The 72,089-nt window shown below is 44.8% G+C and overlaps 1 protein-coding gene and 1 pseudogene across 5 annotated transcripts; one reads left to right on the top strand and one right to left on the bottom strand.

Annotated features, from left to right (window-relative positions):
- Positions 1–22,786: 22,786 nt before the first annotated feature.
- Positions 22,787–51,206, bottom strand: IDS (iduronate 2-sulfatase). 5 transcript variants are annotated; one of them, XM_063084401.1, is made up of 10 exons: positions 50,925–51,206; positions 50,027–50,163; positions 49,223–49,400; positions 46,332–46,420; positions 43,752–43,952; positions 41,983–42,153; positions 36,137–36,263; positions 33,007–33,180; positions 23,206–23,305; positions 22,792–22,949 (listed from the first exon to the last, which is right to left on the bottom strand). In XM_063084401.1, exons 1-9 carry the CDS (start codon positions 51,022–51,024, stop codon positions 23,244–23,246), a joined length of 1,239 nt encoding a protein of 412 aa, XP_062940471.1. In that variant the 5' UTR covers positions 51,025–51,206; the 3' UTR covers positions 22,792–22,949; positions 23,206–23,243. The 5 variants fall into 5 exon arrangements, with proteins under 5 accessions (XP_062940470.1, XP_062940471.1, XP_062940467.1 ...); XM_063084400.1 differs by having other exon boundaries at positions 22,787–23,305; XM_063084397.1 differs by lacking the exons at positions 22,792–22,949; positions 23,206–23,305 and adding an exon at positions 25,018–29,807 and having other exon boundaries at positions 50,925–51,205.
- Positions 24,149–27,901, top strand: LOC134367094 (PHD finger protein 6-like; annotated as a pseudogene).
- Positions 51,207–72,089: the final 20,883 nt, after the last annotated feature.

Raw genomic sequence — 72,089 nt, forward strand, 5'->3', positions numbered from 1 at the left:
CATTAGCTTGCAACATTTCGTTCTTATTGTTAGAAATATGAAGGCTCAGCTCAACTGTCAAACTTTTGACAGGGAGGTAATAACTGTTCTAATATATTTATCATCCTTCCAGATGTCTGACTCACCTACTGGTGAATAAAAGCCTACACTGGATGGGTTTTCCCTTCCCAGACATGACTATGATACAAATTCTACGAGGTGCCTTTGCATTCCAAAACCACCTTGCCTCATTGAGGTTCAGAAAAAGGCCAACAGAGTCTTCATACGGAAGTAAGAAGGTGTCCTTCTGCCATTTAGGTTACATGAATCAATGAGGATGTTGTGGGACATTAGTGAACCCCCAAATATCAAGAGGATTATGGACCCCCCAAAGTTGGTACTAAACTATTCCATTCTGCAGGATACTTTGAATTTTTGAATATTGACAGCAATGGGACACATTGTACAAGTGGATTTTTGGCAAAGTGGCTGAAAATATGGTCTGAAGTACAAACAGACAACACTGAAATATGCATATATATACTCTTTGAATCAGGCATTTGGAAGGAAATGACAAATACACCCTCCCTGACTACACAAGGCTTTAATAGGGAGTCAAACCTGAGAATTTTTCAGCCTAGACCACTGCTGTCCTCTCCTGCCCAAGTACAGCTCTAGTGAAGGGCTGGGGTAGACACAAAGGAAATACGACTGCCACAAACCATATCAAATTCCCAGTAGTTCCTTCCAGTTTTCTTGTGAGCTCCTGGGAGAACAAGAGTCAGTGAAAACCACAGATTGGATCCACCCCCTGCTCTCATGGATCTTCCATACCTGTGGAACTCAGACTATGGGCATCCTGTAACTGGAGGAGACAGACATGCCTCCAGGGCTCAAGGAACAGGTGCTGTCTAAAAAAATAATGCGTCAACCAAGGGGGTTAACCAGCATGAGAAACTGAGTTCAAAGAAGTACAAGCTACTGTGTGTACCCAGCACTGTCTAAGGGAGAGAGATCCTGGATCTGGGGGCACTGAGGAGAGGATCTTTGCTCTGGGACAGGGACAGATTGCTGAGCTCCCTCCGTGTTGGTATAAAAAATTCTACTCCCAGGCCACCCACCTCTCCAAGTAATATTTGGCTAAATGATTTTTGCTTCCCAGGTCTCTGCATATTGAGAAATAAACACAAAAGCATTCTGGCTACTGGAAAGAGTGAAGCCCTGTTATAAATTCTTTGACTTTTTGCCTTATATGTCTGGTATTTCAGTTAGAATGATCCTCATTTTTGACACTAGGAGACAGTTCAAGACTGAGACCCAGACCCCAGAACTGGAGTTTTTGACCTGGGGTCTATGGTCCTTTAGGACCTAAGGTCTTTAGATGTTCAATGAACTCCCTGAAATTGTATGTATAAAAGTGTGTCAACGTCCATATGAGCATGTGAAGGTGTGGAACTCCACTTTGGGGTTCTCTCAGATTCCCAATGTGGTCCTAGACTCAAAAAAGGTTAAAAACCATTTCTCCAAAATGTGGTGATTTAACCAAGAAGCTGCTCTTGAGAAACCCTTCCTATCACCAATCATCACCCCTAGATACCTAGATGGCATCATTGTGTCCCCCTAAACCATGTCAGCCATGACCATTTCCATTATTTTTAAAGATTGTCAGAAAAGGTCTTACCACTTCCCTCAGTTATTTATCCAAACAGATAGCCATCAACATAGCCAAATAATTCTCCTTTTATCTGTTACCAATTCCTCACCCCACAGATAAGCTTTTTGGGTTTTGTACTGCTAAGTCTTAGTACAATTGGATCATCTTTCAGGAATTAGAAGAGAGGCCTTGTGGAAGGCTAGTTATGCACAACCCAAAAATGCCTGGGTTTTCCTTAGCATGCATTAGGTCTCAAAGAAAAGGTTACATTAATCTCACAATAATTAAATGAAAACATGATTGCCGATTAACAGCATAGGACAATGTATGAACTTGCAAACTACACAGATGTCCTCTCAGACAAAGAAAGCCTTTCTGTAAAGTCAAATATACTGATAATAAAATCACATATTTATCACCATGGTGGATGCAGGCAAAATCCCACAGAGTAAGCCTTCCTCTTGGCTTCAGCATTGGCTGCCATCCAAAATTCACAGACTATAAACAATGAAAACTTTACCTTGCAGAAAAGTTAAGGATAGAACTGACTTGGGGTCCCCAACTTTCTGAGGAAGTGCTCAAGTCATAAGTCACAGTAACATTTTCATCAACCCAAGGTGGCAGGCAGGATAAACGACCCGGCCATGAATGCACACGTTGAGAGGGAACTGTGAGTGGGGCCCTCAGGAAATACCTGTGGAATGCTGACTCCTACCCCAACAGGCCTGGGCTGGAGAAGAAGACCTCACTGAAGGTGTTTCACCACAGTGGGAAGCCAAGCTCCTCCGACCCCGTCTCACTCCAGTGAAACACAACAGCTTCATTGTTGACTTTCTGTTGAAACAAGTTTCTGGTTTTACTAGCAGCCTAATTCAGGGATCGTGCTGGCTGGGCTTTTATGTTATATAAAACTCAGAAGGTTGAAGATGGCCCTACTTCAGGTCCTAGGTACTGAAGCCTAACACAGGCCTAGTCTGAGGGATTACAATTTTCTCTGTGATTAGTGCTGTTCCAGGTAAGCAAATGTCTACATATTTGACACTATATTTTTCAGAGGTGTTGACATCTGAAACATCTAGAAGCTTTTGAAGATGTAAATTTGTGATGTGTGAAATGAAAAGTACAGTACCAGCTTCTTTGTAGACCTGAAAGAAAAATTATTTTTAAAAAATTATTTCCCCTAGAGGTCACTGGGTTGAATCCACCTCAGGCTTGTTGTTACCAAACCACATTACTAAGACTTAATTTCCAAAGTTTCAAGGCATTGAGAGAAGAGAGAGAAAGTGGTGCTGAGCGGAGATGGGGGGAAAGATGGGTTAACCATAACTCTCAGCAGCTGGGCCGACTGGGGTCCAGACTCCCCCAAAAAGGGTCCATTATTGCTGGGAGGCTCAGAACAATGGTCTCAAATCCAGTAGGAGCTTGTGGGAATGAAATCTTCTTATTCTTTTTTCAAGCTGTGAAATGTCTGCAGAGTGTTCTTCGGATAAAGAAGGGACAAGATTCACCTCTTCCCATCTGATGAATCACAGCCTCACCCCGTGCAAGAGCTTTTTCAGGGCTCTGGTCTCTGAGACCAGAGGGAAGAGTGGAGAGTTGCAGGTGATATGGGAACCTGTGACTCCCAGAATACTTGAAATTGTAGAGTTGAGGTTTAAAGAGGATTATAAAAGAGATCCCCCCATGAAAAGAAGTGTTGCTGGAAAACTTAGTGGGCACTTTTGGATTCTTAATTAGACCTTTTTTTGCAGGCAGTGATAGGTAGAGAAGACCAAAGATATATGGACCTGTAGATGCTGAGTACTGAGCTAGACTCCTTTCCACACACCAACTTCCCAGTCCCTCCATCAGAGTCACAAATAGCTATATGCTATGAAACAATCACTAAAACCATATGTTAAATAAATACACATGCAAAGGCCCAAGGGATACTGAATATGTAAAGTGGCTGGCACTGTATAGGGAGTCAAAACATGGGGATATTGCTATCATGACAGAGTTGCTTGAAACTGTGATCAAGTTCTACCACTGGACTGAGCTCCCTGAAAGCAGACACCTGTTGGTATCTCTCACTCTACAGAGCACAGTTCCTAAAAGATAGCATTAACATAGTCAGTGTTCAGTACATGATTTTCAATCAATGGATGAATAAAAGAAAGGATGAATGAATAAAAGGAAAAGTACTATATAAGCATAACATATAAAGAACTTTCTTTTATCCTCCATATGAAATGAATACTGTTGATTTTACCTCCTAAATTTTTAAAGCCATTCCTCCACCTTTCTCTATCACCACTGCCCATACCCTGTCATCAAGTCTTGCCTGGCCTCTTCATAAGTTTCCTAACTTGTCTCTTTCACCCATCACAATTCCCCTTCCAACTTATGATCCACTTTGCAGCCAAATAGGTCTATTTAAAATTCATATCTGATCATCATGTCACCCTCCTTCTTAAAACACCACAGTAGATCCATTGCACTTGGGATAAAGACAAAACTCTTTACCATGGTGTGGCAGATTAAAAATAAATGCAATTTTCTTGCTGGACACCCCTCCCCTTTGAGAGGTGTAAACTATTTCCCCTCCCCTTGAATCTGGGTTGGCCTTATTGACTTGCTGAACTAATAGAATGAAGCAGAAGTGATGTTCTGGGACTTCCAAGGCTAAGTCAGCTTCTACCCAGCTTTCTTAAATAGCTCACGGTGGGGAAAGCCAGCTGTCATGTAAAAAGGCCAAATGCCCTGAGATGGCCATACTGGAGGATGAAATGCCATGTGGAGAGAGAGGTCAAAGAGCACTGAAGCTTCAGATATGTGAGTAAAGAAGCCAACTGGAAAGTGGACCCTCCAGCCCTAGACTCCCTCCCCCAAAAGGTGATGCCATGTGGATCACAGGCAAACCACCTAACCACCCTTCACAGATTCCTGACCCACAAAATTATGAACAAAATAAAATGGCTGCTTTAAACCAATAAGTTTGGAAGCAGGTTGTTATGCGGTGAGAGATAACTGGAACTAATGGTCTGTAAGATTATGCATGACCCAGCCAGCACCTGTCCCTTTTCCCCACACTTATTTCATGCCACTCTTCCCTTGTTCTGTATCCAGCCATACTGGCCATCCATGATGATTTTGTCTTAAGGCTTTGCGTACACAATGCCTCACCATTACATAACCACTACCAGCCTCCTGAATTTGTCTAACTTTGTCCTTCAGGTGTTAAATTAACATCATCTCAGGAACATGACCCCTAAACCCTCAGACTATATCAGGTCCCACTGTACCATCCCTAAAATAGCACTTGCCACCCTATCTTGTCATCATTTATGAGCCTGCCCTCCTCTCTGAAGTGAAAGTTCTTCAATGACAAAAATTGTCTTGTTCATCAACCCAGCATCCACTACATTGCTTAACACACATAAATGCTCAATAGATGTTGGCTAGTTAGTTGATTTTTTGAATGAATGAATGAATGAATGAATGAATAGACGCATGATGTAATTCCTAGAGAAACAGGAACAAATGCCAGAAGTCAGGATATAATCTGACCTCAATGATCCCTTTCTTGTGGACCTGTAGAAGATGATCAGCCTTCTCATGTGCACAGTACTGTAATGTTTACAATTCACTATCCCATTCATCATTCAATTTCCCTTGACTTAGCCTCTTTGTCTTCCTTATTTCTCAAATGGAAATAATACCTACAACTTATTTGTCAGATGGGAGTAATGTTTAGAACTGGTATGAGAATAAAGTAAAGGGCCGAGCCCGTGGCGCACTTGGTAGAGTGCTGCGCTGGCAGCGCGGCGACGCTCCCACCGCGGGTTCGGATCCTATATAGGACTGACCGGTGCACTCACTGGCTGAGTGCCGGTCACGAAAAAACAACAACAACAACAAAAAAAAGACCAAGAATGTAAGACTTTATTTTCAGCTACAATGTATATCGACAAAATAAAATTAAAAAAAAAAAAAAAAAAAAAAAGAATAAAGTAAGATTATGAAAATGAACATTATTTTTCTTACAAATAGAATATTCCCTAATGGACTGTGGAATATTTCCAACAATATGTCCCATAGGTACCTCAAACTCAATGTATACAAAGCAACATCACCTTCCCCCTAAACCTGCTCCTTCTTTTGCCTCTATCTCAGAGATTGGCTCCACTATATACCCAGTAACCTAAACCAAAAAGATGGGAATGATCCTAGAATCTTCTCCCCACTCCTCAGGCTAGGAAAAATCAATAAACTCCATCCATAACTGAAAATTCCATCAGATCTCCATGATAGGGTCTATAGAAAGACACATCATCTAAGGCTGATATATTTGTATTTGACTTCAAAGGAAAATGGACTTTGAGGGTTTACCTATTTTAAAAGTCCTCCAGACCAAGCAGAATTTGTGGCATCTTCATGAGCAAAGTCTGGCTAGCAAGAGGTCTTCGTCAAAATAGTAATCTCCAACCCATACAAAACTAGGGCTGCAGAGACTTTCTAAGATCAATGTGCAATCTCTCCTCCATTTTACATATGATGAATGAGGGCCAAAGAGGTGGAATGACTTGTCCAGGATCATCCCACAAACCAATGGCTCCCAATACAGTGACATTCTTCCCATTGCACTAACATAGAAATAATAGCATTAACTTATGACTTTAGTCACTTAAAATTGGAGTCTGGTTGAACAAGAGAAAGCAAACATGTAATTAACAGAAAAAGGATAATAACAAAGCATATTGAAGGGCAGTAGTGAGTCAGCCAGGAACTTTATTACCCCTTGGCCCTCAAAAGGGGATGTGCTGGCCATCTGTTCTGGACAGTCACCCACCTGAAGGCAGGCCCTCACTGGACGAGCACCACCATCCCTTTTAGCTCTGTGATTTTAATGAAGAATTGGAATACCTGAGATGATCAGTGTCAAGTCTCCCCTCTCACACATCTATCATTTTCTGCTTCTGTTGTTGGTCTGGAATCTGATATCCCTATGGGGAGTACTAGTAAGGGTGGGGGATGACCAGTTGAAAGCAGGACAGGGAACCATCCTTCTCAAAACATATGCATATGCCTGTGTACAGAGAGAACACGGTAGCCTTGCCTCTTCTTTGAGGCACTGAATGATCATATGGAAAGTATTCAGAATGGTAAACTCCTACTGAAAAAGAAGGGAGTGTCCATTGTTTACTGGGGACTAGTTGGCTACTACAGAGACACTGATGAACAGAGTACACAGTCCATTTGCATAAATTAATAGGAAGTCCTTGATGTTCTCATATGTTTGACTATTGGACAACTACACTCTCACGTATTATACATTGATACCCCACACCACTTTGTGTCTGCTTATTTTTTACTTCTTCTTAACTGCTTATGAATGAACATACAAGCTATTGCTTGATGGTGCTGCCAGCCAGCCAGTTTCAGCAACACCACTTTGTCTTCCAATGTTTATATAATTGTTTAAATATTTCATTGCTTTATGCCATTATTATTTCATAAAATAAGTGGAAAACTAAAAAATTATAGTGTAGATTCAAGTGATAAGATGTGTAGGACTCAATCCTACTACAATTGAGATACAGATGGAAATCATTAGGCACTGAAAGCAACAAATATTTGGCCTCAATTGGACACTCACTAGACTTCAGTGCACTATGTGTTCAATTATAAAGGAAAAGAGCAACCTTTTGAAACATGTTTGAAATGTCAGAAATTATGAACTGAGACCATATCTAACAATTGGATATTGTTGAGAACAATTGTGTCAAGCCGTAGGCCAGGCTTGACACAGAATTCAGAGATGAGTCACATGTCTCTTGCCCTCTAGTCACACGATGAGAGCACTTCAATATTTTGTGGAACAGGATGTCCTAGAGGTAAGCATGGGGGTTGTCAGTGCATAGAGGTGAGATACTCAAACCATCTTGGGTGGGAGGGGCAGTAAACCTTCCTAGCAGAGGTGATGCCTGTTCAGAGTCTTAAGCTATGAGTAGGAGAAGGCAAGGTGAGGGAGATTGAGACAGGTGTTCCAGGGCAAAGAAGAGCAGGCTCTTTGCTCATGACAGCATGATGTCCCCTGGAACACTAACACTGAGATATCAAGGAAAGGGAGATGTAGGCCCTAAGCAGATGAGGGGGCCACTCTGCAATTATTATAGAAAGAGCTTTCATTGCAAAAACACCAGCAAAGCACTAGTGAGGAAGACACTGAAGTAATGCAGATGAGAGGTAGTGAGTTTCTGAACTAAGATAACAGTAAGAAAATGAATGGGTACAAAAGACATTAGAAGGTCAAGTTATCAGGCCTGGTGATTGATTGGCTGTTGTGGTGAAGATGGAGGAAGAGTCATTAATAGGACCCAGTTTTCTGGCTGGGATATCTGTTAGCTGCTGGTGTCATTCACTAAAATAAGGGTTGAGAAGTGTCCGTTGCATGTTATGACAAGGCCATTTGGAGTGGAGTGGTGGGAGCAAATGGGTGAGTCTGAGCTGTGGGGAAGTGGAAGACCAGCATGACCACAATATGGGCCTCTAAAAGCAGGGCACTAGAGAGACCAATTCATCTCCTGAGGAATAATACCCATTCGAGAGGAAGACAGCCCATGCAGAAGCTGCTGCCCAGACGCCGGGCATTCCTGGGACTAACATGGAGCAAACTAAGAAATTAGAATAAAAATTAGAGCTTTAATTTCTTTGGACTTAAGACTTCTAAACTCTGGACTTTCACTTACCGGGAAAAGAGATTTAAATTTTGGACCTTAACTTCTTTAGGCCTTAACTTCTAAAAACAAGAGGGTTTGTATCTCATGAATATTCATAATAAATAAATAAATAAACAAAGCCCTGCGGCTCTCAAATGTTAGTGCAAATGACAATCGCCTGGTGAGCTAATAAACCACACAAAGACCTAGACTCACCCAAGCAGGACAGAGCCTATAATTTTGTATCATTAGTAGCTCTCCCGGGGGATTTTGATTCCAGCCAAAGTAAAAAAAATAATAATAATAAATAAAATAAAAACAAGAGGGTTTAATTTTGAGCTTTCATTTCTCCCCTGAATTAGATCATGGGGGAGGTGGTTTCCATTCAAATTTGGGACATCTCAATGTTGCTAGCATTTTGTTGTTAGAGAATCTTTACTTTGTCATTCGACCTTGCTGCAGAACCTCTGAAGAACTCTGCTAGACACGATGGATGGATGCACACAAGTTGGAATGGAAAACAGGGAGTTAATTTTCAGCCTTGGATACAGAAAAGTCTAGAAGTGAAGTTAATTAGCCTGTTGCTCGGACCCATTCCAGAGCCTTCCGGAAACAAAAATTTACATTGCCCCGCAGGAGTCCCAGGAGGTTATCCAAAGGAGCAATGGTCAGTATTGGGGGATTGTGAACTTAAGACTGTGCTGCAAGACTGCTGACCTCCCCTCCCTACCCTATGTTGTTAAGGGAACAAAGAGCCAAGAAACACTAGGAGGGAATAGGGCATAAGAGAGGACGAATAACTTAGTTGATCAGTCTGTTTAAGAGATGGAACTGAGAGTTAGGGAATCGTGGAGAGGTAAGAATGGGCAAATTACCAGCCCCATTTAGCCCTCACATCTAAGCCATGTTCTCCAACAACTATCAGGAATAATAGTGATATTTGTACTCTATCTGCCTGACTCATATATCTGTCTCCCACCTGCACTGGAAGAGAAGAGTATTATCAATTGGCCCACAGAACTCCAACATATTCCAATATAATCCAAATATCACCAAGTCCTTCAAGCTTCTAGATTAATCTTTTCCTTTGGAATTTAAACGAAATCACTCAAGTCCACAGTCCATATAGTGAGGGAAGTAGATTCTGTTTTCAGTATTTTCAGAGATTCCCAGAGGGGCTTGTACCTTCCTGACACCTCACTTTCCAAATTTCTTGTTCTCACCGATTTTGTATTCACTGAATTATCATCTGGTTCCCGAAGATATTATTCTATCCTCTCCTGATTTGCCACATTTGTAAGAATCCCTCTCTTCTTCATTCCTCCAAACACCCCTGCACTAGGCTTTCACTTAAGTCTTGAGGATAGTGGAGGCAAATAACTGCACAGAACAGAAAAGGGAACAATTCAGAATTGAAGATTAGACATCATAAAGCCCCTTGGTTGCCCTGCCATGGTATGTATCTTCAGGTGTCTTTCTTCTTAAACCCCAAACTTCTCTCTTGTTGCTGGTATCTGTTTTCCATACAGCAATAATTCTCCTGCCTCCCTTCTTGTGCAAATCCCAGAGTCCCCATCCCACCTACCCCTTAGGATAAGAGTCAGCAAAATTTTTCTGTAAAGAACAATAAAGTAACTATCTTATGTTCTGAAAGCCATAAAGTCTCTGTCATTACTTCTCCACTCTGCTTTTGTAGAGCAAAAGCAGCCAAACACAGTACATAAATAAATTGACATGGCTGCATTCCAATAAAACTTTATTTACAAAAGTAGGCAGTGGGCCAGATTTGGCCCTTGCGCCATTTACCAACGCGTGCTCTAGGAAAAAGCTGCAAATTCTCCCTAAGTCCTTCAGTTCCATTATTATACGTAGTGATTGAACTCTTCCGTATCTCAACTCCTCCCATTACAGACTTGGTTCTGGGGCCTCCCTACACATACTACAGAGGCCTTTAAAAAGCTTTCCTTGACCAAAGAGCTTTTATTTTTAGCTAAAATGCCATCATTCCCTAGTGTGTTAATCAGCTTTTCTGCAGTAAAAAGGAACCCTAAAAGCCAGTGGCTTATGAAAACAAACATTTATTTCTGAGATACATTATAAGTCACTGGTTGTGGGTCAACTCTGCTCCATGTGTCTTCTCATTCCAGCACCCACGCTGAGGGTGCAGTCTCCTTTGGGAGATGATGTCCTTATTTATGGCAGAGGGAAAGAGAAAGTAAGGCTGACAGAAATTCATAGCGCCTTTTAAATCTTCTACTAGGATGAAGTGGGTTATGTCCACTCACATTCCATTAGCCAAAGGAATGCTCATGGCCAGGCTAAACCTCCATGGGGCAGAAGTGTATGGTCCTTTAATATGGGGAAGGGTGCCCTGTAGGTCACATGGCAATGAGCGTGGATGTTTTATCCTCTTACAGGCAATTGAGGAGAAAGAATAATACACTAAACCACATCTAGAATGCAGAAGTTGCTTCGCTCAGTCCATCTATAACATAGTATTTTTTCTTTTCTTTTTTAATATAATGAGTCACTGAGGAAGAACTCTTTGGCCACTCTGGTGACACCCAGAGCTTCCTGAAGCCTTTACTGGCAGCACATTTACAGATCCTCGCAGAGGATGGGAAACTTCTGCAGATGGCTCAGCGACTCCAGTATTTGTTGATTCTAAGGCGCTTTACTTAGGAAAGAGATGTTATCTTGATTAAATAGAATAGTCAAGAAATAAGGTATTTGTGTTTATTTTAAATTCTAGGTTTTTAATTCATACCTCATTTGTAAAGCCTAAAATTCCAGTACTGTCAAATCTCTTTTCTTATATTACTGTTATAAATTCTCAGTAAGGAAGATTGGGAATGTATTATTTTCTCTGTTTTGTAGACACTTTCTGTGCCCCACCCATGTCCCTTCACACTTCCCTTTCTACACATGCTGGCCCAACTTCCAACTGCCAGTACCAGAGACTCTTTGCCTGGTCTCTGTCTCTGAGTCTGCTCCACCTTCCTACAGGTCAGCCTGAAGGATGAGGACTTCACCCCCACACTGGAAGCAGCTCTGAACCAACTCCTTCACCCCTTCAGTTGTCTACAGTGGTAACTTTCTTGATAACAAACCCTTTATTGGCTACTTTCCCTTCCCTATATCGCTTCTTCATTCTACCAGTGTTTTCTGAGCTCACCTCTGTGATGGTTAATTTTATGTATCAAGTTGGCTACACCTTGGTTCTTAGTTTATGGTCAAATACTAGTTTGAATATTGCTGGGAAGGTTTATTTTGGATGAGATTAACGTTAACTCTTAAATCAGCAGACTTTGAGTAAAGCAAATAATCCTCCATAATGTGGGTGGGCCTTATCCTCTCAGTTGAAGGCCTTAAGAGAAAAACACATGAGATTCCCCCAAGGAAGAGGGAATTCTGCCTCCAAGCTGCGTTTGGACTTGAGCTGCAACATGAACTCTTCTCTGGGCTTTCGGCCTGCCTCCCTGGCCTGCAGATTTCCGATTTGCCAGCCCCCACATTTGCATGATCCATTTCCTTAAGATAAATCAATCTTTCTCTATAGATAGAGAGAAATTTTTTTTTTCTTTTTATTGGTTCTATTTCTCTGAAGAATCCTGACTTTACAACCTCCCAAATAAACCACTTGGACCCAAATCCTCGTTTCAGAGTGCTTCTGGAGGAGCCCAAATAAGACCCTGTCTCACAGATAAAGATTTCACACAACAGCTGGGTGACTTGCTGAGGTCACTAAACTACTTAAATGTAGAGCTAAAAAGACGAGGAGCCCTGTCTCCTGAGCAGCTCTGCTTCCACCCATGAAGATGTGAGCAACACCTGTCCACTGCCCCTCCCTGTGTCCATGGCAGCCACTGTGAGTTATTTATCCTCTTCCTCTGGGCCCAGTTGCATCCTCAGGAACTTTCTCAGCAGCCATGCTCAGTAGCCTTTTGTAGTCAACGGAGCTTGGCGTTCAAGAAGGGACCTATTTGCCATCCCTGTCTGGACTGTATTCCAGTCCAGACTGAATTCAATGTGCCTTCCAAGCCTGCCCTGCCCTACCCCATCCCCCACACTTACATACTGATTCAAGCCTACTCTGTTTCCTGAGAGAGGCAGCACAGACCCCTCCATCCCCCAAAATTCACACCCAAGGGACTGGAGCTTGAAATTAAGTGTCACTCCCAGAGCCCAGATCCAGTGATTCATCCACAGCAGAGCCATCTTGCCCCAGGCTCCTTTGAAGCTTCTGAGCCTAGCTTTGGCCTGGACAAGAGTGGGTCTGTGTTGATGGGCTGAGAAAATGAGCAACTGAGTGACTGAACACCTCCAGGCAGGGTGAATTATTTGGAAGTCTCCAATTCCAGTGGCCTTTAGGGGAGCTAGCTAAGAAAAGAACAAGAAAAGAATCACAAAGCTGGTCCTGTTATTCCTGAGTCCCTACACATGAGCCTAGAGCTCATTCAAATACTTGCCAAAGTGCTTACAGATGCTGCAACTTCTCTTGTTACAGAATCTAAGTCCATTGATTTGGGAAAGTGGATTTGCAAGATAAACTTGGCAGAGATGGCAAACCCTTGCAGGTTAATAGCAGCAAAACAAGCTGGCGCAGGGACCCTTGTCCCAGCTGGTTCTCTTCAGACTATCTCTGGGACAAAGCTGTCTGCGCTGGTCTAGGTAGCTCCTAGAAGAGGGAGCCCTGGACAAGGTCAGTGCTCAGCTTAGTTCAAGCACATGCCCCCCACCCCATGCCCCATGCTTGCTGCGGGTCTGCAGCGTGCACAGCTGCAGCACGTCAAGAGAAGGACAAAAAGGAAAGGGGCCAAGGCTGCAGGCTGTGTGGGAAACAGTGACAGAGACAGCGGAGCTTTCAACAGAGGAAACATTTAGCAAACAAGGCCCGACCTGTGCTCTTTCATCCCACCTTTGACCCGCCATCCTGTCAGAAAGCAGCCCAGGGCCAGCTGGGGAGGCCAGGCTGCTGGGAACCAGGAAATCCCAATCCAAGCTTTTCTCCTCCATGAGTACATACAGTGTGCCAAGGTTGCTTTGATGAGGCCAGGAATAGTGAACCAAAAGTCATCTGGACCAAGGATGAGGGGACCAGGGTCCTAGTGTCAGCATCAACACAGACTCCCTAGGTGGCACACCCAAGGTCAGGGCTGTCCAATGCAGGGTGACATTGCAGTAGTATAACCATTATGATGCTTTGGGTTTGGACAGTCTGAACAAACCACATGGTCTGATCATATCCTAACAACGCCCAGTGAGAGAAGCAGGACTATCATGCACTTTCACACATGAGGAAACGGACTAAGGCTCAGAGAGACTAATGCACTTACCTAAAGGTGCACAGCTAGTCAGGGAAGGAAGTCAGAATTCACACTCCAAGTTCAAGGCACATTCTCATCCACCATGGTTTCTCTTACAGGCTCTCAAACAGTGATCAAAGAGTGGTGCAACAAATATTTTTTGAAAACTTGTCATGCCTTATTCTAAGTGTTGAGAAGATGACGGTAAGTAAGATGGTTCAAGGTCTCTGCCCTCTGGACCCACAATTCTACTGGGGGAAATGTCCAAGGCCCTGTTAACAAGTTCAGAAATTGGCGGGTGCTATAAAGAAAATGAAGCAAAGTGATACGAGAGATGTGGCAGCTCTAAAGATCAGGAACCAGGGCAGGGCAGGGAAATAAGCCCAGGGCCTTAGGAGGAAATCGTGCTACCCTAGGCTATGCATGTGTGGGTACAAGGGCACAGCCAGCTGTCCAATCAGGATCTGGCTACTCTGAAGGGGATGACCTTCAGGGTAACCGCACATCCCTGCCCCCTCTGCCAGGAAGCCTTCACCAAGCCTAGTCCCCACCACCCTGAGAGTGTTTCTCAGGCTACAGGCTGGTCTGGTACCATAGGAGTCTGGGATCCTACTGCCCCAGGGAAGTCAGGAAACGTGTATGTGTGTGAGGCTGGAGGTGGTAGGCTCTTCAAAACCTATTTATATAGAAAGAAGAAAAATAAATGCATGCAATGTATATTGCCATTCACAATGAGCACAGCTCCCGTGAGCAGAAGAGCTAGACTTTTGCAGGACTATAGAGTATGAGAGCTGGGAAGGACAGCCCCTAGGTGGGGAGACCCAGGCCCAGAAGCGAGATTTATCCCAGGTCACCCCATAGGGCTGGGGCAGGACTTGAATCTTTGTACTGAAAGAGGAGAGATGGGAACAGTCCCCAGCCTGCAGGTGCTCACAGCTTAGGCAGACAAGGAAGAAATGGTCCAAATAATTGCCACAGATTTTGATGCTTGCAAAGTAAGCATTATATTAACTAATTGCATCTATTCTGAAGTATACCCTAAGCAAAGACCCGGTTCTTTCGTATAGACTTCTACCCATCAGCAGTGGCAGCCTGCGATGTGCAGATGGTCCCTTTCAGGTGGGTCCCACCCTTCTCCCTGACTCATGGAAGAAGAAAGAGAAGACACATGATGGAACAGATAACCCGGCACGTTCTCATCACACCAGTGGCAGGGCCTGTGTCAGTGAAGCGTGTGTGCACAGGGCCAGGGCACAATGGCTATTGGAATAAAGTTACCCAAAGCTGGCATGCCTGTGTAGGGATTAGGGCAAGGGCAATAACCAGGAAGAGAAAAAATGGCACATTACCTCCAGGTACTACTTGTAAAAGAGCAAATCTCTTCCTCTGAGTCCCCTTCCCACTAGGCAGGTCTAAGAGCCTATTTGTTCTCTGTGTGAACATGGGGCACTTATTAGCATCGATCCTGGAACGGAACTCTTTGAGCCCAGCTTCGGCTCTGATCACCCCAGACTCTGAGTTCCCTCGGGGCCTCTCCCCACTACCTCTTCCGGGTCACCCTTCCTGTGTAGAGAGGCCAGATTTTGAAAATACAAGTACAGGATGCCCAGTTAAATCTGAGTTTGAGATAAACAAGAAATTGTTTAGTGTAAGAATGACCCATGCGATGTTTAGGACACACTTATTTTCAGCAATTATTTGTTGTTCATCTGGAATTCAGATTTAACTGGGCGTCCTGCATTTTATCCAGCAGCCCTATTCCTGCAGCCCACATGATGGCTGGCACCTGCCGCCAATGCTGGTTGATGGAGAAAACAGCCTTATATCCTGTTTTGCAAAAGTGTTTGGAAATGAAGACTACAGGCTGCACCCGCAACATCTGTGCCATTTTTGGAGGACGTTTTCACCACAGATAAAGCCTGTGCCTTGTGGGTTGCAAATGAGACCCAGTCCCAGAGGGGGAGAATGAGTTAGAAAGCAGTTAAAAACAACCCCAGGGGATCCGAGACCAGAGCTTCATCTGCCGAGTATTTTATTCTCGTTAATTCATAACAGTATCTTTAAAATCCTGGACTAGAATTCGAGAACAGTCAGTGTGTGACAGTCATTACTCCTTTGAGACACACCAGCTCCGCCAACTAACCGGACGCCCGTCGTGCGTTCTTGGTGCCACAGCGGCCTCCAGTGGCTGCCTGAAGAATCACACGCTGTCCTCACCACCGGGCTGGAGCGGGTCCCTGAAGCCAGAGCGGAAGGCGGCGACGCCCCCGGAGACACGGCCATGCGGCAGGATCAGAGGATCAGAGGCGAAAGGCACAAATCCGAGTGCGCGCGTGGAGACAGAGCTGTTCCTTGCTGCTGTGAAGCTCAGACCAGACAGGGCTACGTTTCATCCTCCACGCCAACGCGTAATGTATCTGCTGACCCAGTTTTACAGATGTTCCCTTCAAAACGGACTCGGCTTTGTGAATATTTTTCTCTATCAAGCTGTGGTGATAGAAACGTCCAAAACAAAAACAGAAAAAAAAAAAAAAAAAAGCCCCTTTCAATAGAATGAGACTGTTCGGCCCAGAACTGACTCTATTCTCCCAGTTGGTTGGACTTGACTGAAATAAATAGTTGGGGGATGTGAGAAAGGTAAAACCACTGGAATTAGGGCCCCTCCCAACCAGAGCCTCTTCCCACCAACCTAACAACAGTCTCGCTTCATTTCCTAGAAAGGGCGGCACGGGCGATCCATTATTGAAGACACGCGACTCCCATAACCTTGTACATTTTCATGGATGTAGCTCAGGGCAAGAGGTTGTCTGCCACAGCTTCCCTTTGATTTGAAAGCAATCTAAAGAATAAAGGGAAGTTAAAAATATGGCCTTAGAAAGGCCAGCACTTGATCCTGACACACGAGTGTTCCCTCCAGGTACTACAAAGGCAATTTTCCAATCGGGTGGTCGCTTCATTTAGACTGAAATCTACCCCGTGTGGGGCGACCCAAGGAGAGGACCTCTGGGGCTGCAGCAGCCTTGCTGCCTCCTGCAGGGAAGATAACTTGGAGGTGGGCTTTGGTGGACTTGGGTCTTAGAATCGTTGGTCGGGTGGCTTGCCTCCTCTGGGCTTCAGCTCCCGCCTCAGAGAATAAAGAGCTGGGTGGGCGTCCTCCCAACTCCCAGTCTCTGCTTCTAGCGATGGCGTCTTTGGTCTTCTTCAATCTCTTTAAAGACAATTATTTTCATTCACTCATTTAGCAAACATGTAAGTACCTAAAATGTGCCAAGCTGGGTTAGAGACTTAGTGTAAAACAATGAATAAGAAATTCCCCTTCCTTAGAAATACATCATTGCAAAGCGACCTAAGAAGTACTAGAGGAAAGACTGTAGGGAAAATACAGGAAAATGGTCAGGGCCCCTCATATGTTCACAATCTTGCCAAGCATTTGATGTGGATATGCACGTGTGCCCAGGTGTTCCTTGGTCATTGTTTAATGTAATTGCGCATATGTGCCCAGGTGTCCTGGGTTATGGACTTATGTATAAAGGACCAGTGGCTCTGATCCACGGCAGGCACCTCCTCCCCAGATGCTCCTGAGGGGTCACAGGGAGGCTGTTGCTGCTAGGGCCCCTGAGACATTAGGGGAGCCAATGCCGCTGCTGCTGAAGGCTGCTGCAAGGTGATGCTGCTGCTACTACTGAAGACTGAGCTCGTGTTGTCTACCATATGGCTCCCAGGATCTTTCCCAATTACCTAGCATGGACCTGCATGTGAGGGGGGCTGGTGACCTAGCCTGGCATGTGCGGGGTCTGGTGACCCAGTCTATAAAATGGGTATGAAGGGTCTGTGGGCCCTAACCCGTAGCCTAGACGATACAAATGGAAAACTTAGCTAAAATAATGAAAAACGTTTTGGCTTTAGCTATGGATTGCTGTAACCCTACAATTGCCTAGCTTTACAGACTGAAACAGGGTGCTATGTGCCCTGCTGATGGGAGTTGTAGAAAAAATATAGGAAAATGGTCAGGGCCCCTCAGATGTTCAAAATCTTGCCAAGTATTTGATGTAAATATGCACATGCGCCCAGGTGTTCCTAGGCTATTATCTAATGTAATTGCACACGTGCACCCAGGTGTTCTGGGTTCTGGACTTCAGTATAAAGGACAAGTGGTTCTAATCCACTGTGCCCCCCTGCCCCCGAGGTGCCCGGGGGGCAAGGGTATGGGAAGGTTGCTACTGCTGCTGGAGGCTGTTGCTGCAAGCTATTGCTGCTAGGCCCCCTTGGACCCTCTGAGAGGCTACCACCGCTGCTGCTGCCAAACCTGTAAGCTGCGGCTGCCATTGCTGAGGACTGAGCTGTGTCATTTGCCGACAGCTCTTTCCCAATTACTTAGCTTGTGGACCTGCGTGTGAAGGTTCCGCAGACCCAGCCTGGTATGTGAAGGGTCTGTGATCCAGTCTGTGTAACGGGTCTGAAGGGTCTGTGGGTCCTAGCCCTGACAATACAAATGGAAACTTAGGGTAACTGAAATAATAAAACATTTTGGCTTTAGTTATGAATACTTAGCAATACAATTGGCTACATCGGCAGGAGTCCCTGACAGTAACCCCAACTAGGAAATTAGCGTGGCGATTGCCCTAACCTGACAAGTGTGAATTTGTGCCCCCTCTTTGGAGGACAATTTGGTACTAGTTTCCAGTTTTTTTGTTTTTTGTGTTTTTTTTGAAGGTCTTTATTTTTGAATTTTATTTTATTTCTCAATATACATTGTAGTTGACTTTCAAGCTTCCAGGTTTTCAAGTGCATACACTGCATTAGTTGGGAGCCCCAGTTGTTTGACTGACTGTAGTTAATTTAAGCAGGAAAGGTTTGGGTTTATTTTTTAAAGGCTACTGAGTAGCTCACAGAATCCCAGGGAAGGCCATAGTCTCAGACTTCAAAACAAGGTACAGATAAATGTGACTAGGCAGCTGCCACAACCACAGCCAAAATTACACCACAAAAACAGTCTAGCAACAACACTGCTATTGCCGCTGGTGGCCACCGGTGGCCACCATCACTGCAGAGCCTGGGTGCTGTACCATGCTTCTTACCACAAAGATGGATTCACCATGGTTCCTGCTTTATGAACTCAGGGACAAGGGTGTCTGCTTAGTTGGGTCAAAGTCACATGCAAGGGAGTCACGGGGAAAGCGAGCATCTGGCACTTTGTGTCTCTCCAGTGGCGAGCAGTCTCTGCCTCCCACCTAGAATAATAGAGTGGCAAATATACCAAGTAGAGGAAGACATTTATGATGGTGGTGGTCAAAATCATGACCAATGTCCTCTGCGCATGCCTTTGACTTGGGAATTCCATTTCTACAACTTTACCCTTTACGAATGTATTAATACTTATACAAGTGCACAAAAATGGAAACAGTGATGTTCTCTGCATCATGGTTTATCATAGAAATGACACTAGAAACAACCTGAAAAGTCAGCAATTTTAATTACTTAGGGAAATTATAGAAAACAGTGCAGCCATTATAAAGAATGTGTTCATTCATTTCCCAAACATTTGTTTCAGGTGTTACGATGTGCATGGCCCTTGGAGACAATGGTATAAAAACACATTCTTTGCTTCCATGGAGCTTACAGGGGAACAGATGCAAATGAAATAATTACAGAATGAATGTAAAAATACGACTAAGCTGAGGACTAAGAAGTGGTATGTGTATGATGTCAGCTGCAACGTGACCTAATCAAAGGCATCAGGGAAGAAAGCCCTTGGGAAGGAAGGGTTAAACTGGCCCTGATGACGGAGTAGAAATTAGGACAAGGAGGTATCACAGGTCAGTAGGGGCCAAACTGTAGGGAAAATATAGGAAAATGGTCAGGGCCCTTCAGATGTTCAGAATCTTGCCAAGCATTTGACATAAATATGCACGTGCACCCAGTTGTTCCTTGGCTACTGCCTGATGCGCGTGGGCACCCAGGTATCCTGGGTTATGGAGTTAAGTATAAAGGATGAGTGGCTCTGATCCATGGCTCCATCCGCCCCCGGGGTGTCTCCTTGGGGGCGGGCGGCGCAGGGAGGCCACTACTGCTGCTAGAGGCTGTTGCTGCCAGGGCCTCTGGGACCCTCCTGGAGGCCACCTCCACTGCTGCTGGAGGCTGTTGTAAGCTGCTGTAAGCTGCTGCTGAGGAAGCTGAGGACTGAGTTCGTGTCATCTGCCAGCAGCTTCCAGGATCTTTCCTAATTACCTAGAGCATAGACCTGCATGTGAGGGGTCTGGCGACCCAGTCTGTACAATGGATTTGAAGGATGTGAGCCCTAGTCCTAGCAATAAAATTGGAAAACTTACTGTAACTAATGAAACATTTTGGCTTTAGTTATGAATTGCTTTAACAATACAATTACCTCAACCAGACAATTGATGTAGTTGTGTAGCAATACATAAACCACGAAGGGTCTACACAAAGGCTAAGTTAAAGAGTTTTCTGCTTGTTCCCATAGTAATGGAAAACCAGTGAAATATGGGGCAGGGGGCATGGAGGTGCAAGCAGTGGGCAGTGACACAATGAGATTTGCATTTTGCAAAGATCATTTTCAGAACCGTGTGAACTGGGTTGTAGTACAGCAAGAGTGGGGGGCCAGTTAGGATGTGGTTGCATGTCCAAGTGATAGGAGATGGTGCCATGGAATGGTACCGGGTGGAGACCTGGACCTCAAAGAGGTAACAGCCACATGGCCTGGTGGTGGATGTCTATGCCCCATAGAGTTTCTGGGACATCCAGGTCCCATTGCAAGCAAACAGCCATGAAGCTCAAGTCTGGGATATGAAGCAGCCTTGGCATTAACTTTTGTAGAAATATGTATATTTATTAGACGCCATTGAAGAGAAAGGAAACTGAAGTCTATACTTCTGTCCTTCACGAAATGGCCTCACGTTCTCACATGGAAATTTTTTCTATCTGTGTGTCATAGAAAGTTGGAGTTGGGGAAGCCCTTAGAAATCATGCAGCATGAAAAGCAGGTTGTAAAGTAGGATGTAGAAAAACAAGATGCAGACTGAACAAATTTTTAATATACGTATTATACACAGGAAGGGCTATGACAAACTGGGGTGTTAGATTATTTTCTTTGCTTTTGTATATTTTTTTCTAATTTTTCTGTGATAAATATGTAATATTTTCTCGATGAGGAAAAAATATAATATTACCTTTTTAAAGAAATTACCTAGTATAACTCTTCTTCTATAGGAAAGGAGACTGAGATGGGAGAATCTCTCTGGACAGGAAGAAAGAGAAATCCAATTAACTACTACTATCGAATTTTTTTTATTATTATTTTTAAATGTTCATCTTTATTTGAAAGTTCCTGGCCCCCTTTAAAGACATTTTCAAGACTATATGCAAAGGGCCACTCACCTTATATAGTTGGCACATCATTTTAATAATTGAGTTTGTATTCCCCAGTCATAAAAGTCTCAGAGAGAGCAGGGAAGTTTTAGTACTTAATCCTTCTCTGGTATGTGGCTGCCCAGGTCAGGGTTTCGTGACCTTAGCACTGTTGCTATTTGGGGCCAGATAGTTCTCTGTTGTGGGAGACTGTCCTTGCATACTTCCTGTCATCCCTAATAGGAAGCTTCTACTCACTAGATCACAGTAGCACCCCCCTTCCCAGTTGTGACAACCCCCAATGAGTCCAAACATTGACAAATGTCACCCGAGAGAAGAATTGCTCCTGGTTGAGAACCACCAGCCTAAGTGATGCTTACATACCTCAGGTGACAGAGGGCTCACCACACCTAGGAGCAGGCTTTTCCAGCAGTGAGCTGCTAGGAAGTTCAACCACTGAGCGGCCATCTGTCCCCCTGCAGCGTATGGGGCTGGGTCTTCCCTTGCGGCCACAGACAGCATGTTTCGTCTCTCTTGCCTATGGCAGTTCTTCAGAGATTTCAAGGTAGTGCTATGCTCTGCCTCCCTATCCCCATCTGTACTCGCCCCCAAGTCTTGTCTCACCCAGGTTGAACACTCCTCCTTCAATTGTTCCTTACATGACATTGGGTACCACCCATCTTAGAGCTGTCCTCTGAACATGCTCCTATTTGTCCACATATCCATAACAGCTTCATGTCCTCGACTAGACATTTCTCCAGGTGCTGGCCGACCATACAGCATAGGTAGAACAGCTTACCACATCCTCCTCCCACATACCCGCTTATGTAGCCCCAGATCCCTTTCCCTTCCTGGCAGCTATGTCACACAATGTCCCCATACTGAGCTGTTGACCAAAATGCAGAAGGTTTGCGTGTGTGACACTGCTCCCTTGGGTCACCCCTCCCAAATACCTCAGTTCTGGGGACCACCTGTTAAGCCTACATTTATCGTTTTCAAACTTCACCAGTTTGTTCACAAGACACTGGTAAGCGAGCTCACCTCAGAGGACAGCAGGGTGTCTGGGGGACGGGATGGAAGAGAAAATGATTCTTCATTGTATATATGATTGTGTCTTTTAAAGTTTGCTCACATATATTATCTAGTCACAATAAACAAGGCAGCAAATACGTTGAACATGCTTCACCTGCTGAGATTCACCCGCTCCTCCCAACCTGTCCTGATGCATTTGAGAATTTATCTCCCAAACTCCTCACTTGCGTCTACAAATATGATGAGCACCACCTTCCAAGTCTTCAGTCAAAGCCATCAGTGAAGATAGGCAGACAAAGATGAACCAAGGCTCATCACAGCAGTAAGTCAAGACACTAAGTGGGAGCTTTTCCAGTTGGGACCCCAGGAACCCACCAATTTCCTTCCTTGACCTGGTTGGTATTACATAGCTGCTTTCCCTAAACTGAAGCCCACTGGACTGGTGAACCCACTTCCTCCTTCTCAGTGGGGAGTCTGCGCTGTAACTGCAGGGGAAGGTGAGAGACATATCACTTTCCAGAAAGGCACTTCTACACTCAAGTGCATCTCACCACCTGTCCTCAAGAACTCACCTCCTTCGCAAAACCCACACCACAGCTGCGCTGACTTCACATGGGGAGGAATAGGTTGGGTACTTTAAGGGGGCAAACTTGTACTTCACTATCAAGATCTGTTAAATAGCTTCATTTATTTTAAGGCAGCATCAAGCAGTTCCAAAACAGCAGCAAGAATTGCACACACAATGATAATGGCAAATTTAACATGATTAATTCACACAGTAACTCATGTTGCACTTACAAATAGAACGGTATTTTTTCCAATAGTGTGGAAGAGATGAATTCATAAAACCTGTTATGTAAATAATGAGTTTTGAATATAAATAACCTGCAAATGGTTCTTTCAGAAACACACCTGAAATGACAATAAATTAGGGTAAGAGTTTTGTAAATGCCAGCCAGGTTCAGTCTTGCTCCCAGCCTTCTTACTCGCATAAATCATGGTCCCTGAATTTTATAGGAGAAAAGGCAAAACCAGTAACCCCTGGCTTTTGCTCCTCTCTTTGTTCATGTCCCAACTGTTGCTTCCTAGCATATGCCAAATAGGCTATAGACCTCATTGGCGAGGGGCTTCTCCAGCCTGGGCCCTGCCACACCTCCCTGTGCGGTACCTGAAGGTTGTCTCCCAGACATCTCAGCTTGAGCCAGCCTAAGCCACATTTGTTTTCTCCAGCCTGGACTCTTCCACCATCAGAGAACTAGGACCATCGCCTAGAATCCAGAATCAAACAAAAGCATCCTTTGGTGATTAGCACCATGAATGATAGTGATTCAGACATGACATGGAGTAACAACTGGGAAACTGATCCCAAAAGAAGTCCTTGGGGTTGGGCCCCCCACCACATCAGACTGCCTGTATTTTATCAGACACTCAAGAGGAAAGCGGCATCTGTCCCATCAGGTGAGGAAGGGGACAGAGAGAGCAGCAGGAGCTTTCAGTGGCATGTAGAAAAACAAGACCCAAGCAGTGAAAGCCCTTACCCATAATTATGACACTAAGGGCTGAGGGCACCAATTTATAACAGCCCTCTTTGCTTCAAGTTCTCATGTGCAGAAGAGAGCTGTCCAAGAGAACCAGGGGACACCAAGTGCAGTGGAGCAGTAGGGTGCTAGGCTGACAGCAGGTTCAGCCACAAAAGGGTATACCTCAGGCCAAAAGGGCAGAGGCCAAAAGGAGAACCTGGATTCTGGTTTAATCCCAGATCCCAGGCCAGAATCCAAGAGATGCCTCTGAAGAGCTACAACTTGCAGGATGAACTTGGGGAAAGAAAAGGGGCTGAACCCCCATGTGGGAATTTATACCCAAAGCCCTTTGCACACTGAGATCTGGATGACTTTGGAACCCAGCATGGGGTGGTAAGGTTGGGCCAAGAGGGAGAACAGCCAACCCCTGCCATCACCCAGGGCAATCCTCTCTGTGGCCAGGGTGAAGCTGCTCCAGAGTCACCTTGCTCAACTCCCAGCACATACCCTAACATTTTAATTGATTAATGTAGTCTGGTTATATACCCAGAAGAATTAAGAGCAAGGACTTGAACAGGTATTTGTACACCCATGTTAATAGCAGCATTACTTGCAATAGCCAAAAGGTGAGAAGAGACCCAAGTGTCCATTGACGGAGGAATGGATAAACAAAATGTGGTACATACGTACTACGAAATATTAACCAGCATTAAAAGGGAAGGAAATTCTGACACGTGCTACAACATGGCTGAACCTTGAGGCCATTTAGTTAGGTGCAACAAACCAGTCACAAAAGGACAAATACTGTATGATTCGGCTTACATGAGCAACCTAGAGCAGTCAAATTCACAGATCCAGAAGGTAGAATGGTGGCTGCCAGAGGCTTGGGATAGGAGGGAATGGGGAGTTAGTGTTTAATGTGAACGGGGTTTCAGTTTTGTAAGACGAAAAGTTCTGTGGATGAATAGTGTCAATGGTAGCACTACAATGTGGATATATTTAATGCCACTGAACTGCACAATTAAAAATGATTGAGAAGGTAAATTTTATGTGCATTGCAACACAGTTTTAAAAAATGCATATTAAATTTTAGAATTTCAGTCAAAAATAAAAAGATTAATGTAGCAAGCGCAGTGCAGTCTTTACAACTCTTAACCAAGAACTGCCAATGACATGAAAAACCATGAGAACATTACATAAGATCAAAAAAGCAACATATAGATTATATGTGGTAGGTTTCAGCTATGTAAAGATAAAAATGTCCATATCTATGCATATATGTATGGACAGGAAAAGAGTAGAAGGAAATACACAAATGTAACCAGTGGCTATATTCTGAAGGGTGGGCTTCCTTTCATCTTCACCATTTTTCACATTTTCCAAATTTTACACTATGAGCATACATTATTCTGATAATGGGGTAGAGAGAGAGAGTAAGTACAAAACCAAATCAGAAAAAATGAAAAGGAAAATGAATTTTATTCAATCTCCAGATTGGTGAGGGGTCTCCATGTTTAACAGGAAAAGATGGGAAAATAATATCACACAGGAAAAGTTCATTTATTTGATTACTTTAAAAAGTGAGAATCATAACCAAAATTTATTAAAGGCATATTCACACAACTGGAAACACAAATGCCCAACAATCGTACAGAGAGAACAATGATCAAGGTCACCAATAAGCAAAGAATTAGAAGTTAAAACAGGATACCATTTTCACCTATTACCGTAGGGCACGGTTTTGTTTTTTGTGTTTTTTTTTTTTTTCCTGCTTTATGATTTTTATTTGTATGCTTGTTTATTTTTGGCTTTCCTATCTACAAGTAGGAAGAGAGTAAGAAAGGGAGCAAAATGGAGATATTTGTGACAACGTGGCACTGAGAGACTAACCTGAGGGAATAATCAGAAACACGTAAAAAGATTTTTATTCACAAAGGTGATCATCACAGCATTATTTATAATACTGAAAATTCGGAAATAATCTATATTTCTAAAAACTGGAAGAAAGTTAAGTAAGTTGCAATAAAATTACACATTAAACACACTACCACCAATGTAAAGTATCTTTACAAAAATCTGTAATAACCACACATAATACTTAGCACAAGAGTAAGAACATAAACTGCATGATAAAGAACATAGTGTGATCACAACAATGTAAAAACTTCATACTCCAAAAAGACAAGATATTAAGTGACTATCTCAGGGTAAAATATTCACGGATTTTCTTACCTTGTACTACATTTCTGTTTTCCAGTTTTTCTATAATTAACACATCAATTTTATAATTAGAGAAAAAACCTTTTTTGAAGTAAGGTGTTTACCTTACTTCAAGATTCTTTAGAAACGTTCATTTCACCCCACAATATAGTGTAAGGAGTCACAAAACCCTCAGCCTCCTGGAGGTGGGGGCATGGGAGGTGGGCTGTGAAGAATGGTTATGAATGGGTGGGTGCAGAGAGGAGGGGATACCTAGGAGTGGGCAGGGAGGCAGGGACAGGCAAGGGAGAGTCAGGGACCAGTAGGCAAACTGGTCAGCCAAGGAAAGGGGCATCGTGGAGTCAGGGAAGACTCTGACTGCTCAGCAGAGGTCTACATAGACCCAGTAGTAGGCACTGAAGGTGTTCTCAAAGGGCAGGATCAAAGAGGCATTTTAGGAAGACACTTGGATTCCGTTAGGAGCAAGGGAGGAGCGAGGAGGGTAGGTAAAGTACTTGGGAAGGAAGGGGGAAGGACTGAGTCAGTGGTGATGTGAATGCAGAGGAACGGGCTGATTGCCATAGTCAACTCCCTACTCTACACTTAAACCGAATATACTTTGCTCACCTCTGGACAAGTCTGTGGGCAAACACAGGGCAGAGAGACATCTCACAGGTGGAACTGGCCAACAGCCAGTGGATTCAGCTCAAATCCAGAGTTAATGAAGTTCAGCTCTGTCCAATCAAGCTTTCTGTCATGATGGAAATGTTCTAGATCTGTGGCTACCTAGAACTTGAAATATGGCAAGTGTGTCTGAGAAACATCTTTTTAAATTTTTATTTCATTTTAGTTAATTTTAAATAGTCACATGTACATAGTGGCTACCACATAGACAGCACAGACCTAGGGCAGTGGTTCTCAAGGCGTGGTCTGTGGACCAGCAGCACCACATTGGAGTTTGTAAGCAGTGCAAATTACAGGCCCCACCCAGCCCTGCTGAATCAGAACCTCTCAGGCAGGGCCCAGCCCGCCAGGTTTCAGTGAGTGCTTGGGGTGGGGGTGGTCCTGATCCTCCCTCATGTTATTGAGCCACTGAACTAGAGCCATTCAAAATGTCTGGGGATCACTAGTTCTGGCTTCAACAAAAACATAGAAAAGAACCCCTGTTCAAGTGAAATGGGGACTTCTACAAATAAAGTTTCTGAGAACCAGTCCAGATATGACCAGCTCAGTGGGATCAGGGAAAGGATATATGAACCAACAGAGATGTGGTTTCTCTAAGCTGAGTCAAGATAAGGAACTTGGTTAGCTTTGATATTGGAAAACCAGAAAGTGGCTGCTCAATCCAATGTGTGTCAGACACGTGCAAAAGGAAAACAAAAATGGCTCTAAATTGGGTTCAGTGTCAAAGACACAAAAACCAATTATAACTCGTTAAGATGATTTAGAAGAACATGACACTGAATATGAAATGCAGCCTTTGCTTCTAAAAGGAGAGATCTGTAAAAGAAGGCCAAGGAAAACTAAAACCTATGGAGAGCTGAAGTATTCTGGGGCTACACCCTCACGTAGAAAAGACAAGACAGAAGCACTTCCAGCAGAGACAAATCAACACACAGAAGCAGCCAATGCAGACCTAGATGCAGCTTCAGTCACACAGGTGAAGAAGAAAATGCAGCTGGAAGAAAGCATCACAGACTTACTGCTAAAACGGCAGCTGCACATCACAGGTGCCTGTCACTTTACTCTCATCCAGCACAGTTCGGCTGACAACTTCATCAAGAGCAGAATTTGGAGCTTTTTGATACTAAGACTGTGCTTCAAGAAATAAAGTGAGAAAAATGAGGTGCACATATTGTAGCCCACCAGGAGCAACAAATAGATGTGTGATAAAAACCTGTGTTAAAACTTATCATTCTAAGTGTGGAGTAGGAGATAAAGCTAAATACACTGTGAAAATATGTCATGAGGAATTTACAGATTGTATTGTAAAAATCAGAGTGAATGTGAGAGAACAATAAAGAGGATGAAGAATGAGAAAGAAAAAGCTGAGGGAAACTGTCTAGGATCAGGAGACATGAAGAGGGCCTTTCCCTCCTCAAGCAGAAATTGCTGCTGCCAGAAGTTAGTGTCATAACTGCTTAGAAGATCACTGTGGTACCATATACACACCTATCATAGACGAATCAGTTTTTTTAAAAGATCTTTGAAATTTTACTGACTTTAACATAATATCTTGTCTTTTTGGTTATAATTTAACACACTACAGTCACGATCTAATTTGCTGTATACTGTTTCATAAACATTTGCCTTGAAACACTGAAGCTTTTGTAAAAAGAAAATTACTAAAAAAAAATACTTATTTTGATACCGGACTTCATTAGATGTTTATTTAGAAAGCTGCTGACTCTTCTGATGACTGCTGATAATTGATCAGCTTCAATGTGTTATAAATATGAGTTGTAAACATACCTTCCCTTTTAAGATGATACAGACAAAGCTTCTTACTACCACCTGCCTTTCTGGTTACTTTCATATTTAGGGAGTATATAAACTACATTCGGGGGGACTGAAAATTACCTAACATTATCTTGATAAAAAGTTTTCACAATCCTCAAAATAATTTAGAATTTAATAAAATTATGTTTTCTTTAATAAGCAATTAAAAGTAGAATATTTCTGCCTCCTGGATAAATGAATGTCTGCAACCAACTTTCCCTAAAGAAGAACACTAATATGATTTTGAGTGATTCAATCTATGGATACAGTTACAATTCTAAGTGTTTTTCATTGTGAATAACGGTCTTTTAATACATGGCCATTGAGTTCAAGGGTCATATTATATGCTAACAAATTATTTGGGCCAGAAAGTATCTGAAAAATTTTAACTAAATTTTCCACACATCTCATGTCTCTAGTTTACTGAGCATTACTTATTATTTGGTGTAGAAATTCCATATTCATCACTTCATACATATTTTATCTTTGGGTTTTGAAATCCTGTGGTCTTAGAAACAAAAATTAAAGCTAGAATTTTAGATGCCAACTTCTAGCATTATTATTAACTTTATATTTGAAAAAGAAACATGGATTATATTTTGACATAATACTCATATTTTGAATATAGTGGGCTACATAAGACATATTATTAAAATATAAACGAAATAACCAGGAACTTACTGTGGGACCTAATTTGATATGGTTACTTTTGAAGTGCACTAAATTCCACAAATAAAGTATTTCTTGCATATAGTGTTATGTTTGGTTATTATGGTTCTTATATCCAAAGGTATGACATAATTTTAGTTTGTTCTCTTGCTATTTACTCATGCAATAAATACGCTATGACTGTTTTTAAAAAAAAGGACAAAAAAGGTGCAGCCCAGCCCTAGACCAATTACCAATTATAAATTAATAAAGACAATGAAAAGGTTTGGGTGTTACATATTCTTAGGCCAAATTGTTTTTGCATGTTTTGGTTACCTACCCCTCAGGTTACTTCCAATATTATGGGTAATTACAAAATACCCAGCTCTAACTTAAAGCACATGATATTTGCCTTCTGTGGTTGGTAAAAGTCAAGGCATCAATGATCGGGGAAGTTCTCCACCTTGAGAATCATTATACATATTGTGATCCTGCAGTGGGTCTGAACCCACAAAATACAGTTCCCCTGCATGGATGTCAGAAAAGTTGGCCAGAAATTCATCAGGATTGAAGCCAACCCATACAGTATACCTATAGTCTATTGTGCGTATAGAATAGCCCATGACCTTTATATCTTTTAAAGTTGGCTTGTCAGAATTCCACTGAGGGGAGTCTGCAGGCCGGGGATACTGGCTATAGGCAATCAACTCACGGGGATTACTATGGAAGTACGGATCCTCTTCCAAGTCATAGAATCGAAAATACTTCAGCAGGTTTCGGCCCTCTCTGCACAGCTCAACATGAAATGAAGGACGAGGGCAGCGAGGAGGAACTCGCAGTCCTGCAAGTCCAGCAAGTGTGGGGAAGAGAGACACGAGTTCCACGAGGTCCATGGCTTGCCTGCCTGAGACAGGAAGGGACACAGCAGAATCTGTTACATTATGGAGGCCTACTACAGCCAGACAGAGAGCAAGTAAAGAAACGTGTCTAGGCTCCACAAGTTTATTTCATTTACAACATTTATTTTTAGCAAAAGAAGTTTAGGGCCACCATCACCTCGGTACCTCATCCTCCACTAACTACTCATCCAATCCAATAGCAAGAGGCAAAATTAAGCTGCACCAAGCCTGTTGGCACTTTTAAAAACTACTTGAATTTTGGAACAAGTGTAATAACTGATTCAGGCAAGGATCAACAATTAAGGCTAAAACCACTGTGTAACAGTCTGTTGAGGAGCAAGATATACTGAGTCTCACAATAACACCTCAGAGATTGCTTCTTTCTGGATGTTTGCATTTGGTTCACTTTTCTATTATGGTAACATACACATAACACAAATTTACCATCTTAGCCATTTTTTAGTATACAGTTCAGTGGCAGTAAGTACATTCACATGACTGTGCCATCATCAGCATCATCCATCTCCAGAGCTCTTTTCATTTTATACAACTGAAACTCTGTGCCCATTAGACAACTCCACTTTTCCCCCTCTCCCCAGCAACTGGCAACCACCATTCTATTTTATACCTCTAAGAGTTTGACTACTCTAGATACCTCATATGAATGAGATCATACAGTATGTGTCCTTTGTGTGGGGCTTATTTCACATCACATAATGTACCCAAGGTTCATTCATGTAGCATGTGTCAGATCTCCTTCCTTTTTAAGGCTGAGTGGTATTCCACTGCAGGGACAGGCCACATTTTGTTTATCCATTCATCTGCTTGTGGACACTTAGGTTGCATCCACCTTTTGGCTACTGTAAATAGTGCTACTATAGACATTCATGTACAAGTTTTTGTCTGAATACCTGTTTTCAGTTCTGTGGGACATATATCTCAGGGTGGAAGTGCTGGGGCATTTGTAATACTACATTTAACTTTTTGAGAAACCACCAAACTGCTTTCCACAGCGGCCTGCACCATTTTACATTCCTACCAGTAATGCACAAGTATTCCAGTTTCACTACATCCTTGCCAGCACTTGTTTCTTGTTTTATTTTTTGATTAATAGCCATCGTAATGGGCATGAAGTGGTATCTCCATCTCTAAAGTGGGTTCATCCATCTTTAAAGTCTAAATCCTGCACTTTAAATTGATTCCTATTAAAACTGATTTTGGCTTTGTATTATCATTCCAGCCTTTCTGGATCTTTAAGAGATTACTTTATAATGTCTAGTTTCATTTTCTAGACACTTGTAAGTAAAATAAACAGAAAAAAAGTAAAGAAAGTTTTGAAAAGGATACCTTTACAAGGGCAAGAACTGGCTGATCTTAACCAACTGATCAAACTTAGCACCACTCATAATGGCACAGGCGAAGTGCCCATGTGATATAACGGAGGTCACATCACATGTAGTACACCTGTCAAAAATGTTTGCCCTGAATCTAGTCAGGAGGAAACAATCAGACAAATCCAGACTGTGGGACATTGTATAGGGCAACTGGCCTGGACACTTGTAAAAAGATAATGCCAGGGAGATAATGCGGGCCAGATCACATAAGGCTTTGTCAGCCATTGTGAAGACTTTTAATCAGAGAGATGGATGCACAGGAGGCTCCTGAGCAGGACTGTAACATGACCTGACTTGGGTTTTAACAGGACTACTTTGGGCTGCTCTGAGGAGGGAAAACTCCATGGGATCCAGGGCACAAGCAAGAATATCATTTAGCAAGGTGTTACAGTAATACACCAAGAGATGGTGGCAGTGGAAGTGGTTAGAAGTAATAGGGACAGATTCTGAATGGAGAGCGACAGGCTTGCTGAAGGTGTGCACATTGCACATGGAGAATGAGAGAAAGACAGGGGCTGAGATGATTCCACTGTTTTTTTTGCATAAGCAACTATTGCCATTTCCTGAGAAGGAGAAGAGTGTCAAGAGCAAGGCTGAAGGTGAAAAATCAGAAGTTCAGCTTCAGGCATGTTAGACCAGCCAAGTAGGACAGGCTGTTGGAAATACAAGTCCAAAGTTCAAGGAATAGATACAGGCTAGAGATAAAATTTAGAAATAAACTGGATGACAGTACAGTTATATGAACACCTCCCACCAAAACTTTCAAAAAGGATTCTCAATCTGTCAGAAGATTCTCTTAGCAAACACTGGGCTAAAATCATGGCTTAAAGCTGTTTAACCTTTCTATCAATACCATGATAGAAGACAAAGCAGGTAGCATGCAAAAATCAAATGTGCAGAAAATAAAACTGGGAAGTACAAAGCAAACTCAGAATAGTCCAGAAAAACCAGAATGGTTGGTCCAAAACCAAAATAAATTTAAATAGCAATCAATATAAACTACAGGATTTAGGTGTTAAAGATGGATTAAATACATAATTCCAGAAAGGGGGCAACCAGGCTTAGCATAGTTCATGGAAAAAGCACTCCACGCAGGTCACCACATGCGGGCAGGATGCGTATCTGGTCCAAGATACAACCAGGAAGTGCTTTCTCAAACTAGAGCTTTTTGGAACACAGAAACCAGGATAACCATGGGTCTAAACACTACCTTGTGAGAAATGCTTAAAGCACTAGGGATTTCAGCCTAGAGAAGAGCAAGTATTGGTGGAGGAATGGGGAGGGAGCATCAGTGCTGTTTTCAAAGCTTGGAAGGCCTGGCACATGGAAGTCAAAGTAAACTTGCCCTTCACTGTTGGGGAGGGCACAGCAGAATCACCTGGCAGATTTTACAGATCTAGTGATTCACTAGATCGATGAGCTGCCAAAATGGAAAATGTTCCTTCCAAAAGTGTGCAGGTAAAGGATTCTGCTTAACTGTCAGGGGGCAGCCCCTCCCTCTAAACTCTGGAGCATGCTGCTGTCACCTCTATAACAGCCCCCTCCCCATCCTGGGATGCCACCTGTTCCTTCATTACTATGCACTCTGAGGCTCCTCATGGACAGGGGTCATACTTGCAGCTCTGGCTCTGCCACTCCCAAAGCCTGAGAGGTGCTCAGGAAGTGTATGCTGACTAAGCAATGTCAAGAAGGAATTCCAGCACTGGGAGGAAGGGGGTCTGTGTGAGCCCCCAGCCTATGATTCCATAAGTTGGTTCCCATATGTGTAAATTAAAGGTGTCAGGTAATATCACTTCAGCATATTTTATACCTGGATCCATCAGCTCTGAGAGAGAATCAAAAGGGTCCAGGTAAGGGAAAAGCTTCTTGCCTGCCTCTGGAACAGAAGCTGTCCTTCCAGGAACATAGAACATCAGGGGCACACGGGTAGTAACATCAAAATTGCTGTATTTGGCCCATTCTCCATGTTCACCTAGAGCCCACCCTGGTTCATAAAAAGCAAAGAATGACAGAAAATGAATAATCATAACATGGCTTATTTTAGACACCATTTTATTTCCTGTTGTAAAAACTATAGGAACTAAAAACTTATCACCTAGAAGAAATCCTCTAGAATTACTGCAAAAAGGTTAATTTCATCTGGATTATGCTTTATTCAAGGCCAGACATTGAAAAAGAAAAAAAATACTAAATTCCTAAATTAAAATATCTTCTTTGAACAAGCAACTAGCAATATATACCCATGGTGGGATGTGTGTAGATTCAACAAGGAGCTGAAATACAAATATACCTCAAAAAGTTCAAGGAAAGATTCATATTATCTTTCAGTTCTGTTTTTCCACAAACTTTATGAAGTGCCCTTGTACATATGTACTGTATTCATCACAGCTGTATCTGCCGTCATCTGAAAGCGGATCGTACAGAGTACAGCATGAGACCTCGCTGTGAAGGCAGTCTATGGATGACGTTGGGGCTGTGAATGGAGTCCCAGCCTTTGAGGGGTCTGTGGCCTCAAGAACAGTGCTGGATCTTGTTCTGAGTTGACAGTGCTTACCTAAGGAGACCCCAAGTTGGATGGCACCTCTTACCAATCAAAAATCAAGGCATACATCATGCCCATCAAAGGTGCTCAATGCATCTGGTGAGCACCTTCCGTTTGGCTGTCAGTGTCACGGTTTAGGTAGGGATTTTCAGAGAGCTTGGTGGATCTCAGGGTGTGGGGTGGCTTCCACATTCCCTCAGTCCCAAGGGCTGGGTGGGGACAGCCCCACTTTCCACATCTCCACTCTCTACAGGAGTACAAGGCAGCCTTGCCCCCCGAGGGCTACGGAATGGGTGGGTGGGTTAATGCAGGGGGCTCCCAGGGCACCAACTTGGAGGTTGCACTGCCCCCAGTCTTGCAGGAACCTAAAAAGACTAAAGGGAGGGTCCCAGCAGTGGGAACTCAGGAGTCAGCCCCCAGAAGTCTGGCTGGGTGCACACAGATGTCATGAAGGTCCCTCGGCCAGGCTTTCTGTGTCTTCATCGAATATGGGCCCTGGGATCCCGCCGGCCTCTGCTGGCTATGGTGGGCCACCCGGCACCAGGCAGAGGCAGTCTCCATGCCCAGCACAGGCCTGGCACCCAGCAAACACTCAATAAATAGCTGGGACTGCCTGACTGCAAGAATGCTTTCATCAATGGTGTGCTGCTGTACCAGGAGCAAATACACGAAGAAGACTTGGTAAGGAGAGCATGTGCCTGTGTGAGCCCCCAGGATCTGTCTTGAGATGAGGAGGACCAAGAGGCTGATTATCTTGACAGGCAGCTCAGAAGGTTTCTGCCTCCTTCCCCAGAGGATCTGGACAGGAATGTGGCAGCAAAGAGCAGCCCAAGAAATATGAACTAGAGAAGAGGCCATCAGAACCACCAGAGCTCTCTCAAGCACACACTCCCACACCCAGGCCTGCGGGCTCCTGAGATACGGCACACAAACCAGCTTCCAGGTAGTTCTGAAGTAGTATGTCCCAGGAAGACACTTTGAGATGGGCTATTTGTAATCCACTGTAGCTGCCTCAGAGCAAAGTGTAGAAGAGGAAACTAAGCACTGAGGAGAGGGGTTGGAAGTGGATGGCATATCATTAGAAATATGTGAAAAAATATAGTACCTCCATATATAATGAAATATCACAGACTGTTACAAGAGAAAAGGTAGGTCTGTGAGAAATGACACAGAGAATTGTCTATGACACTGTTAAGTGGAAAAAATCCCAGGGAACATAAGAGTACACATAGCACAATGGTGTCTTGTGATATGTGGCATGTTACTCACATATACACATGTATAACACATATCCCCATGTACGTACATGCACAGCCAATGGCTAGCAGACGCAGCCCTGATCTGTCAGCACTAGTTAGCACTGGGCAGATGGGATAAAAGGGCAGGACATCCTGGGCCTATGTTATATACTCAGTATACTTTTTTTCCTTTTATGATGGGCACATGTTATAATTTACTATTGTTCTATTTCATATTTGAAGATATGAAAGAATTATTTTCCTCTTTCTAGGTATGATAATGGTTTTGTGGTTATACTTCAAAAGGGGCAATATATTTTAGAGATAGTGATCGGAAGAAAGAACCATCTGGGATTTGTTTGAAAACAGCCTGGGGGTAGGGGAGAGCATGAGGATGAGATGAACAAGACTGTGAGTGGAGAGCTGGAGGGCCGCTGTTTCATTCTCCACTCTTGGGAGTGCTGAAAAGTTTTCAAGTTAAAAAGAATGTTTTGAAAAATATAGTTCCAGTTTTGGAAAAATGTAGGGAACAGCCTTAGAAGAGATAAAGTCTTGAGAAAGCCAGGCTCTTGGCAGAGAGGACAGCAGAGATGGTGATGGGAGGGGTGGAGCCAGGTCTGAAGGCCTTGGTGGGCTCTGCCAGGATTATTCTGGATCCTCCCAAGAAAAACTAGAAGTTCTCTAACTTTACAGGTTAAAAATGGGGGTTAAAAGAGCACCCCCAGGGCTGAGCCCGTGGCGCACTTGGTAGAGTGCGGCGCTGGGAGCGCTGCGACGCTCCCGCCGCGGGTTCGGATCCTATATAGGACTGGCCGGTGCACTCACTGGCTGAGTGCCGGTCACGAAAAGGACAAAAAAAAAAAAAAAAAAAAAAAAAGAGCACCCCCCCACACACAAATGAAGGGTTCCTGCTGTTTTCACCAAGGGAAAAAAAAGGTTGCTACAAGGCTCCCCAGTCTGCCCACCTCCACTCCTCAATCATCCAAGATGGAAGTCCCCTGGACTGACAAATTGATCATAAAAGCATCCCATGACCTTTGACTTGGGGCACTGCTGATTCACAAAGAGAACACGCCTATGTTTATGGCAAGTTTAAAAAGCATGTTTCACAGGAAGGTTCAGGTGCTCTGAGTGACTCACCAGGCATTTTATATGCTTACCGTGATCTGAAGTCAATACAGTGATCGTGCTGCTAGCCAGCTGAAGATCATCCAAAGCACTCAAAAGGCGGCCGACCTGTGTATCCAAATAGGAAACAGAGGCAAAGTAGCTCTGGCGAATTTTCCGCTGCAAATTAGAAAAAATAAATAATGAGCATGACTACAATCTAAACTGGGTATACCATGGCATACCCAGAGATAATGTTCTCCTGAGTATCCCGCCCCTCAACTGATGCCCTTGGTGACTTTCTCAGCTATAATCCTCCTTACGCTATCATGTGCACATCTTCACACACAGTCCCAGCAAAACCTGCAGGTCCAAAAGCAGGATTCATTTGGAAGCAAATCAGCTTTCACTTTAGGGTACAGATCACAGCAAATGGATGTGTCACTTACTGCTCCTTTCTGTCTCCCTCACATATTCTGATGGGTCCCAGGACATGAAGGTGTACACAGACACTGATCCCTCAGTCCCTCCAACCAATGGGCCCACACATGCTCTGCAGAGAATCACGCTAAAGATAATATTCAGCTGATTGATTTCCTGGGGCTGCTGTAAGAAAGTACCACAAACTGGGAGGCTTAAAACAACACAAATGTCTTGTCTCCCAGCTCTGGAGGCCAGAAGTCTGCGATCAAGGTGTTGGCAGGCCTCGCTCTCTCTGAAGGCTCTGGGGGGAGGACCTGGCCTCTTCCAGCCTGTGGTGGTGGCTGCCATCCTTGGCGGTCCTTGGCCTGCAGCTGCATCACTCCAGTCTCTGCCTAAATCTGCACATAGCCTTCTTCCCTCTGTGTGTTTCTGTTTTTTCTTATAAGGACACCAATCATATTGGATTAGGGGCTCACCCTACTCCTGTATGACCTCATTTTAACTAATTACACCTGCAATGGCCCTTTTCCAAATAAGGCCACATTCCGAGGCACTGGGGATTATGACTTCAATGTATCTCTCTGGGGAGCACAAATAACCCACAGCAACAGCTCCCAGTAGGCCTTTCCTCCAACCACTTGCTAACCCAGCAAGAGACAGAAAGTACTTATCTTCAGGGACCATGGCTGTCATGTGTTGCTCATTTCTAATAAACTCTCAGCAGGCAGGAGAAAAGCAATGGAGAAACAATGAGCAGCATACCTTCCTCAGTACCTAAACCCAAGAGGCACTTTGGTAATAGCCAGGCCATCCCTGAAGTAAAGGAGCCATCAGCCCCTCCTGGGCTGACCCAACCCCAGCCTTGTTCACAAATGCTAAGGCATAAAATTAATCCCCCACTGCCACCAAGGGGTGAGAAGCAAGGGAGCCGCTGACTTCTCAGACCAGCCCCAGCCTTATTAGGTCAACTGCCAGCTTCTTTTCATCACTGTCAGGGTGAGGACAATCATGGGACTCATCCATCCACCCCTTGTGGTAACATCTAACCAGATAGACATCTAACCCTCTAGAAGGATTATGATTATGTGGAATCCTGGCCTATATATAATTTCTAGCAGATAAAGTCTTTAGTTGGTAACTTGGGGGACTTTGGTCCTTCTGGAGACCACAGACACCTGTCAGGATGGCTGTGTCCTATACAATGATACTCCCTCCTTCCTATGCTGGCACCTGGAGATAAGGCAGTAAGCAGACAGGGTCCTCACCCTTAATGAACCACCTGTCCAGCGAGGACACAATCATGGAGACAAGAAAATGAACACATTATTGTTGGGGCCCAGGGATGATACAGGAGAATGAGTCCGCCAAGTCTGCCTGTGGAAATCAGGGAAGGCTTCACAGAGGATTTAGCATTTGAGAAAAGGTGCTTGCATTCAGACAAATCGGGGTAGGACACTCTAAGTAGGGGCTGTGGCATGTGGAAGAATATGGAGTCATGACAGAGCAGGGTGTATTTGGGCCTAATGAGCAGGCTGATGTGCCTAGAGAACCAAACTGGAGGGGACACTGAAAAGGCAGGTCAGAGCCAGATAACATGGACTCAATGGGTTTATTCATGGAGTGGAGGTACCAGGCTGCAGGCCAAAAGAGTCACTGGGTTCTTTCAAGGTGAGGAGTTGATGCAATTGGGGTTGCAGTTTGGTAAGAGTCCCATGGCAACAGCCCGGAGCACAGACTTCAGGGGCTTTAGACAAAAGGGCACTAGATCACTGCTGGGCACAGAAGAGGTGCTCAACACACTTGAGCACCAACAAAGCAAGGTCCACCTTGTGGTCCAGAAAGATATGCTGAAGGATGCAGAAGACAGGGGGGATTTGAGGGGAATTTAGGGGGATCAAGTAAGTGGGGGGGAAGAAGAGGGAGCAGGGCAAAGGAAGGAGATGAGGAATCCAAGGGTGACTCTAGGTTTCACATTCAGCTGGGGGCATAATTCGCTGGGGGTGGGGGACAGAGGAAGGCACAAGAGGAGGGAGGAGAAAAGGCAGGGCAAGGGTGGTGGCCTGACCACACAGAAGCCTGTGGAGCTGAGATCTCTATGGCTGCCCTCCTGGGAACGGCTCTCATGGGTACGTGGACACACACATCTGAAAATCAGGAGCAAGGCCTAGGTTGGAGGAGTAGTTCTGGGAGTCATCTGCCAGTAGGGCTCACAGGAGTCCAGCTGGGGAGAAGGGGTGGAAAGACAGAGTGGGGAGACTGGGGCTGACCCTAGGGAGCAGCACCTAGGTGGCTGACACAGATAGAGGGGCCTGCCACAGAGACTGGAACAGAGGGAACAGGAAGGCTGGCAAGGAAGCCCAGGAGGCACACATTTCTAGAAGGGTGGGGCTGGTCAACAGTGAGAAAGCAGCACGGAGCTCAGGGAAGGTCAGGACCCATGAGGATGAATTTTACTTGCCATCAAAGTGAATGTCGACCCAGGTGAGAGAACTCCTAGTGGGTTGGGGAGGCAGAAGCCCAAGCAGAGGAGGATGAAGAGCAGATGGATAATGAGGAAATTGATGCAACTAGAACAGATCACTTTTCACTCTCTCACGCTGGAAGGGCAGGTGAGGGGGCAGGAAGGGAGGAGAAACAGGTAGGGTCCAGGGAGGCAGTACTTTTGAAAATGGGAAGGACATGAGCAGATGTAGAGGCTGAAGGGAAAGTCAGCAAGGAGGAAGTAGGACCTTACTCGACTGCAGAGATGGGAAGGAGGAGCAGTGGCGGGGAGTCAAGACCCTGCTGCTCTTCTTCTGCAACTAGGGAGAAGGCCTTGAGCCTGCACACGTGCACATAAAACTCCGGACTATCAGTGAGGATGATAAACAATAACGTCCATTTACCAAGGACCTGCTGGGTGCCATCAGATCCTCTGAACCACCCTTCAAGTTGAGTGTTGCCATTCCCATCTTACCCATAAGGATTGCAAAGCTCAAAAAGGTTAATTAACTTGCCCAGAGTGACACAGCTGACAAGGGTCACAGATAGGATCCAGGCCCATGTCTATCCTGTACATTTCCTTCCCTCTAGCTGTCGAGCAGCCTCCGTCTGTAAAACAGGAAGGGTGGCCACCCACTGAGAAACGGGGCCAAGGGGTGTCAGGGGCTGGAAGGGAGTGGCGAAGGTTCAGAACAGCTGCAAAGGACAAGCAAGAAGAGCTGAGCAGAGCCCACATGGGCTTCTGGGGCTTGGTATTTGAGGGCCTCTGTGCCTCATGGCCACATGGCTTCTCTCCAGCAGCCCCCAGAACTCGGCCTGGAGAGCAGAGGGCGTGACTCGACCATCCGTGATCAGGGTATTACAGGAGGGGCAAGGATAACGGACAAGTGTGCTGAGACACTGGCAAGAATGGCAAATGACCTGCTACAAGGCCTTAGCTAGTTGGGAAGGAGCCAAGCCAAGAGGCCACCTAGACACAGAGGGGAGAACAGGAGTCTATACTCTGGCAATCCCCATGAGGTGTGCAGACAATGAGGGCATGGAGCAAGACAACTGCAAGGAGAAGAGGCTGTGGTCAGGGTGGTGACCAAGAAAGAGTAGGCCTGGGAGGTGACAAACTCCAGAATGTGGCTCCTGAGGTTGCCAGCTCACATGGAGCTGAGTTAGGGGCTGGGGCTGAAGAGAGCACAGAGAGGCTCAAGAGTGCAGCAAGATGGGGCTTGGACATGGACACCCAAAGCTGGAAGAAGACAGTGAGGAGGCCCAAGTCCAAGGGAAATAAGGAACAGGAACTAGCACCTAAACATGCCAGGGAGGCCCTCTGGGTCACACTGTCCACTGTGTGTCCAATGGACAGGTCTGTGAAGAGGAGACTAAGAACCTGAAAGAGACATCCTCATGCTGTTGACACTGTCCTAGGTGCTTCCATGTGTTCTCTTTAGTCCTCACTGAAAACCTCCAAAGTAGGTGTTACCATCAAAAACCTTTACTCATACTGTTTCCATTTTACAGATAAGGAAACTGAGGCTCAGAGAGGTAAAGTGAGTTTACAGAGGTCATGCAGCTGGTATGGGGTAGACAGTGAATTTGAACCCAGACTGTTTGGAACAAAAGCCAACCACGGGGCTTTGGAGCTACACCCCCCACCCCCCGGGGGTGAACGGGCTCCACCTGGCACTCTGTCTATGCCATGAGGCACACCAGCACACCTCTGTAGTTTCCCCATCTGGGCAACATAGAGCCACTGCCCCACTAGTTTCCCACGGGTGCCACAGGAGATAGTACACATAAGTGATCAGCACCCTTCCCATCACACAGTCTATTTTAAAGGGTCATTTTAAGTGACTGTCACTAATAAGGCATCCATGTACAGCCTCAGAGTTGCAATTCAAGCCACCTTGCTATTGGAACCACAACGAAATTAGGAAACAAATAACTGATAAATGTGTTGCTTTCTAAATTCTCCCTACTTGCCACCTGAAACTCAGGCATCCCTCACCACCCAAACTCTTGCTGTGTAAACTCAGGAGCCAACAGCAAGAGGTATCTTTTGTTTTGTTTTGTTTTGTTTTAGACTATACCCTATGGCGGGGGCTCTCAAACTTCTGAGTGCATTAGAATCACTTGTTGTGTTTTTTGTGGAAATGCAGGATCTCGGGCCCCACGGCCAGCTTCCAATTCCCTAAGTCTGGGTGGGCCAGGACTCCACATTTCTAACATGCCCTCCCAGCAATTCTGATGCAGGTGTCCCCAAAAGCACACTTTGAAAACACTGACCTATTCCATGCACTAGCCTATCTGTCACAGTATTCATGTGTTAAGAGAAGCACAGGGCTCAGTGTGGAATATTCTGGAAAGAGTGTTAGTCAGCATCTGCACTCTCCAGAGGGAGAGGGTGGTTGATGAATCAGCATGAGGAATATAACTCGGTGGCTGTTCTGTCCCCATATTATGGCAAAGGGACACCAGACATCATAGCTGGACAGCACTGGCCATGATGGTGTCCCAGTTCTCTCCACACCAAGGCCCTACTCAGCATACCACCCTCTGAGAGTGACAGGTGCCACTATAGGCATTCCCACAAAGGGAACCTGCAAGAACCAGCAAACCAGCATTCTGGTCTGCTTGGGAGTTGCCTACTACCCTGTAACTGATGAACTGTCACTCAGATTAAACTGCATCCCCCAAGGCTTAGGGATGGTCACCCAGGCCACATCCCACCCCTGTGCCCACCTGCAGCAAGTCACCAAATCTCTGGAGGCTCCCTTCTTTGAAAGCTGAGACACTGTTTGGGAGACTTTTGATGCACCCAGCACTGCCTGTGTCCCAAATACCTACAGACAACCCCCCACACTGGCACTTTGCACAACGCCCTGCAAAGAGAAAGTTCTTAATAAGATATTATGGGTGGGGTAGTGTCTACTGAGAAAAGTAACTTCACCAATGACATCATGCCATCAGTGCCTAATATGTCTCCAAAGTATGTCCTTGGTACCTGAAAGTCCACAGGAACTGGGCCATAGGGCACACTAATGTTTAAGGCTTGGATGTCCTCCCGCTGCCTGATGTCCATCCAGGGATTGTAGGCCACAGGGGGAAGGCCATCAGGGACCTGGGGATCAGGAGCCAGGGTGATGTTCTCCAATGGATACAACTTCTGAAACTCCTTGGGGGGAAAACACACAAAGCCACAAGGTTGTCACTCTTTTGGCAAAGGCACAAGACTGTGGCTCTTCAGTGTTTATATCGCCTTTTCCCTAAGCTTGTGATGCATTTACATGGCAGCTCACTAACACTCTCCAGGTGCTTATCCCCCACCTGGAAGTCAGCCCACAGGCCATCCTCAGGACATGCCAATGGCAATGAAATCATGCAACTTCTGTTTCCTACAAACGGAACAGTGACAGCTCTCTACCCTCATACAAACAGATGCCGTCCTGTTCCTATCCCCACCTCACTCCCAACTTGAAAAGGTGTGGAGAGGTGTTGTGGGTTCCCAAAACTACTGTTAGGTTCATTAATTCACTAGGAGAATTCACAACACTCAGCATATAGTAACACTCGTGGCTATGACTTATTATAGTGAAAGGGTACCAAACATAATAAGCAAAGGGAAAAGGCACATGAGGCCAAGTAGAAAGGAATCCAGGAACAAGCTTCCAGAGTCTTCTACCAGGGAAGTCACACAGGATGCACTTACTTCTCTCCAGCAACAAGTTGTGTGACAACACACGTGAAATGCTGCCAACCAATGACGTTCACTAAAGCCTCAGCACCCAATTTGTATTTGGGGCTGGTCACGTAGGTACCCTCTGCGTGGAACATACCAAAACTCCAGGCTCCCAGAAAGAAGACAGGGGTTCAGAATAAATGTTTGCCTAAACAGTTTAGGCACAGTAAGCCACTCTTAGTTCTGGGAATGGTGGGAACACTTCTGAAATCAAAGTTCCCAGATACCAGCCAAGGGCCAACCTTGCAAGCAGGCTTTCAAAGGACGGCAGTCAGGGCGGCTTTGTTAACTGTTCTGCAAAGAGGTGGGAGAAGAGAGTCTCACAGGCTCCTGTCAAGGGGGCTGAAGCTTCTGCCAGGAAAGCAAGAGTCCCTGGGCCAATCAAAGCAAGATACCTGAAGCATCAAAAAGCATACCTTGTGGTGTCTATTCTCATTACAAGTGAGGGACATTCTTTGCAAAGACAAAAGGAGAGGCTGCTTAGGCCCAGGGAAAACATGATAGGGAAAAACTGAAAAAGATTATAAAAAGGAAAACACTACATGCTCTAGATGATGTACAAGCAAGCACAGGATTCTAACAAGCAATATGGGGCCTTGTGTTTAAGGGCTCTGACCTGACAAGCTCAGGCGGAAAGGCAGTTTTTAAAGAGGGCCACACATTCTCTAGAATTGTTTCCTAAGGACCATCCCTTATTATAGGCTTTGGCAGCCAGCTCTGACTCACTTCTCTATGATGATCTCATCATCCAAGCCCACATTTGCTCAAGGAGTTCAAGGAAAGGAAATGAAACTCTCCAGTGGAGGGAAGTGGAAAGCCAAGCATTTCTTACAAGATTCTCACACGTCCTAAGATGACTTCCTAGCCTTGACCCCTGAATCCCATCTTCACTCCACTAAGTACACTAGTGCCCATGAGGGATGCCTGGTGATTGGGGATGGCAGGATGTGGTGACCTTCCCTACACAAACCCCTCCTTCAACAGATAGCACAGCTGGAGCAGCTGTGCTGATCAGTCCTCAGTCAGCTCTTCACCTTGGGGTATCTGAAGGGGATGTGCGGCTTATGATACCCAACAGCAAGGAAGAAAGGACTGGCTGACATTTTCATCTTTTCCAACAATCGTATGGCTTGCTCAGTGCTCTGTTTGTCGGGCAAAGTGCCCTCAGGCACATCCGCCACATCCACAGGGCAAAGCAGGTTGGCATGGAGCTCTCCGTCTTCTCCCCGGCACGTCTTTCAAAACAAAATATATAACGTGAGCTTTTTAAATGCAGGAAATAGAAATCATGAGGTTACAGACACAGATTTAATGTTCATATCACCAGCCCCTTCGGTGTAAATCATTTAGATTGAATAGGCACATCAGAAGTAGAACTAAAACAGAGAAGTATTTCTTTTCTAGGCAGAAATCCACTGACACTTAGCTTCTTGCTGCTAATCCCCTGTCTCCAGGCCATAACTAATTAAATGAAACCCAAGTAAACCAATTATTAAAAAAAAAAAAATTATCTCCAATTCAACAATAAAAAGATAAGTAGCCAATTAAAAATGGGCAAAGGACTTGAATAGACATTTCTCCCAAGAAGATATACAAATGGCTATTAGCACATGGAAATATGCTTAACATGATTAATCATTAGGGAAAAGCAAATGAAAACCACAATGAGATACCGCTTCACACTCATTAGAATAGCTGTAACTTTTTAAAATGGAAAATAACAAGTGTCGGCGAGGATGTGGAGAAATTGGAGCCCTCCTACATTGTTGGTGGGACTGTAAAACGGTGAAGACAGTTTGGAAAACAGTCTGACAATTCCTCAGTCAAACAAATTACTATACCTAGCAATTCTGCTCTTAAGTATGTAGTCAAGAAAAAAAAATTTAAATGTCCACAAAAGCACTTGTATGTGAATGTTGATAGCACCATTATTTCTAATAGCCAAACAGTGGAATCAACCCAAATATCTCTCAAGAGACAAATGGGTAAACAGAATGTGGCATAATGGAATATTAAGCAGCCATAAGAAAGAATGAAGTAGTGATACATGCTACCATGTGGCTGAACCTCAAAAACATTATGCTAAATGAAAGAAGCTAGTACAAATAGTTACATATTGTATGATTCTATTTATATGAAATATCTAGAACAGGCATATCCGTAGAGACACAAAGAGCCACAAGCTTGGAGTTGAGAGGAAATGGGGAATAACTGGTAATAGGTACAGAGTTTATTTTGGGGGTGATGAAAATGGTCTAAAATTGATTTTGGTGATGGTTGCACAACTCTGTGAATACATTAAAAACCACTTAATTGTATCTCTTAAAAGAGAAAGTTTTATAGTATACAAATTATATCTTAATTTTAAAAAAAACTGTCTTAAATTTCAAAGACAAACTAAGGCTTGTAAATGACACAGTCCCAGTCAACTGGATAAGGTAACAGTCCATGGTATTTCCAGATCCACAAGCTACCCCATGCACAGAATAAACCTACTGCTTCATTTCCCAAATTGGCCATGCTGGCCACAAGGCCAAAGCCAGTTTCGATTTCTACATCACAAAGACACAGGGGCTGTGCTGGCTGCTGCTACATCTCAAAAAGTGGTGTCCTTTCACAACCCTGCCTTGTCCACCTCACACCAGGGCAGGATAGTCTAGCACCTGCCTTGGACCACTTGCTCACACCCTACGTATACATGCCCTGCAGCACTCAAGGGGAATTTGGTACAGTAAGACCCACCACTTAGAGAAGGAATGGGGGAGTGGGAGGCGGGCAGGGGCCCAGCATTTGTAAGTGAGGCCACTAAAAAGTGGCAAGATGGCTTCAGAGAACTGAGGAATTGAAATTGAGTCTTCCAACCTTATTCTGTTCCTACTCAAGTCACAAGCCAAAGGCCAGAGCCCTCAGTTTTCACTCCACTCTGAAATGGAAAGTTGTCAAGAATTTAGAACAATATGTTCCACCCCACCCACAAATCCTCACTCTTCCCCACACGATGTTTCCAAAAACCTCTGAGGTGCATGCCATTTCAGTTCTCCAGCTGGTTATCTGAGTTTCTTAAATGTGGATTTTAATTTCATTTACACACTGAAGATTCTTTCAAACCAATTAACTTTCTTTTTAGATTCCTTTTTCTCCATAATGTTATAAAATTTGAAAATCCCTATCAGAGGTCTCAGCAGCTGAACACATATACATTGGGCCTGAGGGACACAGACAGATAGGTGGCATGCCTTTCTCTCATTCTGGGCTGATACTCCTGGAGGTCAGGTCTCCCTTCTCCCTCCCGTGCCTCAGCATCTCCTACAACCCTCAGTTCAGAGCCTCATCCAGAGTCAGCACCAAGGAGACATTAAATGGTTCTGATACACTACAGTCTAAGGGTCTAGAACAAGGAGTACCCAAAAGCTTCTAAAATGAAGCCACCACTCCAATCAGGCCTAATTCTAAAGATCCCAACACATGTCTCTGTCAAGATATTTTCACAAATAAAACCCACAAACCCCATGGTATAACCAGCTTGAAAGAACATGCAGCACACACAATGGTTCATTTGCTAAATAAGGAAAAAGCGGTTCCTTCTCAGAACAGTTGTCCTTTCACAGCTTCACCTTAGTGTTCTCATACTTCTCGGAAGAGGGATGATAAGGTGGAAAGGACCAGCTATATGGAGAATCATCACTGTGATTAGAAGATATACCTTGAAGAGGAAAAAAAGAAAGTTGTTAACTAAAACATGAGGGATCTTTCAACACCCCACCCCACATAAATAAAACTTTGTAAACAATTGGGCAACTGGAACCTCTTCGGGCCTCAGTTTCCTCATCTATAAAATCAGGAGCTTAGGCCAGATGGTAAGTGCCCACTAAAGCCAACACTCTAGGTTTCTATTTGAGTAGTGAACATCTGACTTCCTGATCCCCAAACTGATGGTTTGTGCTAGAATCTTTGGAAGGGGCCTACAAGGGCAAGATCAGCCAGCCCGGTACAGCAGCGTAGCTCCTTACAGCCCACACTGGAGCCTCTCACTCACCCTATGAAGGAGGTGGTTTAGGCATCAGCACCACCGTGGGGGTGGTGGGGGAAGGGAGGCTCAAAGAAGGTCAGGGCCTTGTCTGATGCCAACCAGATATCAGATGAGTGAGCCAGGACTCAAACCCATGCCTTGGGACTCCAAGTTCAAATGCTCTTTTGTGAAGCAGAAACCCACTCCTAAGCTTAGTAGTTTACAGTGTGTTTGGGAAGACAAAATAACAGCACATGAAACCAAGAAAGGACTGCCAACTGTCAAAACAAGAGAATTGCCAAGTGGAGGAGCTACCAGGCACCGAGGCAACGTGGGTTGGGTGAGGGTTGGCAGGGAGGGTTTCTAGGAGTCAGTGAGGCTTGCAAGAGATCTAAAGGGAAGTGTCGCCTGCAGGGGTTAGCCAGGAGGAGTAGAGAGGGGACTGCAGGCAGAACCATAGGAGAAAGACCATCACCAACACAGTGACAGTGGGGCTCCGATGTGGAGCACCAGAGGAGTCAGGACTAGAACAAAAGGGGGGCAATAGGTGGAGGGCCCATTAACATAGCAAGCACAGTGGAAAGGGGAGGCCAACAGACCTGGGTTCAAATCCTCACAATGCATCTTAGTATCCATGCAACCTCGAGCAGGTTACTTGACCTCTGTGAACCTCAATTTCCTCCTTGGAAAATGATGGCAATGATAAAAACCCACCTACCTTGCTGTTTATGGAATTAAAGGAGCAGCCAGCACAGTAAACAGCACATATCTGGTACTCAATGTTGGCTACTGTCATCCTTCAGCAAGCCCAACCCTGACAGCAAAAGGTCTTGAGCACAAAGACCCAGTAGAAAAAAATGTGTTTCCATAAGGACTGCAGGCAAAACTTTTGTACTCAGCTAGACGTGGTGCTTAGAGCCTGATCCCAAAATCTAACTGTCAGGACGAAGAGGCCAAGCAAAACTACTCAGGCCTTGTTGGGCATCCCTTTTGAAGCACAATCTCCTCCCTATGCTATATTTTCTCCTCTCTCCAAATCATCACCTCCCTCCAGCTACATTTATGCAAATGGTGCGGTGATTTGGGCATCAAACTGCAGAAAGTTCTACTGATGTTGGGCTTTCAGCTGCAAAACATGATTCCTGACAAATTCACCACCAAAATATGGCCTAACTTCACCTAGCCAAAAGTTATCCTCAACCTGGACTGACTAGCTGGGTTCCTGAGGAAGGCACTGAGCCTGCGGTGTAACCAGTAAACAAAAGGAAAGCTACTGAAAACGTCCAAGTTGTCACTACTAGTGATAAGCACTACCATCTGTATTGAGCTCTTGTTTTCAACACTTACAAACTCATGATCTACCCAGATCAGGATGCTCCCCCGGGAGGTAGTCAAGACAGCTATGACTCCAGCTTTCCAGATAAGGAATGAGGCTCCAAGAGGATAAACAATTTGTACAAGGTCAACTGCACAGCTAAAAAGTGGCAGATCTGGGACTAGAACCCAGGTACCCAGATACCTGGTGCTACTGCCTATCAGCAGTTCACTCTGCCTCCAGAGATCCTCATGCCAGCTCTGAAAATCTGACCCAGCGTGGACTAAAGCATGATAGATCTGTATGTTAGACTACTACACTCTCATTAAAAATGGCATTTTACGAAGAGTAACATTAAGAGAAAATTGTTGTTTACAAAAACTCCAGATATAAAAATATACATACAGGATAATCTCAAAGGAGAAAAATAGTATGCCTAGAAGAGGGGGAACATAAAAATACAGCTCTCTGTGAGGTGGTGGAAATACGAGTGATTTATATTCTTTAGTTTGCGTTTTCTTTTTTATCCATTTTTTGTCAAATAATTATTTATTACTTCTACAATTAAAAAAAAAAGTTTTTAAAGTTCCCTGGGCTTCGACATTCCCATTCTGTCATTAAAGAGAGCCAGTTTATCAGACAGTGTTCAAAGTCAGGACTGGCAGTCCCTGGCACCCTACAAGCCCTGGGTACCAGCTTACATTCAGCTTTCTGACCTAATTCCCAGAGAGCAGGCAGCAGTCCCCACCTAACCACAGCCCCTTCACTGGACGACACATCAGCAACAACAGCACTGGACACATGGGAGGTCCTCAGAGGTTCTCATCCCACCCCAGACTTAACCGACAGGGACCTTACAGGGCAGAGGGTCAGGCCAGAGCTAGACTCACATCCAACACTGCTATCTGCCTAGCCAGTGCCCTTCCTACCACCCGAGGAGGCTAGGGAATCAAACAGCACCAGTGGTTTCTCAAAGGAAGCAAAACTCTTTCCATCCTTTTCACTTTGGGTGAGAACATGAAGCCAAGCAGAGAAGCAGTTTTTCAGAAAGGCAGCAGTGAATAACGAGGTGTCTGTCAGAGCCAGAAGAGACATTTGCTAAGACAGTCCCGACCCCACTCTGGTATTCCTGTACTTGGGCCCAAAACAAGAGAACCCAGTCTTTGGACACTGAGCAGTACCAGGGTGAAAGACTTTTCCAACCGACATGGTCACGTAGCCATTCTCCTTGAAGTACTGGGGGATGGTAGAGAAGTTTCCAGCATGCACCCTCCAGTAGGAGTTGAAGTCATACAGGCGGGTGGTGTCGGGTCTCCTCCCGGTGAGGAAGGACACACGGCTCGGGGCACACACTGCTTGCTGTTAGGGAAGAGAAGCAGAGGTAAATGTCCTGACAGCAGAGCGTGTCTGTCAACTCTAAGGTAATCAAGTAACCTCCCGAGGTCCTTGGCAAACAGCCCGGCGGCTGAGTCATTCAGATCTCACAGCCAACCAGTGGGATGTGGGCCTCACCCATGTGCCACAGACAAGTCTTCCCAGCAGCTATTTGTACCCTCCTACTTGGTGGTGCCCTAGGCGCATAGAGCTGGCACCATTTTGGGGGCAGCCCCATGAGGGGCCTCAGGGAGGAGGGCCACCATGGACAGCTGGTTGGCCTTTGCCCAGGACCCAGTCAGCAGACCTGAGGGTGGCATTTTGCAGCAGCCCACACAATCCCTCCTTCTGAAGGAAAGCTGGCCAGGCCTGAACTGAGCACATTAGGGCCAGGGCACACCCTCTACACAAATATGAGGGGCGCCCTTGAAGGCACAAACTTCCTTGTGAGTGGACAACTGGATTTTCTTAACCTGCATTTGCCAGACTATCCTCCCCTCTAACAAAGAGATGCCTGGTACAATCGGCACTATCTAACAATAGCTGAAGGCGACCTCAACCCTCAGTGCACGAGGAGGCACATACCTTTGCTTAGAAGTCCCCAGACATACCTGGGCAAAGGCATTCTGGAAGACGAGGCTGTGGGATGCCAGCTGGTCAATATTAGGAGACCTCACTAGCTTATCCCCATAACAGCCCAAGGAAGGGCGCAGATCATCCACGACGATGAGAAGGACATTCAGAGCATCTGCACAGGAGAGAGGGGCTTCAGTGAGGTTACCTGCACTGACATTGAAACTCTTCCCCTAATAGATGCTAGGGTACTGAGAGGCCTAAGGCTTTCCCCTCTCTCTTGACAGCCAAGCCAAGGAGGTGGCCACCTGAGCTGTACCTCAGCAAGGGTTGGAGTGAGGTGCAAAGAGGAAGCCTAAGTCCTGGGTGGCAAGTTTAGTCTTTGGAAATGACCTAAAGCCTAGATTTGGGAGGGAACAAGGTAGGGAAGGAGAGAGGAAAGGAAAGAATTTAGGAAGATAGGGAAGAATGGAGGAAGAGAGAAAGGGAAAGATGAATGGATAAGGGAAGGAAAGGATGGGAACAGATGGATGATAGAAAAAGGGAAGGATGGACTGATAGAAGGTAAAAGGATAGAAGGATGGAGAGAAGGAGGGATGGACAACTGGTAGGATGGGCAGAGGGATGGAGGAATAGATAATGAAGGACGGATTGCTAGAGGGATGAAAAGATGAAGGGAAGGAAGGAGGGATGGAGGGAGGGCGTGAGAGATGAACAGAAGGTAGGAAGGAAGGAAGAAAAGAAGGATGGACGGTGGGAAGAACGGAGTGAAAAATGAAGGAGGGAAGGAAAGATGGACGAATGGAAGAAGGAACAGTAGGAGAGAGACAGCGAGGGAGGAAAGGATGGATGTAGGCAGGCAAGTAGGAAAGAATGGAGGGGTGGTGGGAGGAAGGAAGGGGACCCCCGCCATCTGGGCGAGGGCACGGGAGGCACCTGTGGCGGAGCTGGCCTGCGCCGCGGACTGCAGGGCGGCGCAGACGGAGCCCAGGACTAGGCCGAGCCAAAGCAGACCCCGGCCGGGCGGCGGCGGCATATCTGCTTCAGCGCAGCGGCTCCGGGGTGACGGTGACAGGCTGCGGCAGGAGGACCAAGCGGCAGCAAGAGCAGCAGCAGCAGCAGCAGCAGCCACCGCCGCCGCCACCGCGTCTGGAACTAGTAAAGACTGCGCGACAGGGCCTCGGGCCCATAGGCCCGGGCACCGGCCGGAGGGCCGGTGCGCCTGCGCATGCTTCCCCGTCCCACCCCCTCGGGGGCGGGGCCTGGCGGAGCGTGGTTCGTGTGCGTGACCAGGGCAACAGCGGGTGGAGCCGCCCAGCTGCCCGAAAGCTTCGCACACCCGTTGGCCCACGGGCACCTCCCTCGGTGGAAAGCTACCTCCGCGTCTTCATAGGTGTTTCCAAGTTTTTGCGACCCAGCCACTTCCCTTAACTAGCAGTTTCCCTTCTCTGCCTTTGCTTGTGCTATGCCTTTCACCTGGAAGCCCTGCTCGTCCCTCAACTCTGTAAAATTCACTTTTCCTTGTAGTCCCCCCCCCAAACGCTGTTCTTCAATGAAGCCCTTTGAGAACCCCCCTTCCTCCATGTAAAAGGACTACTTTTCCTATTCATTTGTTCAACAGATACTTACTTATTAGGTACCGCAAGTATGTACACCAGCTACTGTTGGCAGTGCTGGAGTTCTAAGTCCTCGCTAAACAAATAAACATATAGAATGTCAGTGGGCATAACCAGTCTGAAGAAAAATAAAGCGGTGGAGGGGGATGCTTTTCATTTTCCATGGTGTGGCCAGGCAGAGCCTCACTAATAAAGTGACATTTGAACAAAAGCTTAGAAAAATGAGTTGTCTGCAAGGAGGTTGCTCCACGCAGAGGGAGCAGCAATTGTGGAGACCAAGTCGGACTGGCACAGAGGCCACGGTGGCTGGCGCTGGGAGAGGAGCTGGGGAGAGGAGGCAGGAGAGGGAAGGACTGAGAGTCATAACTCCTGCAGCAACAATCATTCACTGTCCACCTTGGGCTGAAGGTCGGAAAGGACATCACAAGTCCTCTCTCTACCAGACTGCTAGCCTCTGCAAAACTGGGCCTTCCATCTTTGAATTACCCCCAACCTCCCAATAAGATAACCTAGCACAATGAAAGGCAGATTGGAGATATTTTTTTGCCAGCACGAATGCAGAAATATTAGTATTGTTATCAGGCACTTCCTTTGCCCCAGGCAACATGCTAAACTAAAAGCATTTACTCCTCACAACACTATGTGCTAGGTGCTACTATCATTCCCATTTTACAGATCTATAAAACTTAGAGGCTAAATCACAGGATCAAGGACACACAGCCAGGAAATGGAGGAGCAGAGTGGCTGTCCAGGAGAAGCATGCCTTCTCAGGTGGTAGTCAGAGCATGGTTGTGGCATGCGGCTTGCTGCCATTGCTGTTGCACCTGCTTTACTGTTTCCTTCAGGGTGGGCCAGCCCCAGCCAAGGGCCCAAGCCAGGCCTCAGAGGCACTTCAGCTGTATCTTGTTATTCGGAAAATATAGGAAAATGGTCAGGGACCCTCAGATTTTCAGAATCTTGCCGAGCATTTGATGTAAATATGCACATGCACCTAGGTGTTCCTTGGTTATTATCTAATGTAATTGCATATGGGCACCCAGGTGTCCTGGGTTATGGACTTAAGTATAAAGGACAAGGGGCTCTGATCTACGGGGGCCCCTGACCCCAGGATGACTCCGGGGAGTCCGCGGGGAAGCCATCACTACTGCTGTTGGAGGCTGTTGCTGCTATGGCCTCCGGGAGGCCACTGCTGCTGGAGGCTGCTGTAAGCTGCTGCTGCTGCTGCTGCTGAGGACTGAGCTTGTGTCATCTGCCAATGCTGCTGCTGCTGCTGCTGCTGAGGACTGAGCTTGTGTCATCTGCCAATGCTGCTGCTGCTGCTGCTGCTGCTGCTGCTGCTGCTGCTGCTGCTGCTGCTGCTGCTGCTGCTGCTGCTGCTGCTGCTGCTGAGGACTGAGCTTGTGTCATCTGCCAATGCTGCTGCTGCTGCTGCTGCTGCTGCTGCTGCTGCTGCTGCTGCTGCTGCTGCTGCTGCTGCTGCTGCTAATGCTTGTGTCATCTGCCAATGCTGCTGCTGCTGCTGCTGCTGCTGCTGCTGCTGCTGCTGCTGCTGCTGCTGCTGCTGCTGCTGCTGCTGCTGCTGAGGACTGAGCTTGTGTCATCTGCCAATGGCTCCCGAGACCTTTCCCAATTACCTAGCTTGTGGACCTGCGTGTGAGGGATCTGGCAACCCAGCCTGGCATGTGACGGGTCTGGTGACCCAGTATGTACAACAGGCTTGAGGAGTCTGTGGGCCCTAGCCCCGACAATACAAACGGAAACTTAGTGTAACTAAAACAATGAAACGTTTTGGCTTTAGTTATGAATTGCTTTAGCAATACAACTGCCTAGCCATATAATTGGCATAGCTATTGCCTCAACCCAACACTTGTCATCATGACATTTGCCCTGTACTGAATGATAGCTGCCAGGATCTTGCTCTTTCTCTCCCAAAATGACAGCCTTGACGATTCAGGAAACTCTGAATGTCAACAAGGACTCCTTTGGACGTTTAGGAAGTTGCTCTTAAACCTTATTTCGTCTTTCCTTGTTACCTGTAATACTTTCTCATAACAATAGGTGCTACTTATGAGTTTGTGAACTAAGGACCTAATTATACTTGTTTTTATCAAAATGCTATTAATAAAAAAGTAACAATTCAACAAACCCCGCGGTTGACCAAAGAAGAAAATGAGGCAAAAGTCACACACAGTTTCTGCCTCTAAAAATGTCTGCAGTTGTTTTGTGGACTCGTTTCAAGTTGGCAAACGTTTCCTGAGCAACCACCCATACAGGCCCAGGGGCGGAGTGGGGGGCTATTCAAGGAACAAGAATATTACCTTAGTCTGCTCTTTGATTATGGCCATAGTTCAACTGAAGACAGAGACACAGCTGAGACCGAACTTGCAGAGGAACTTGAAAGACAAATGCAGAAGTGGAGATGTTGATGCAGAAGAAATGAAAGTCAAAGCCAAAGACTGACACATAGTCCAATTTAAGGAATAGAAAGTGGCCAGGCTTGGCTGTACATACACTAGCCTTGAACGATTTCCACTACTGAAATGTCAAAGCTGATATATTTTCAAAGTACTTAAACAGTCCAACAGACCACAATGTGAGACACCCTCCTAAATATCAGCTGCATTTACACAGTAGCTTCAATTTAATTGAGCAGTTTCTAAGGAAGTAGCCTAATTTCACTAAAAACTATTTGGCTAAGAGCATCATAAAATCAGGGCTCTGATTCCAAACCTAATATCTCAAGATTGGCACCCCTCTGTAACTCAGTGCCTACATGATATTTAAGAGGGATATCCAAAAAAACAGTCCCAATTTTTCTATGTAAAATTTATACAAGCAAATATTAAATATATTTCTGGAATATTAAAGAATTAATGATTGGTTTCCTTCAACTTCTAGTTAATGAACACATGCATGCATTTATTGTCTCTTGTTGTGAGCTGAGTTCATCAGCAAGCTAAGTCTGAAACAGAAATAAGCATGCAGGATGTTTGTTATGGAATTCCTTTGGGAGAGATACTTGTAGAAAGGATGGGAAGGGAGCAAGTGTGGACAGAGAGATCAGTTGATCTGTGATACAGGCCTTGGCTGACTTCACGGGGCAGTCTGGAGCTACAACAACCCTTCAGAGTTGTCCTGAGTTAGGCTGAGATAGCCAGACATTTATATGTCACCTTGTTAAGTCGTTGAACGTGGCTACCCTAGGAAGGGGTAAAATCTTAGGCAAGGTGGCTCTCTGCAGCTGAGGCAATTTTTGATGGCGTGAACAGCAGAAGGCTGTTTTTCCACAGCCCTCCCAGCAGCTAGGGCAAAAAAAGCCTTCACTGAAAAGAAGTTTAGGTGGCACAGCTCTGTGTTCACCACATCTTTTACTGCCTTTAAAATAATCATGAAGGAACAAAAATAATATAACCTGACAGCAAGAAAGAATGGGAGAAGATGTTCAAAATAATTAATTATTAGGTAAATGTAAATCAAAACCACAATGAGGTAGCACTTTACGACCACTAGGAGGGCTATAAGAAAAATAATTGAAAATGAGAAGTGTTGATGAGGATATGGAGAAATTGGAAACCTCATGCCTTGCTGATGGGAGTGTAAAATGATTCATCTGCTGTAAAAAACAGTTTTTCAGTTCCTCAAAAAGTTAAACATAGAATTACCACATGACCCAGCAGTGTTCCACTCTTTGGTATATACTCAGAGGAATAGAAAACAGATAATCAAAAAATTACATGTATATTCGTGTTCATAATAGCCAAAAGTTGGAAAAAAAATATGTCCATCAGTGGATGAATGGATAAACAAATTGTGGTATACCCATATAATGGAATATTACCCATAAAAAGGAATGAAGCAGTGATACACACTATGACGTGGGTGGATCTTGAAAACATCATGCTAACTGAAAGAAGCCAGACACAAAAAGTCACATATTGTATGATTCCATTTATATAAAATATTCAGAATAGATAAATCTATAGAGACAGAATACAGATTGGTGGCTGCCAGGGGAAGGAAGAAGGGGATGGGGAGCAACTGCTTAATGAGTACTGGATGGCTTTTGGGGGTAATTAAAATGTTTTGGAACTAGATAGCAGTAGTGATTACACAACATTGCAAAGGCACTAAATGCCACAGAATTGTACACTTTAAAATGTTTGATATTATGTCATGTAAATTTCACCTTAATTTACAAAGCCAAAAAAAAAAAAAAAATGAGAAGGGAGCTTCAATGGATTATAAATTCCACCAAATTTCTGAAAGTTGCAACAGTAGAGACTGATAATACCTGCAAAGGAGACTTGTGCTAAGGACAGAATAAACTTAGCCTAGACAGTCTCCTGACTCAGAGATATCAAGTATGACAGAGGACAAGAGTGAGAAATAGGACTTAAACCAGAGAAATTAATTGAATTGTTCTATATGGATGCTAATCTCCCACAGAAGGCTCCAGAACCAGTATTTAACCCAAGAAGTAAAAAAGAAAAATTCTTTTCTAAAGAAATAGAATAAATTACCTGAGGTAGACTAGGAAAGGTAGAATGGGTGTTGGAACCACCAAACAAACAAACAAACAAACAAAAAAACCCTATCTCCATGTTATGACATTTAAGAGGGCCTCCAACAAAACTATCAGCACACTGCCTCTTCATCTTAAAACAAACTCTGCCAGTCTAAGAGTCCTACCCATGTACACAGAGCTGCCAGTCAGCCTCATTCTTAAGTGTTATCAGATGACAAAGAAAGACCAAACGTTTGAGGATAGTCTACAAGATGACAGAGAAACAAGAAAAACAAACAGCAAAGCTGACCCTACAGAAAAGAGATAATTAATGGGACAGAAAAGAACAACTAATAAATGAACAAAAAAAAAAAATACCTTTTCTTAATATCCTAAGAAAGGTCTGAGAAGATATTGATTCTATAAAAAAAAAAAAAAAAAAAAAAAAAAAAAAAAAAAAAAAAACAGGTAACTATGAAATAGTTACAGTAGTGAACACGAAAGATCACTTAGGAATAAAACTATGATTTCAAAATTAAAAAATAAGTAAAAGAATTTTAAAAAATCAAGTTCAGAGCAACTCATAAAATGTACGGCAAAAATACAGGAAAGGACACCACCAAGTGCTGGAAAGAATATGGAGTGATTCAAACTCTCATACATTGCCTGGAGGATTGTAAATTGGTATAACCATCTTGGAAAACTTTGTGACAGTATCTATCAAAGCCAAAGCTAAACACGTGCCTACTCAACGACCCTGCATTCTACTCCAGTGCTGATACCCAACAGATATGAGTACTTACGGCCACCAAAAAACATATACAAAAATATTCATAGTAGTATTATGCACAATATCCCCAAACTGGAAGCAACCCAAATGTCCTCCAACAGCATCCAATAATTTGAATAAACTGTGTTATAATCACAAAATAGAGTACAATGCAGCAAAAGAAACAAACTACTGATACATACAACATAGCTGAATTACAAAAATATAATATTGATTGAAAGAAGCCAGAAATTTAAAAGTACATAGTGTGCAATTACATTTATATGAAGTTCTAGAACAGCAGAACTGTCCCGCGCAACCGTCTCGCCAGCAAGAACGACGCGGCACACACAGGATCCTTCTGCAGTAAAGCTTTAATGCGTCTTGAGAGGCAGAGCACAAGCTTATCGGGGCGGAGACCCCAAGTACAGAAACCCGTTCCCTTTTATAGAAAACTGTCCCTCGCCTAGGACGTGTCCCTCTCTGACTGGCGGTCGTGCATCAGCCCAGATGACGCCACGGGAGAGGCAGAGACTGGAGGTCGGGGAATTTCCCAGCACATGCGCTCTAGACTTGTTTTTGCCGATTGTCAGTGTCTGCCGGCGCCATCTTGTAATGGCGATTACGGTGTAACGTGGGCAGCTCCCCACACAGAACTGATCTACAGTGACACAGGCCAGAATACCTTTATGGAAGATACTTTGGGGGAAGGAATTTTGTGGAAGGTACTCACTAGGAGAGGGGCATGAGGAAGTCCGAAGGGGTGCTGTAAATGTTCTAATACTTGATCAGAGTACTGTTTACATGAGTGTGTACATATGTAAAAATTAAGCCCTGTTCCTAAGAATGTGTACTTTACTGTATGAAAGTTATGCCTCAATAAAATAGGTAAAACAAAATACAGAAAACATGGAGCAAAATATAAGAATCAATTAGCAAGACCAACATTTTATTAAGTTATAAAAATAAAACAAAATACAGGGGAGGAAATTATTAAACATTGTTGAAAAAATTAGTGCTAAAGAAAACTTGAGGTCAGACTGGAATTGTTTACTGGGTACCCAGCAGAATGAATGAAAATATACCCAAGCTTATGCACAGCTTTGTGAAAGTTCAGAAATATCAAGGATAAGGAAAGATCCTAAAGCTTCCAGAGATTAAAACAATTATATGAAATTTCAGCTTAAAGTTCTATACATAGCCAAACTGTCAAACAAGGATAAGAATAGAATTAAGACTTTTTCAGATATGCAGGAATTCAAAAACTTACCTCCTATTCAACACTGTCGTAGGAGGTTACTTGAGGATGTCCTCTAGAAACTCAACGAAGTATGGAAATATACCACCGTCACTACCATCACCACCAATAACACACACACAAACATACACAACATATAAAACCAGAAAACTCTCCAGCATGATAACTGTTCAGCAGGCCTACAGTAACTAGTCCAGACTGAAATAAAAGGTTAGAGGATCTGGAAGAAAAATCTACAGGAAATAAGGGGATTTCATTTAATAGGTAAGTGCTATGGGTACTATGGGCCAAATATGTCCCCCAAAAGGTCATGTATTCAAACATGATCTCCATTGTAACAGTGTTAAGAAGATGGGAAATCCAATTATGGTATTTGAAAGGTGGGGCCTTTAAGAAGTGATTGGATCATAAGGACTGTGCCCTCATGAATGGATTGCTCCATTCATGGAGTAATGGGTTGATGATTATATGGGTTGTCATGGGTGTGGCTCTGATGCTTTATAAGAGGAGTGAATGAGAAGGTTAGCTCTATCTTGCTCAGGACATTCTCACCATGTGATAACCTGGCCACCATGGGACCCTGTAGAGAGTTCCCACCCAGAAGAAGGCCCTCACCAGATGTGCTCCCTAGACTTTGGACTTCCCAGCCTCCAGAACTGTACAAAATAAATTTAATTTCTTTAGAAATTACCCAGTTTCAGGTATTCAGATATAAGCAACATAAATGGACTAATACAATAGTATAACTGAGACAAAGAAAGAACTGAAGTATATGCTAAAACTATAAAATGTCTAAAACAAAACAACAAAACAAACAAAAGTCTCTGTCCAAATATTAAGCAACCAGTTCAAATTAGAACAGGAAGGTCATGTACTTTAATAAGAATAGGATGGTTTCCAAGAAATAAGTAGAAGAAGAAGCTAAAAGTTATTAGGACTATGGTAAAGAAGGCATATGTTCCTTCTCTCATCTATAATAAGTAATGCAATCAGAAATTGAGGGAAAAAACAAAAACTATAAAAAAGAAAGACATGGTTTAATATGAAGCTAAGTAGAACATGGCAAGTTTTGGGACAAAAAGTAAAGGGTATTAAAAAGGACACTCTATTTGAACATCTTAATTTGAGCAATATGAGGTTTATGACATTGTAACTACAAAAATGGAAATGGAATCCCAGCCCTACAATGTAATGAATGCTATTACATAGTCATAATATTGCAAACACGGTTTGATTTTCAACTTTGAGAATCATCTATAACAAAATCTAGAAGACCTAAGTATGGTTAAAGAACAGTGAACAATGAGAAAGTACAAAAGCAGCTATGATGGTGCCGTGATGCACTACTCAGATCTCCCTTCAAGACCAAAAATTTTATTTTCCTAGGTGGCTTCAGAGCTGTTAGCCGCTGTTAGCCCTCCTCAGAGATTGCCTTGGATTAAGACAGTGACCTCTACCAATGTCACATCTGTTTTCAGGAAGCCCACCTTTTATGATTCAACTTAAAGGTAGAAAGGTCAAGCTCCTCACCCCAACTTAGGACACTTCCGGAGGTCCATTCCAGCTTCAGAACTCCCTGTGGAGTTGGATGAAGCCTTCTTTGAGACTATACCACAGCCCACCTTCCCTATCTGCCTAATCCCGATCTCTTACCTTCCCTCCCCTCCCTTCCCCTTCATTCCCCTTCCCTCCCCTCTATTTCCCTTCCACAGGTGTTGATCCTAAGAGCACTCCCGAAAAAACTTCCTGCACATTAATCTCCATTTTAGAGTCTGCTTCCCTGGGAACCTGACCTGCAACCAACAGTTGGCAGAAAGTTAAAAGAAGTAGGGCAAAAAGAGAGGTGGAATGAAGTATAGGCACATTAATATCCTCATTACAATGTGAAAAGTCAATAGTTGTCCCCAGTTCATGGAAAGAGAAACACAAGTTTAGGAATATTATTTAAAGATACAAAAGTAACCAGCAGAAAACCTAAAAATAGTGATATAGTAAATCTATATATTAAAAGGAGAAGGGAAACTGGTAAGGAAAGATAAAATTTGCCACAAGTTGGTAACTGGTAAAGTTCAGTAATGAGCACATGGGGTTTATTATACTGTTTTCTGTACTCTTGTATAGGTTTGATCAATTTCCATAACCCAAGATTAAAAATATAAACATAAAAAGAGGAAGGAATGAGTGAACTATAATCTCATCTACCATAGCAGACAATGTCTACATTTTAAAACTACATTTAAAAAGTTGATATAGATATAAGCATAGTATTTAGAAAGAAGCAAACTACCACAAGAACTTAAACCTGAAACATTTAAAATGAGTATAGAGGTGGGGAAGCGTAGGGCAGAGAACCTTGCCTTGTATTATATGCCTTCTGTTCTCTTTGACTTCTGTTATGTGTTGAATAGTGTCCCCCCAAAAAGATATGATGAAGTCCTAACCCCCAGTACCTCAGAATATGACCTTATTTGGAAACAGGCCTTTACAGAGGCAATCAAGTTAAAATGAGGCAATTAGAGTGGATCCTTATTCAGCATGACTGGTGTCCTAATAAAAAAGAGAAATGTGGACACAGACACACATAGAGTGGAGAAGTCCACATGAAGACACAGGATTGAAGTGATGCATCTACAAGCCAAGGAATGCCAAAGTGCCAGCAAACCACAAGAAGCTAAGAAAAGGAAAGCAAGCATGGCCCTGCCGACACCTTGATTCAGACTTCTAGCCTCTAGAACTGTAAGACAAATTTCTGTTGTTCTAAGCGATACAGTTTATGGTATTTTGTTACAGCTTCCCTAGAAATCTAACGTAACTAAAAAACAATTTAAAACTTAATGAAGTGGGCTGTATGGAAGCTCAGCTGGGGTAGAAAATGACATGCATGCACAAGTCGGCACAATTGTGGGGTTTATTTTAATTTATTATTAGCATATTCATGAGTACAAATCATAATTTTTCTTTATGCCCTTTGCCCGACCAATCACTTCCCAAACCCCCTCCCATCCCCCCATCTCTAGCATCCTTCGGTTTATTCTCTCCTTCTGAAAGTTCAATGTATTGTTTTGTTTTGTTTTGTTTTTGCTTCGGTGTAAGCTCAAGGTTTTGCTGGGCCCAAATTCAGGGGAGAATTCAAGACTTGTCTCTTATTCCAGATGAAGGGATCCTAGTATGGTCACTCATTGAAGGCAGGCTCTGCCCCTTCTATTCACTGCTGTATCCCCAGGACTAGCACCATTTGTTCAGTTTCGAGGGCTCCTAGGGATGAGAAGTTGGATGAGATTTACCTGGATGAGAAAGAGGAATGTCCTGGGCAGCACTCAACCTGATGGCATGAGGGCTCTCTCACCCTGCACAGAGTGCCAGGCAAGGCCCTGGACTCCACAGGCCTATGAAGTGGCATCCTGAGGAGGAGCCTAATGTGGGCTACAACTGCCACCAAACGTGCTGGGCACCAAGGGCACTGTTCCGAGAAGTGGCAGTCTCAATATGTGCCAGACAGCCCTGGGACTGTGTTCTCAAGCCATCTGGAAGGTGAAGATGGACACAGCTAGTTCTGGGCTGCCCTAAGGTTTGAGGAGCAGTAGGAGCAGCCCAGAACTCTCTGGAACATGAGAGGAGTGAAAGTGAATTGCATCACAACGAGAATCTGATTCTGTTTTATTTTCTAAAAAGTAGAAGTGAAGCCCCACAGAGCATGAGGGGGCAGACGAGGGGCTGGGCATCAGGACAACCTTGACATTTGCTGAGGTCTTACTCTGGGTCACACGTGACAAGTACATATGATGAGATGATTCTCTCATTATGGAAGAAGCCGCAGTCCTGTTTGTCTCTGAACATCTTGCATCACCCTCTGAACAATCTTTCTCTTCCCTCTCATTATCTTCCCTCCAGTTCTCTCCTCCTCTCCCTCTTCTCTCTTCCTGCTTCTCACCTCTCTTTTTTTTCTTTCCTTTTCAAGCCCAGACTTCTCTGCCATGCCATTCATTGATTCAGCCAGCTTGGCTTTGGGTGGGTGGACAGGCAAGCCTTGGAGCAGGTAACCCTAATACCGTAAGAGCCGGAAAGCAGATTTCTAAAAGCCTCCACAAGGGGTCGACTAAGCTCTTGTGTTCGCTAGCACTGCTTTAAAGGCAATTCACTTCCTTAAAAAAATACTGTGTTGTAAAGTGTAATTGTTGCAGTGAGCAGGACTGAAGCCATGCTGGGACCTAAAACTGCATGGACTGTAGTCAAATTTTTAAAAGACAGTTCTTGGCACGCATTTCTCTGAGTTCCCTCTTTTCCCCTAGTTATTTGAAATTTTGAACCTTGGTTATGGGACAAGATGACATTTACTTGAATGTAAAATTGTTTTCTAGCCAGCCTGGAGCTGCAGACTTGCATATACTACCCGGACCCTGAGATAAGGACGGAAGCAGAAACCAGACTGAGTCCTGGTGAGACTGCGCCTAATACCTTGCATTGAAGCCCTTGCTGCTCACATGCCCCTCTCTTCTGCTTTTCATTTTCCTATGTTCCATTCCCTCAACCCCATCTTTAAAAACCCCCACAGTAAACCTGAGTCTGGGAGATGGCTTTAGCCTGGCCATTGTCCTTCAGGTTTACCAGAAAGATGGGTTAGCTTAACATCTCCCCTCAGGTCACCTGTATTCGAATAAAAGCTGACTTCCAGTTTCACCAACATTTGACTTTTGGGTTGTTTTTTATCTTGTAGTTGGCAGCTGGACCAGTGAATTCGGTATCAAATTTTGGGGAGCCTCAGCCAGCAGCTGAGTGTGCCCTGCAAAATAAGCTTAAAAAAATAGTAAATAAAACAGAGATTCCTAATCAGATCTTTGGAAGTATTGCACTGTCACCTAGTTAGATATGACTGGCTCTTTTTCCATTTGCATTGCATTCATCTGAATGAAGGGGGTACATTTGGTCACCCCCTTGTTTGCTCTGTTCCTCTTTGATCTAGGAAGGATTTCCGCTTAATCTCCTAGATCTGTCTTTACAAAGAGGCTCAAGGAAGGGAAACGACAATGGCTATTTGGGAATAAAGGCAGGCTCTCACAGCTCAGGACTTTTCCATGTGGCTTGGATGAGGGGCGGCTTCTGGTCCCTGAGGCCTGCCAGTCATAAACCTAGGGCCTGTCCCATGGTCCTGCAAGCCAGGCACTGCACACCTGCACAAGCTCTGGCAAGCAGACATTTCTTGCATAGGTGAGCCTGCGCAAATTCCCTCCTGCCACCAAGGCAGGAGTATAACTTCTGAAGTCAAAGCCTGCCCCCTCACAGAGGTGTGCTAGGAGACACATCTCAGGCACGAATGGATGCATCAATAGAAGGAGCAGCTAAAGACAGCCTGAAATACGACACCTTCTAGTGGGAACTAAAAAAAAAAAAAAAACAGAAATGTAGGGGGAAGGACCTTAGAAAGCACATCTGATTACCACGCACCTCATCAGATCAGTGCCATCACAACCTCAGTTGTTTATGCCAAAATATGTAGAAAGAAGAGCAACCTTGCTGGCTGGGTGAGGAAAATCAGCCTTCTTTTCTGTGACATGAAACTAATTATTAAAAGGGAGGACATGCTTTGCCAAGAATATCAATTCTGTCTTTATCAAGACATGAGTTCTCTCTGTACTGCACGTTGTCATCTGCCTATTTTTTGAAGAAATGTGGCATTTAGGAAGTGACAGATGTCATCCTTTGTGGAATAGGTGTGACATATTTTTTGTAACATCATTAAAAAGTCTATCAGTATGGGAACCTTCTCGAAGACTCATTAAGGGACCAATAAAAACCCTCAGGGGAGAAAGGCATGTCAGAGGGGATTCTTGCAGAAGGGTGTGTGTATTCACATATAAAACAGTTTTAAAAGTCCTCAGAGCTCACAGCTGGGATTTCTCTCCATTGAACCTTACAGCCTAAGTGTATCCTGGGCAGGAGCAAAGTCTTAGTCCTAGCCCCAACCTTGTACCCCAGGGCAGAAAACACCAGTTTGCCCCCAGCTGGCTCCCTGGTCCTCATCTTTATGATTGATCATGGTTGAGCAGTCACATGATGGGGCAAAGCGTGAGCTCTGGAATCGAGATCTGATTTCAACCCTAGCTCCACTGTGTGACCCTGGACCACTGTTAAAATTCCTTAGGGTCTCATCAGGAAAAGTGAACCCCACAAACAGCTGTCCTAGGGGCCCATTCCCAGCCTCCAGTAGGCCCTCATTAAGCAGGGGCTTTGGGTAGCAGGTGCTGCCTGCCTGGCCAGACTCTAGCCTATGGAATCCAGATCCTGGCCTTCTGGGCCTGCTCCACCTCAGCCCTGCTGAGGCACAGCTGCAGCAATTGCTGGCTTTCCTGGGCCCCACACCATGACTTGTGAACTTCACAGAGATGCCATCTCGGCCAGTGAAATATTTTCAGTTATGAAGCCACAGCCCATGGCATGTGAGACTTCAGCCTGTGCTCATGTGATGCTCACTCAACTGACCCCAGACAGGCTCCAGAGCTTCTCATTTTCTGAGAGCCTTTTCCATGACCACTATGATTGAGGCAATTCTGGTTTTCCCTTTCCTGTGTAACATGTTTTCTACATCAATAACAAGCTGCTTAAAGAACAAGTTCCTAAAGAGATACAAAAGCAGGCTGGAGGCAGGATGGCATTAACACTTTTCAGACCAAGGTGGGGTCCAAACAGAGGCAGAGACCACAAGACAGCTTTCTGGCCTCTCCTTCCTATAACATCCTTGTGGACCAAATTTATCCCAGACTTCAACTCACTGAATCCTCACTGCTGCCTCAGGGACTGTGCACTGTTGCTATTTCCAGTGTACAGATGTGCAAACTGAGGCTTGGAGAAGATCGTCACTGGTCCAAAGTCTTAAAGCCAGAAGAGATGGAACTTAAACCCTGGCTTCTTAACTACTAAACCACAAACAGACCTAGGCCAGGACACTGGTCTGGGCTGCTCAGCCTTGTGCTATGAGGATGATTATGGTTTGTCCTCATGGGCAACGAGTGTACATGGAAGGTCACGAGGCAGAGAAGCAGGGGTGGACAGGTAAGAGAGAGCTTCCAGATCGTGGACTGGCAGAAAACCCCAATTCTGCTCAGGGAAAATGTGCATTTTACAATTCAGGGCCCAGATTAGTTTTAATGCTATTACTGTTAGCTATCAAATATGAAGTGAGTCCTGTGTGCCACCGCCTGAACCGCTTTATGGCTAGAGCATATCTTTACACTGGGGTGTGGGTTCCACTATCCTCATTTTACATGATGAGAAAATGGAGGTAAGCTATCTAAGGTCACACAGCTAGTAAACAACAAAGGCATGACCCAAAGCCAGTTACAAGGGTGCAAAGCCCCCTCACTTACCCTCTGCAATCTATACTGATTTGATGAAGAAAATGACAGTTGAACGTGTGACAGTGACAAGTGCAATGAAGCTACTCTGCATGAAGCAGCAGTTGTTGCTTCCATTTTGAGCTAACTGGTCTTGCCTGACCACCTTGCCTACTTAACATTCTCTAAAGTCAGCTGCTAGTGCTACTAAGATCTTCTTTCAGACTCCTCATGGGGAGAAAAACAGAGTCCATGAAAAATGAGACAATTAAAGACCTCCCTTGAAAAGCTGCGTTCAGGGATCTTTCCATTCTGTCAAAAGTTAACCAAAAGGCTTCCCAGGGACAGAAGGGGCTGCGCCACAGAGTAATTTGGAGCAGGCTACACTACGGCACCCTTTAGTTCATCTCTTCCTGCTGTGTTTCCCATTCAACGCTTATGAAGAGCGTGCCATGAAAGTAGCAACTGGGTGAGCTAATGTTGTCAAGCTTCGTGTGTTGTCTCTATATCTCAAAATCAGAGATTTAAATCAGACAACACCCCAGAATTGTGTGGGTGGGCCCAGGATTTGTGTGACAGCACTGGGAGACTATACAGGGTGCAGCATCTCCTGATACAAGACTCCATGGGCAGATTTCACTGATATAAATGACTAGTGTACACACATGCTCACCAAGGGCTTTTCCTATTTTTTGCCTTATGTTCATCCCATTTCCACCAAGGAGATAAGTGCATGGCACCAAATGAGATTTCACACACCTGGTACAATTCAGCTGGAGGATGGGGTATCCAGCCACCCAGGTTGACCTGGGGCACAACCTGTCCTGCCTGTCTTGGGAAGGGCATCCCTGTGAGGTGAAGCCTGAAGAGGACACATTCAGGAGCCCTGGCCCAAATGTCAGTTCTTCCTGGTGTTAGTATCAGACATGCAGAATCCCTCATCCAAGAGCCCTCAGGCCAGATGATTTTAAGAATTCGGACAGGGGATGGGGTGCAGAGACCATATTCATACATCAGAAACACCCTTGCAAGGTGTAACAAACACATTGACATTTCTGCTGTGAAATGTATAAATATTAATACCAAGTGGGATAAATAAAATTCTATAGTTTCATGTCAATTTGCTACTAAAAGAATGTAGGTCAAGCTTATGAAAAACCTTTTGGTTTCCACAGCTTTATGGATTAGGGAATTGTGGATAACAGATCGTGGCTCTATACTGCCTTAGGCAGCAGCCTGGCATCAATCCCCACACAGATTAAGGAAGAGGTTCCCAGCATTATGGATTCCTGGTGCTGAAACAGCCCCCAATTCTCACACCTGTTGGTTTATCTGAGTCAGCTCTCCCCATTGGCCTCAGGGGCCACTATACATCTTTGTTCAAAATCCATGGATGGAATCTGAGTCCCCAACTAGGCCACATTCTGTAGAAACTTCGGGACTGGGGGCCTGAGGTCTCATTATACTTCTTCCTTCTTTCCAAGCTGGATGCTTTTCACTGTCTGCCAACCTCCCATCTGCTGGCTTTAAAGCTCAGGCCAGCATCCCCACACTCTTTCATATTTATCAAGGCCTTCCTGGGACAACAGAGATGCATCTTCACCACTATTAGAAGCAGAGGGCTTTTACAGTTTACAAATCACTCTCACATGAATCATCTTATGTCATCCTCACCTCCATGAGGTAGGCTGAAAAATATTATTACCCCTTGATGGGGAGATTTTAATATTGTATCTGTCTTCCAGATAAGGAAATTGAGGTCCAAAGAGGTAAAGGGACTTGCTTAGAGTCATACATCCAGTGAGTGACGGAGCCTAGGAACAATCTAAGGTTTATAAGCACAGATGAAACTTGTGCTTCCTGCCCTTCTCCCCCTGTGGATGACAGGAGCTTGACCATCTTTACTATCTGGGCAGCTTTTCACACACAAGCACACACATGCACGCACGCACACACACGCACACGTGCACGCAACCCTTTCCTTTATAGGCAATGAATGAAACCTCATAGCTTATCAAATATCTAAAGCTCCTATTCCAATGATCCCACAGTGGATCTGAACTGATGGTGCTAGACTCGAGGATGGGGCAGCAGGAAAGCAGGCATCCCCACAGGAGCAGAGCCCCTCTTCCACTGGCTTTCTTTCCAACATAAGGGCATTTTTCTATCTCACCTTTCAGAGAGATCATTGCCTTTCATGGAGCAAGCAGGAGGCAAGTGGCTAAAGAATCCGATAAAGACACAGAGAAGCCTAGAAGGTCAGCCCCAGAGATCATCCCACCTCCACCCCCACACAGACTACCACACCCACACTCACAAGCACTCCCTAAAGATGGGGAGCTGGTGTCTCCCAGGCAGTTAATGGCAGAGCTTGGCGGAGAGCCCGTCTCCCAATTCCTAGGACAGGCTCAGTAACAGGAGTCAAATTCTTGCTAACTCAAGAAGGCTGGGGTGATAGAAGAACGGTGTTTGGAGAGGAACAGTATGAGCCAAACATAGTCTCCAAGTAGGTTCTAGCCTTACCCCTTGCAGAAAGATATGAGAACAAATAATCATTTGAGAATTGGGCTTGCAGGTTCTGAGGTGAGGAGTGGCAGTGGGGAACCAAGAACAGGGAAGTGTAACAATGACACTAAGACCCTTCTTCCTCACTCAAGGTGAAATCCTCTGCTGCTTCTGTCTAGTTCATGCTCCCATCCTCAAGTTGGTGGTAATGTCTGACTTCCCCATTTTCTCAGGGGGCTTATAGGTTTCCAAAGAGAATGCCCACAGGGCATGATCCAGCTGGGGAAAGACAAATAGGTCCAAGCTCATCCTCAGAGTCTCTTCCACTCAGCTCCCCTGTGCCTGCCACGTCAAGCTCTCCTCTCCTTCCCATTCCAAGGACTCCTTGCCCCCCAGACCACCTTTCTCTTCCGGTCAGGTTGATGCTCACCCCTCTGTCTCCCCTTCCCCCAGCCCAGTCTTATCTAGTTTCTTGCAGGCACACAATTCCACAACCAGGCGTCTGGGAATTCTGGTGTTGGGTCTGCAGTTTCCCTGAATCCTTGTTTCCGAACCAATGGGAGTTAGAGGAGGGGACATGACCTTTGGGATAAAAGTGAGAGCAATATGTTGGGGGAAAACATACAGTGAACCATCAGAGAAAGTCTTCACATACGACCCTTGCATGGTCCTCCTGCAAGTCAAACTATGCGTCCTCAAGAAGATACCACCTTCTATCTTGGATCTTTTATCCCCAAGAACAGGAACTGGAGTGGTAATCGTTGCACAACAGGAGGGTACTTAATGCCACTGAACTCTACATTTATAAATGGGTAAAATGGTGACTTTTACATTACTTATATTTTACCACAATAAAACAAATTAATAATAGAAGCCAGGACATTGTCCAAGCTATTTCTCCAGAGCGGATACCCACAATGCCTCATGGGCACCAGAGCTGCAAGTACAGCTGTGTATTTATCTTCCCTGGTTGTTTCCACCAGCTGAGAATATGTAAAGTTATGAAGCCGATGTGTTTGTTGAGGGAGTCGGGGAGTATTTCTATATGCCTTCTCCCAGGCCTGTTCAGGGGACAGGGGCCCTATCACAGAGATTGGGTGTTCAGATCTTCTGGCCCTCCTTACACTCCATGGTGTCCTTGGTGGTTCCCAAGTCAGGGACTGAGATCCAGGTTACAAATAGGCCTGTTCTGCAGCACTGCAGGTCATCACTCTGTCCCCTGGTCACCACCTGACTTCCCACTCTGATTCACAACTGGACTCACACTCCTCACCCTCCATGGAATCAGGGTTAGTTACTCTAATCTTTTGCTTGGGAAGATGTCCTTTCTGCCTCCACCAAACTCTTTGGTATCTGAGTACCCAGGAAAAGCTTCTCCATTAAGCTCTCCTAAGAGCCATGTGTTATTTCTGTGGAGTCCATTAATTAATCCTGTCCCACCCACTCTGATCCCTTATTTCATGACCTACTACTCTAACATGGGCAGTGGCTGGGCCTCCAGCTCTCAGCTCATATGTCCTGATCCTCACTCTCTATCCTGTAGCTCTGGCCACCTTGATCCAGCCACAGTTGCCCAGCTTGATTCTGGCAGTTTGTCCTTGAGGCTAGCAGCCCCCCAAATAGATTCCAACACGTGTCACCTCTACCTCCAACCCCCAAACTAGAATCAATGGCAGCCAAACATCAAAAGAGGAAGGTAAAAATCCGGTGTTCTTGTTTCTGGGGGCATTGTGGGTGTGCTCCAAGAAAGCCACATGTTGCTGCCACTGCTCTTTTTTTAAGTGACAGTCTCCCAGCATGTTTAGCAGGGTCCAGTTAAATCCCTCAGGGGGAGGGTCCCCTGGAAAAGAGAGTGAGTCGTTGCGGATTCCTGTACTCCTGGTAGAGCACTTCCAACAACCAGGAGCTCTGGAAATCCTCCCCCTGATCTGGGCAAATCTAGCAGGAAGTTTGTACATTGGAAATAGCTTTCCTAGCACATGTAAGCAATGGTAGATGCTTCCTGTTCTAGCTCATGCACCATATGTGATTACCCACTACAAGTATCCCCCAACCCAGGATCCAAAGTTCATTATATCAGTGACATCATGTTAAAAACCAGATGAGCAAGACCTGGCAGGGATGTTAGAAGCCTTAGAAAGACAAAGGCACTTCAGAGGGTGGTAGATAAAACCTACAGTGTTTCAGGGGACTACTATATCAGTGAAGTATTCAGGGGTCTGGAGGTTCGAGGCATGCTAGGACTTCCCCTCCAAAGTAAGGGACAAATGATTGCATCTCACACTTCTCACAACTAAAAAAGCACAGTGCCATGTAGGCCTCTTTGTGTCTGGAAGCAGGGAACCGAGGGGTGGAATGACACCACTTATCATCTCTCCCAGTGATCCACATGGGAATTTGTGCTTCCTGCCCCCACAACTTTGGGTTCTGTGAGATTACAACCGCATTATCTAATACAGTCATCGATAGCCATATTTCGCTATTTAAATATGAATTAATTAAGATAAAATAGAATTAAAAACTCAGTTCCACAGTTGTACCAGCCGCGTTTCAACAACTCACTAGCCACATGTGGCTAGTGGCTACCTTATGGCACAGTGCTGTCCAGGCATCCTGGGTCCACAAATGAAAATGCTTCCACAAAGAGACACAATAAGAGTCTCACTGAACTACAAGCTATGGCCGACAACTGAATTACAAGTCATGGGCGCTTTGGTCTCCTCATGCTCTGGGACCACCAGCAGGGAAGAAGAGCCACCATCCTGTCAGGGGTATTGGTCCTGTTCATCAGGAGGAGGCAGGGCTGCTGTTACACAGGGGAACATAAAGGGCTATGTTTGGTGCAGTTGATCTACTTAAATGTCTCTTGGTAGTCCCTTGCCTAGTGTCTGTGACAGATGAACAAGGATAGCTTCCACAGCTTAAGAAGGGTATGGGGGCCAGGGGCTTAGAACCCTCAGGAATGACGGTCTATGTTACACTACCAGCTAAGTCACCAAGAACAGTAAAGGTGCTGGCTGAGACTGAGGGGACTCTAGAATGCACTGTAGATGAGGGAGACCATAAGTATCGATTGTGGCTTCAAAACCAGCTGTAGCAGTGGGCATAAATTGTCCCACTACCCTTCCTCATGTGAACTTCCCTAGGAAAAGAGGCCAAATCCTGGAGCTGTTGTTTTCAAATGAGACCAGCTTCCTATGGGAAGCAAGTCAATCTGAGCACTGCAAGGAACAGACTGTAATGAATGCTGTGGTGCCTCCCACATCCCTGCCTCATAAACAAGCAGACATTCTCCAGCTGACAGGACTGTTGTTTCATAATGACTCACAGCTAAGTCACTATCCCCAAAATGGTCAAAGGATCAGTTAAGGGTGGGAAGTACAAAGGTCAGGCCCCCAGCCTCTATTTGGGACATCTCTGGAGAATCTTCCCAACTGCAGAGCTCCCCTGATTCAACTGTATCAGGGTACAACACCACTTTCTGTCCAATTCTATTTCCCTCACTCTCTTACAGGAGATACTTTCTAGAGCACATCCTTGTCCTACCATGTCAAGTTGCAGAATCAAACCAGTAAGTTCCCCAAACCAGCTGGCATCCCACAGCCTAGTCTTCCAGAATACCTTTGCCCAGGTATGTCTGGGGACTCCTAAGTGAGAGTATGTGCCTCCTCCTGCAGTGAGGGTTGAGGTCGCCTTCAGCTATTGTTAGTGCTGATAGTGCCAGGCATCTCTTTGTTAGAGGGGAACATAGTCTGGCAAATGCAGGTTGAGAAAATCCAGTTGTCCACTCACAAGGAAGTTTGTGCCTTCAAGGGCGCCCCTCATCCTTGTGAAGAGGGTGTGCCCTGGCCCTAATGTGTTCAGTTCAGGCCTGGCCAGCTTTCCCTCAGAAGGAGGGATTGTGTGGGCTGCTTCAAAATGCCATCCTCAGGTCTGCTGACTGGGCCCTGGGCAAAGGCCAACCAGTTGGCCATGGTGGCCCTCCTCCCTGAGGCCCCTCATGGGGCTGCCCCCAAGAACGCTGCCTAATCTATGCACATGGGGCACAACCACGTAGGAGGGTACAACCTGGTGGAAAGACTTGTCTGTGGCACATGGGTGAGGCCCACATCCCACTGGTT

The sequence above is a fragment of the Cynocephalus volans genome, chromosome X, assembly GCF_027409185.1.
Source record: "Cynocephalus volans isolate mCynVol1 chromosome X, mCynVol1.pri, whole genome shotgun sequence".
Classification (NCBI taxonomy): Eukaryota; Metazoa; Chordata; class Mammalia; order Dermoptera; family Cynocephalidae; genus Cynocephalus; species Cynocephalus volans.

What these genes read in the sequence shown, in the direction of transcription:
- IDS (XM_063084397.1), bottom strand. Translation starts at nt 51,024, where the DNA reads ATGCCGCCGCCGCCCGGCCGGGGTCTGCTTTGGCTCGGCCTAGTCCTG. An exon ending in TCCCCTTCAGATACCCCAAG is followed by an intron (nt 42,154 to 43,751) that starts GTGAAGAGCTGA and finishes TTTCCCCCCAAG; the next exon opens with GAGTTTCAGAAGTTGTATCC. An exon ending in CTCAGAGCTGATGGATCCAG is followed by an intron (nt 29,808 to 33,006) that starts GTATAAAATATG and finishes TTCCTGTCTCAG; the next exon opens with GCAGGCAAGCCATGGACCTC.